At 41.8% G+C, this 71,421-nt stretch overlaps 5 protein-coding genes across 5 annotated transcripts; 2 read left to right on the forward strand and 3 right to left on the reverse strand.

The window, feature by feature from the left end:
* The first annotated feature begins 714 nt into the window (after window positions 1-714).
* Window positions 715-8,989, forward strand: rhobtb2b (Rho related BTB domain containing 2b). The gene is made up of 10 exons (XM_062554624.1): window positions 715-1,046; window positions 1,631-1,832; window positions 1,976-2,079; window positions 2,535-2,720; window positions 2,953-3,929; window positions 4,487-4,605; window positions 5,162-5,312; window positions 5,646-5,734; window positions 6,902-7,007; window positions 7,259-8,989. Exons 1-10 carry the CDS (start codon window positions 979-981, stop codon window positions 7,474-7,476), a joined length of 2,220 nt encoding a protein of 739 aa, XP_062410608.1. The 5' UTR covers window positions 715-978; the 3' UTR covers window positions 7,477-8,989.
* Window positions 8,990-9,251: 262 nt separating this feature from the next.
* LOC134100645 (cGMP-dependent protein kinase 1-like) lies at window positions 9,252-34,412 on the reverse strand. Its single transcript, XM_062553996.1, has 20 exons — window positions 34,207-34,412; window positions 20,993-21,192; window positions 20,735-20,849; window positions 20,353-20,519; window positions 19,133-19,246; window positions 17,062-17,167; window positions 16,891-16,954; window positions 15,823-15,900; window positions 15,302-15,396; window positions 14,842-14,907; window positions 14,650-14,724; window positions 14,185-14,281; window positions 13,929-14,068; window positions 13,604-13,693; window positions 13,336-13,477; window positions 11,190-11,353; window positions 10,658-10,780; window positions 10,492-10,554; window positions 10,313-10,379; window positions 9,252-10,014 (listed from the first exon to the last, which is right to left on the reverse strand). Exons 2-20 carry the CDS (start codon window positions 21,186-21,188, stop codon window positions 9,916-9,918), a joined length of 2,061 nt encoding a protein of 686 aa, XP_062409980.1. The 5' UTR covers window positions 21,189-21,192; window positions 34,207-34,412; the 3' UTR covers window positions 9,252-9,915.
* LOC134100646 (EKC/KEOPS complex subunit LAGE3) lies at window positions 33,696-34,668 on the forward strand. The gene is made up of 3 exons (XM_062553997.1): window positions 33,696-33,764; window positions 34,006-34,134; window positions 34,256-34,668. Exons 1-3 carry the CDS (start codon window positions 33,718-33,720, stop codon window positions 34,365-34,367), a joined length of 288 nt encoding a protein of 95 aa, XP_062409981.1. The 5' UTR covers window positions 33,696-33,717; the 3' UTR covers window positions 34,368-34,668.
* A 952-nt stretch (window positions 34,669-35,620) lies between these two features.
* zgc:100918 (Ras-related protein rab7-like) lies at window positions 35,621-40,554 on the reverse strand. Its single transcript, XM_062554014.1, has 6 exons — window positions 40,374-40,554; window positions 39,681-39,744; window positions 39,456-39,582; window positions 39,065-39,283; window positions 38,448-38,576; window positions 35,621-37,341 (listed from the first exon to the last, which is right to left on the reverse strand). The coding sequence occupies exons 2-6, from the start codon at window positions 39,731-39,733 to the stop codon at window positions 37,252-37,254; spliced, it is 618 nt and encodes a 205-aa protein (XP_062409998.1). The 5' UTR covers window positions 39,734-39,744; window positions 40,374-40,554; the 3' UTR covers window positions 35,621-37,251.
* A 250-nt stretch (window positions 40,555-40,804) lies between these two features.
* On the reverse strand, window positions 40,805-45,851 carry wdr45 (WD repeat domain 45). Its single transcript, XM_062554912.1, has 11 exons — window positions 45,702-45,851; window positions 45,263-45,398; window positions 44,922-44,996; window positions 44,705-44,809; window positions 44,422-44,527; window positions 42,820-42,914; window positions 42,627-42,706; window positions 41,828-42,036; window positions 41,500-41,601; window positions 41,203-41,348; window positions 40,805-41,105 (listed from the first exon to the last, which is right to left on the reverse strand). Exons 2-11 carry the CDS (start codon window positions 45,309-45,311, stop codon window positions 40,996-40,998), a joined length of 1,077 nt encoding a protein of 358 aa, XP_062410896.1. The 5' UTR covers window positions 45,312-45,398; window positions 45,702-45,851; the 3' UTR covers window positions 40,805-40,995.
* Window positions 45,852-71,421: the final 25,570 nt, after the last annotated feature.

Below are 71,421 nucleotides of genomic sequence, written 5' to 3' on the forward strand. Positions count from 1 at the left end.
GCTACTGGCTGGTAGCCTATAACAGATTTAGAATATTATAGCCTAATTGTGCTCAGGACCTGGATAAAAAAAATCACAGAGGACTGCAAAATAGTCTAGTAGTTAGCCTTACTAAACATGATTATGCCTCAAATGCTATTATTAGCCTAATACCTGATACAACAGCAAAACAGTTAAAGGCCTAAGGTAAGAACTTTACAATACATTTTTGGCTCGCTGCTTTTTACTAGATTGAGTGGGTGCAAACCACAGTGCTGTTTATTAGCACATAGGCTAGGCCATTGTTAATTGAGTCAAACATTCATTTTTAATCTGTACATGCATGCCTAGGTTTCCAAAAATGTAAGTTTGTTATAGGCCTATATAAGTTTGCTACTTGGCCCAAGATGAAGCTCAAGCGTTTTTGTCCTTATCGGATGTTTGTTTTTCAGATGAGATGTTAAGCAAACAAACTATGCCTTTCAGCATTCAATTACACTGTGACCTATAACATCCAATCATCGGATTTTGGGGGCAAGCAATGGTCACTTTAATTGTATTTAATTTAATCTAATTGAATTCCATAGAGAGGGAAACCTATGGCCTCTAAAGGTTTCGGCTGTGTCTTATGCGTCAGAAGAATCCCTCGATTCCGACTGCCTGGCGTTTGGTAGGCTGAGGCTGTGTGTGTGAGTGGGCAATGAGCATGGGCAAAACATTGCGGAAGCTGCGACGGAGGCGGCCGAAAAGCGCTCGACCTGGAGTTCGTGTCGAAGACTCGAGTGCAAGCTGGCCTTTTCCGTGCTATTATCTTCATTCGCGGATGAGGAAATTTAGCCATACGATGTCGTTGCGTGACAAAATGAGCTAGTTTGTGAGAGTCACTCCAGTTACTGCAGCGGGAGAACGCTTACATAATAAGCTACTGTATCCCCCATCGCTCGTCTGCCGGGAAAATGAAGTGCAACCCCAGCTTGCTTCAGGTGCAAGCTGCATCCAATGGGAACCTCTTCGTCTTTTCAGTCTACAACGCTGGCCACCCCGATGCATCCCTTCACTTCGTTACGGTAGGACCTGATTTATAGATATGTATCATTTTCTGTTTAATTCAACCAGTGTTTCAAATTATTACGGCAATTTCGCTTATAGTTACATTGTAACAAAGTGGTCACGTAGGGTGTTACATAAGTTTGTGTGTAGTCATACATTATGAGCAGCGTCCAGAGTGTTTTTGCTGTGTTCAACTGAACCTTGTACTAAAGGAAGTGTGTGTATGCGAGTGTATGTGCTACATTGGCCTGACACTATTTGTCATTATGCTACCTGCTACTGAGCTAAACATACACACACACACACACACACACACACACACACACACACACACACACACACACACACACACACACACACACACACACACACGCACGCACGCACGAACACACACAGAAAGAGAGAGCACGCACGCACGAACGCACACAGAAAGAGAGAGAGAGAGAGAGAGAGAGAGAGAATTCACAGCACTGAGATAATAATACCATAAATTCATAAGGGATCACTGGTGTAGCCTATCTGCCACAGACACTGTAGATACATGTCAACACTAAGACAGACTGTCAGGTGTTTTGTAAACATGAAGCTATTTCCTCTCCAGCTCCCAGTTTACCACTTCTGACATGGACTATGAGAGACCAAACGTTGAGACCATCAAATGTGTAGTGGTCGGAGACAATGCGGTGGGGAAAACCCGGCTGATATGTGCCCGGGCCTGCAATGCCACTCTGACACAGTACCAGCTGCTGGCCACGCATGTGCCTACTGTGTGGGCTATTGACCAGTACCGAGTGTGTCAGGAGGTGAGACTGCCACAGCCACCATGTAATACACTGTCATGGAGATTATTGATTTTATTGATTGATATGATTGTTTGACTTATGACTTTTTGCATGAACATCATCTCTCTCTCTCTCTCTCTTTTTCTGTCTCTCTCATTCTGCAGGTTTTGGAACGTTCTAGAGATGTGGTGGATGATGTCAGTGTGTCTCTGCGTCTGTGGGACACCTTTGGAGACCACCACAAAGACCGTCGCTTTGCGTATGGAAGGTACAGAGGAAATGACTGGCTGGTTGCCCTGAAACAAACCTCTGAAGTACCTTAAAAACGTAACACTGAGAGATGCACACTGCACCTAGACAAATCTAATAGATCTTGATTGATTTAATCTATAGATCTGTGTACAGAAGGGTCCAAAGTAAATCACACTACACCATCATATTTTGAAGTTGGAAATGAGGTCGTCCAAAATTCCGAACTGTTCCTTTAATACTGAAATGTGTTAACAGAATAAATCAGAAATAAAAAATCTTTTCATGTTTGTTGTTTCATTCTTAGGTATCAACGATATTGACTCTGTTAATATCGTTGATACAGTTGAATCAGTTGAATGACACTGTCAGTTTCACTCAAGAATAAAAGAACACTAATGGAGTTTTTAAACACTTGTGGCTCACAATTGCTATGAACTAAAGTGATTTGCTCTTTACTTCCCGTCACTCCAGGTCAGATGTGGTGGTCCTTTGCTTCTCCACTGCAAACCCAAACTCTCTTTTTCACGTCAAAACAATGTGGTACCCAGAGATCAAGCACTTCTGCCCGCGCGCTCCTGTTATTTTGGTAGGATGCCAGCTGGACTTGCGATACGCAGATCTGGAGGCAGTCAACAGGGCTCGTCGCCCTCTTGCCAGGTGAGATTTTTTATTCCTTTTTGTTATTTTATTGATAACAAAATCATAATATTTAACAACATATTGCTCATATTTATGTGTGACTCTCATCACTGAATGAATCAGTGTTCTTCAAATATGTCAATGTCAATATCAATATCAATCAAAATTTAATGTCCACCATGGTAAGGTCCACCATGTCATTGTTTATCACATACTGATATCAATGTATCACCATTTATGTCTGTTATAGACCAATCAAATCAAATGAGATCCTTGCCCCAGAAAAAGGTCGTGAGGTGGCTAAAGAGTTGGGGGTGCCGTACTACGAGACCAGCGTGGTGGCCCAGTTCGGTGTGAAGGACGTGTTCGACAACGCCATCCGCGCGGCCCTTATCTCACGGCGCCACCTGCAGTTCTGGAAGTCGCACCTGCGCAACGTGCAAAGGCCCCTCCTGCAAGCGCCCTTCCTTCCCCCCAAACCGCCACCGCCCCTCATCACCGTCCCCGCGCCCCCCTCCACCCCGGACGAGCACCCGGGCCGCCTGCTGGAGGACCCGCTGTGCGCCGACGTGGTGCTGGTCCTGCAGGAGCACCAGCGCATCTTCGCCCACAAGGTCTACCTGGCCACGGCCTCGTCCAAGTTCTACGACCTGTTCCTGGCGGACGTGCGGGCCGAGGGCGAGGCGGCCGGACAGCAGCAGCAGCAGCAGCAGCAGCAGCCGGCCGGGCGGGAGCCCCCGACGCGGGCGGCCAGCTTCGACGCGTGCGAGAGCGGAGAGGAGGCGGGGGGCCGCGTGGGCCTCCGGGCCTGCATCAGCGACGGGACCCTGATCGGGGGGGACGCGGACGGGGACCAGGACGCGGGGCACTCGGGCCGTCTGCCGTCGTCCTGGGGCAGGGCCTTCGTGGGCATCCAGAGGGAGATGGTGGACGACCCCACCACTCACATGACGCGGCCGATGACCGTGGTGTGCATGGACCCGTCGGTGCTGGCCAGCCCGTTCCGAGTGGTTCTGCGCTACCTGTACACGGGCCAGCTGGACGAGCACGAGCGGGACCTCATGCACATCGCGCACATCGCCGAGCTGCTGGAGGTGTTCGACCTGCGCATGATGGTGGCCAACATTCTCAACAACGAGGCTTTCATGAACCAAGAGATCACCAAGGCTTTCCACGTCAGACGGACCAACAGAGTGAAGGAGTGCCTCGCCAAAGGGACCTTTTCAGGTGACTAATGATTCTCATGACATGTAATGCCTTCAATTTAAGATTATCTGCTGTGAAGTTATAACTAAAAAAGTTAATCGATATTAGAATGAAATCAGAATTCCATTTCAGATACATACTGTATGTTAATGATACATACAGATACATCCACCTGAAACCACATACAGTATATAGCTTTGATTAGCACTAAAAGCTCTGGGAGTTGCTGCCCAGACTCTAATGACAGATATGATCTATAGAGAATGCAGAGACATCAAACATCCACTCAGAATGCCATTATTGAAGTATTACCCTAGGATTTAAAACTGAATTAAGGAATTTAATTCTCCTATTAATCCTTCTAATTACATTGTGGATATTTTGAATTACCTTCTAACTGGACATTGGTGATTATTAGTGTCAGTGAAAGTCAAAATGGCTTGCCATAAACACTTGATGTGTGTTCTTTGAGATTTCTGCTTAGTAAACATTGGGCTCAAAAAGCAGAAGGAGGTTGTGCAACATAAACTGGTTTGCTGCCTGACTGCAGCGGCTGTGGCATTGTTTGTTTTTTTCAGACGTGGTGTTCAAGCTGGATGATGGTACAGTGCAAGCCCACAAACCACTGCTGATATCCAGCTGTGACTGGATGGCTGCGATGTTTGGGGGTCCTTTTGTGGAGAGTTGCACGAAGGAGGTGGGTGTTGATGAAGGACTTTTAATTCACCACACACACGATTCTCATTGGAATGCAGTGCCGGCAGCATCAAACTCCCCAGCAGTGTTGATCATTGCATGATATGCTGGTGGAAATATATTGTGGACATTTCCCCTAAAGAAATGAATGATCTGTCTCTTTTAGCATTATTGGGTACTGCTGGGTTCATTCTGCATGATTTTGTTCTGCTGTTGTTGGTATGGGAGCTCATTTCATAGTAAATCACCAGTACAATGGCTCAAGCAAGCTATGTTGTTATGCAAGCCACATTGAATGCAGTGTGCAATTTGTGGTCTGTCATAAAACGTTGCATGAGTAAATTTTATGAAAGTGTCAGTGGAGCACATGTTGCACGTGAGCGGTAAATGAATGGTACACGCTCTAAGCATGGACACGAGCCATAGCTGGTATGGGAATAGATATCCGATGTCATGCCCACTCAATGCTTTTTTAACACTGCATCATCTGAGATATTCCCATGAGGGCAAAGAAGTGAAATAGTGGCTGAGGGTGGTTGTGCGTCTGGTGCCTGCAGGTGCTCTTCCCCAACACCACGCGCAGCAGCATGCAGGCGGTGCTGGAGTACCTGTACACCGGGCGCTTCTGCTCCAGGCCCGACCTGGACGCCATGGAGCTCATCGTTCTGGCCAACCGCCTCTGCCTGCCTCACCTGGTGGCCCTCACAGGTAAACCTCGCCGCAAAAGCCCATCTCACCTTGCTATCTATCATCTGTCCCCCTCATTACATTACATTACATTTGGCTGACGCTTTTTAAACAAAAGCGACCAAAGCTCATGCCCTCATTTACACTTACAACAACAGTATATTAAGATGTTAGTAAATATATGGCCCCTATTCCATAACCAGTTTGATGCTTGATATTGATTGTTGTTATGGTGATCAAAGCACTTTAATGATGACCGATGCTAATTTGAGTGCTAATGGCTATTGTGTTAAGTCAAGTGATAGCTTGAAGGACTACATTGATAAGAGACTGAGTTAGTGACTGTGCCCACAGAACTCTACACGGTGACTGTTCTGAAAGAGACCGCTTCCACAGGAACGGACATCGACGGAGACGTACTGCTCTACCTGGAGATGGCCCAGGTAAGAGGTTTATAGAATAGAATATACGTGAGGGAAATTCAGTTCTCTGCATTTAACCCAATTTAACCGAAGTAGTGAACACACAGCACACAGTGAACACACAGTGAGGTGAACCCAGAGCAGTGAGCTGCCTGCCCAACCAGTGGCGCTCGGGGAGCAGTGAGGGGTTAGGTGCCTTGCTCAAGGGCACTTCAGCCGTGGACTGGTCGGGGATCGAACTGGCAACCCTCAGGTTACAAGCCCGATGCCCTAACCAGTAGGCCACGGCTGCCCTTAAATGTTTATGTTTACCTATGCTCTGGAGGAGAGTAGGCCTATTGCCTTTTCAAAGTAAATGTGATATTAGACTATACAGTAACACTCATATCCTGTTATTTTCCAAACAGAGTGCTAACACATGACCAGGGGTTTTCATCTTAACTCTATGTGGGAAATAGCAGCTGCGTTACCCGGGGCTTATAACAGTGTAGAGCTCACTGACTGTAATAAGGAAGCTGAGGTATTTGGCTCCAGTGATTTCACCGGCATAATTTAGCAGCTTAACGAGCGCCGAGTTCAGCTCTAGGAATCTGCGCCCAATTCCGGCATCCGATGCCACAGGTTGGTCGAGCGCTTTAACCCTTGCTTGACTAAACTCTGCGGACGGGGGCGGGGGGGGGGGGAAGAGGGGGGGTTCTCTGTGGGTTTGTGCAGCGCTCTCTTGTGACAGCTCATGTGGTTTCATTTGTCACGCCTGGCCGCCTGCGCTGACTCATGGCCTGCCGACTTGGTTGTGGCCAAAGCTTAATCAGATGCAGGGGAGGAAATTCGTATGTAGAGAGCGCTGGAAAAAAAAGAGGGCTTCATTGATTTGTTCAGCTCTCGTAAACGGTGGGATGCTTCCCTCGGGATGTTTTTTTTTAAGGAATCTTTTGGAGCTTGTTTTTTAATAGATTGTCGTTTGGTTTTAATGAAAGGAGTGGCTTTTTTTTCGGTTCCTTTTCATTGGTTTTTATGGTTTGTTCTCGCAAGCTGCCATAAATCTTGCAACCAGAGTATTTGTTTTCATCACGGGATGAGGGGAAAGTAATTCCATCTGCTGGAGGGGTCAAGCGAGGCCAGGGAAGCATCTCGTCCGAAATGAGAGCAGCCTGTGATTGTTGGCTTTTTTTTTTCGGCTGTCCGCAGTTCCACTGTGCCTATCAGCTCACCGACTGGTGCCTTCACCACATCTGCACCAACTATAATAATGTCTGCCGCAAGTTCCCCCGCGACATGAGGGCCAAGTCAACAGGTAGCCTACGCGCACAAACACGCACACACACACACACACACACGCACACACGCGCACACACACACACACACACACACACACACACACACACACACACACACACACACACACACACACACACACACACACACACACACAATGGCATGCTTTAAATTATAACAACTCTGAAAACATCCAACTCCTACAATATTTAAAAAATGACAGAGCCTGGTAATATCTGTGTGTGTATGTGGGTGTTTGTGCACGTTTAGAAAACCTGGACTACTTTGAGAAGCATCGCTGGCCACCCGTTTGGTATCTGAAGGAGGACGATCACTATCAGCGGGCAAGGAAAGAGCGGGAGAAGGAGGATTATCTGTACCAGAGACGGCAGAGCAAACGCAAGTGGGTCCTCTGGAACCTGCCCTCGCCAACCAACCCTTCCTCTTCCCCCTCCGCCTCATCCTCATCCAGCTCGGCCATCATCTGAGACGTCCTGCTCGTAGTTGCTGAAACATTCGGACCAGAAACAAAGACAGGAGGAGGGTGGAAGTATAGCCTACATGCAGTCCCGCGTGTCTGAGTGATTCTGACAGACACTGCCATCCTCTCTCTCCCTATCCAGGCAACTCACGTACATCTGTGTGTCGAGGCACACCTTGGGTCTCCTGCTGCTGAGGAGTTGGGTGACTGGAGGAGCTAGGTGACTGGATAAGATATGTGAGCTGAGCTCCCTCCATCTAACCTTCCTGTTGCCCTTTTGCGAATTCAATTTGGAGTTGCGGAAGCTTTGTTGCGTCTCATCCTTGCCATCTCAGACGAGATTAGTTGCGGGATTATGTGTTACACCTTCTACAATATTGATATTCTTTTCATGAAAGTCATCACATCTCTCATATAACAGAAGCAGTATCATAATTGATTTTTCAATCCATTCTCCCATTTCATCAGAGTGGGAAAATAGAGATACAACAGGAATCGGAATTCAAGCAGGCGAAGCAATGAATTTGTAAGTGGTAAAGGAGCTAATCCACAACAACATGTCTTGAAAATGGCTTGAAGAGCAACCTTCAGACGGTTACAATACAGTTTGCAGTTATTAAACATTGTACATTTTGGAACAGCGCAAACAGAGTCTAACAGATCCAACTGAGGTGTTGTCATACTTCATAATATATTTTCACGCACATAACTTTTAAATGACAAAATGTCACAAAATGCTTTCTCAGAGTATACAGAGGGGCATTAAGTCATCTGAGAATCCCTTATCTGAAGCTGACCCATGACTGTGGTATTTGTCCAGCCTGTCTACACTGCAACACACTGTATCAGTGGGTGAAGAGTCCCCCATGTTTTTTCTCTGCAGGCAGAGGCGAAGATGGCATTTCTACCCTTCAGCTGTAGTCTTACACTGCCGTTCGGTGATACTTATCTAAACGTATACTTACAAAAATCACTACTAGACATTTCTGGTCTCTTTTTGCTGCCTATGAGAGCGCATCGACTACATTCCTTCATATTCACTCTGTACAGTTTGGTACATATATTGTAAACTTCTGTTATGGTGGTTTGTTTCTAACTTTGATGAGTGTGTGTACAGTAATAGTGAATCATTTGTCAGGTTGAAGAAAATTACACCATCGTTAAAAATCTACACATTCCTGTATACATGTATACTGTACAATCATGCCTCTCTGAGTGTACTGTAAATTATTGTATGGACTGCTGTCTCGTGTCGAACGCTGCACAAAGCGGAATATTGAGTATTGAACGTGTACTTTGTAGGCTAAGCAGAAGCAAGGCAAAATGCATGCTGCACATCTTGGGGTGTTTTCCTCTTTTTGTTCCGCCAAATCTACCAGTATGTTGTGTGCAACTGTATTTGTCTACTTTCATGTAATCATGTTGTGGCACTTATGAACATCTGTCAGATATCTGCATGGAAATATTTTCAGATCAGTGTACAGTATATGAAATATATTACATATAAAATCATTGTGTATAAAGTTGTTACCTGTTTTTAAAAAAAAAAAAAAAAAAAAAATTGGGATCCAGGCAACTTTTAGTTTACACGTAATAACATCATGATGTTAAAGCTTAATTAGAATGTCTAAATGGTGTGTGGGCGGAAACATGATACGTTTCAATCAAACATTTTCCACTGCCAGATTATCATTTTCTGAGTGTGCAACATATTTATTTCATTCATATGGTCTTCACCTTTACAGAAAAGTTGGTTAGGTGACAACTTCCCATGTGCCATTCCTGAGGTCAATTCTACCACTCTGACAGTAGCTGTGTAAGCAGTTTTTGACTATTACCATTTCATAAACAATAACCACTTCATTCGCTGTGTATCACAACCAAGCTCTGGTACTGACAGGTAGAGCACTGTATACGCACACGTTTTTGTGTTATTTGGCATAAAAGTGTGAAAGTGACATATCAAACGTCGTCTGTTCAGCAGCAGTCTGCATGCTGAGTTATAACCGCGGCCCACTTTGTCTATTCTATCTGAAGCCAAAAGAACTCTAAATTTAGAAGCTGAATAGAAAATTGTAAGCAATGCCTGAGCAATGAACCTGTCCATTGTTGAGGAAGTATGCACAACAGGATGTCAGCTAAGCTGAACAGTATGCTACACCACAGACACAGAATAACTTAAAACTAAACCAACACGTGGAGCTTTTCTACCCCACGATACACAACACAACTGCCCTTATAGTCCACAAAATCAGAGAGATCATTCTGAATTGTGGCTGTATATTCAACATTGTCCATGTCCAAATGACCTTTCTGACGCAAGTGTCTTTCCGTTACTGAAGAAGACTGCTAGAGCACGTGTTGTCCTCATGTTCTTCAGAGACGGTGAGTCTGAATGTCTGAGTACTGTGTCACTCAGCACGTGCGGCGCCCTGGCGCAGTTCATTCAGAATTCCACTTCCCATCCCGTCTCTACGTCAGGTGGGGGCTCCTCCTGGTCGTCTGGGAAGGAGTCAAAGTTACTGGTGTCCAGAGGACCATCGACCTGCGTGAGAGAGATCACAATTACAGGGTCTGTTAAACTGATCAATAAAATAAACAACACACACAAATGTACAGTCACGTGACGATTAACAATATTGGGGGCAATGGCAATATGTTAAACTGGCAGAAATCCTCTAATCTAACTAAGATCCACCAACAGTGTCCCATTCATTGTACCGTACTCAGTTATGTAACCTGATTAAACACATTTCCTGACTGAGTGGTTTTACTCCAAGCATGCCCCGGTACATGAAAGTGGCTGCAGTGAAGTGAATGGATGTTGTGTAACCATCTCTTACAGTTGGCACAAAGGGAGCGGTAAGGGTGCCCTTGCGGATGCCATCCCAGTTGAACCCCTCGAACCATCTGCAAAACCGTCAGATTTATCATTAATGAATTCAAAAATATGTGTTAATAAAGATGTGTTTTAACTGGTGACTTTAGATTCATGTATAAAGCCGGTGGCCTGGCTTCGTACTTGTGCTTTTGAATGTCCTTCACTCCGTTCTTTTGATTCCCGATCCTCTCAGAAGGATTATCTCTGCAAAGGAAAGGAAAAACGGCTTACTATCCGCTCAGTGTGTGTGCGTGTGTGTGTGTGTGTGTGTGTTTCTGAATCTGAAAATGTGAATCCTTTCCAATACCTGCAGAGTTTCTTGATTAAATTAGCTGCACTTTTGGTGATTTTCTTTGGAAACTCCACCATATCAATTCCTCTGAGGATAATGTTGTAGGTCTTCATGGGGTCAGGGCCTGAGAAAGGTGGGCTGACGACCAGAGAGGAAAAGATCAGACGTAAACCAGGGAAGATATAAAAATAGGTCACACTCACACTGTTGCATGGTAAATACACTAACAGGGAAGCTACACCAGGTGCGTAACTGAAGCATTGCATCCGCAACAAGTAAAATCCATTTCAGAAGACTGCTCTATTTTTTTCGAATGCACGCACTGCTATCACATCTGGTGTAGCTACTTCCATTGATTATACTGGAAGCTAAATGTTGTAGCAGACGCAACGCGAACGAAAGGCTTCAGTTACGCGCCTGGTGTAGCTCCCCTGTAAGACACCTTTGACTTTATTCTACACATACCACACACCCTATTCCACACCTTGAGGCTTTTAAGCCAATTCATCTCAGCTCCTCAAACAGCTTAAACGATCGACCCACTCACCTCCCACTGAGGAGCTCAAAGACGAGGATGCCCAGGGACCAGCAGTCTGCAGACGCATCGTGGCCTTTGTTCAAGATGACCTCTGGAGCCACATACTCAGGGGTCCCACAGAAGGTCCATGTCTTTTTCCCAAATCCCACCTGCTTGGCAAAGCCAAAGTCGACCTACGGTGGGATATAAAAGTGACTTTAATCAAAAGGTTGATGAGCTGTAGAATCTTACAAGTGTAAATGTATATGTATTATTTTTTATTACTGTAAAGCACCTTCTGTAAACCAACTGTATACTAGTGTCTACACTGCACTATATATCCTGTCCTGTCTATGCAACACCTGTCCATACTTTGTATATCACACTGCATTTTTGTACTTCTGGTTAAATGCAAACTGCATTTTGTTGTCTTAGTACTTGTATTCTACACAATGACAATAAAGTTGAATCTAATCTAATATAATCTAACTAGAAATGCAATTCCAAGGAATTACCAGTGCATGAAAATGCAAAAATATATAGATAGATAATGTAGATATGGTTACTAAGGTGTAGCTAGGGTAAACATGGTGGTTGCATAGTTTAAAGACAGTTGATGTGTGAAGTTAGACAGTTTAAAGCTTAAACATTCCAGTTGTAACTTAACTAATGATTTCTAAAAGGTATGTTAAAATGTTATCTAACTATGTTAACAATGATAACCAGGTTGATTGGTTTACTTAGCTAATGATTTATAACAGTTATGGTAAAAAATGTTAACAATAATAACAATGTTAACTATGTTAACAATGTTAACCAGGTTGATTAGCTAACCTAGCTAATGATTTCTATCAGTTATGCTAAAAATGCTAACTATGCTAACTATGCAAACCAGGTTGATTAGCTAACTTAGCTAATCATTTCTAACAGTTATGCTAACAATGCTAACTAGGTTGATTAGCTAACTTAGCTAATCATTTCTAGCAGCTATGCTAAAAATGCTAACTATGCTAACAATGCTAACTATGCTAACTAGGTTGATTAGCTAACTTAGCTAATCATTTCTAGCAGCTATGTTAAAAATGCTAAATATGCTAACAATGCTAACTATGCTAACCATGCTAACTAGCTAACTTGCTACTGAGGACTTCTATTTTGAAACATTCGTTGATAGGGTATCCATGGCTGCCACTATCGGGAATAAAGAAGTTACTGTAGTAAAATCATGTTGGTTGCTATGGAAACGGTCATAAACGCTTGATTTTAATGGTTGCTATGTTGGTTGCTAGGTACATGGAGGTCTCATGTAGTTGACTGGAGGCATAGTTGATGATAGCTGACAGTTGGAATGGTTGAACAGTTAAATAGTTGAGTAGTTTCAATGGTTAAATGATTTAATAGTGTATTATTGCAGTGAGAACTTTTATTTTGAAACAGTTGTGGAAAGAGGAAACAGTTAACAGGATATGTAGTCTTCACAGAGAGATTGTATGCCTGAGCCTGAGAGAGAGAGAGAGCTGCTGCAGGTGGGGCTGGCCACCTGGCATAAGATTCTAATTGCTTAACGATCCGACTGTGATGTCATAGAGGCCAATGTTAAGTCTATGGGGAAATTTTTAATAGTTTTTAATTTTTAGTTTAAAAAGTATAAAAGTTACAAAGTTGAAAAATACTTATAGCATGCCCCTATTGAAGACCTACGTTGCAACGTTTGAATGAAGTTTCTAGGTTAAACGGTTCAAGCTGAATAGAAAAAATGAATTTGATCAGCGGAATAATAATAATAAGAAGAAGTTTTGGAAGAACAGTACAGTGCATTTTCATGCACTGTAAATATGTGGCCCATGTAATGATGAGTAGTTACAGTATAGGAATAAAATCGGACCAGGGAAGCCACTCCACAGCACACTTATGCAGCAGGGTGTCTAAAACAGACGCTGAATCTAAGCCCACAAGGTAGGTTATGTTCCACTGCTACTTAAAATCTGATTGAGTGTGGGATAATGCTTTGATCTTGCCAAGGAGACCTATGAGCTCAATGGTGTGGCTTTGTCTGTGTCCATTCACCAATGTAATGCACGATCTGTCTGAGGCCTTTCATCTATGTCCAAGCACTAGTGTTGTGAAGAACAGTATATGAAAGCACAATCTACTATAAAGGAGTCTGTCTGAATACCAGCTTGGCGTATCCACGATGATCCAGGATGATGTTTTCTGGCTTCAAGTCCCTGTATATGATCCCTCGACAATGAAGGAAAGCGAGCGCTTCAACCACACAGGCTGTGTAGAACCGCGTGGTGCCGTCATCAAATGACCCCCTAAACAACAATAACGATAACATAACAACATAACAACAGCAACGAAACCAGTAGTACAAGCTGCAATTGGAGAATATGCCAAATGCCTTAGAGTGGATTGGTGAGCAAAGCAAAACAGGTTTATACCGGTCTCTCAGAAGTGTCCACAGCTCTCCTCCCTGACAGGCTTCAAGCAACATGTACAGATATTTGGCATCTCGGAAGGTACGGTAAAGTCTGCAATGATGAACACAAATACACACCTTTTATTTACCTGTGGGTTGTCAAATATTAAACGTTATGATGAAAAACGAGTATGAATCTCATAACACTTTTGATTGAGCTTGGGCAACTTCTCTTTTGTAAATAGGCACAAACTACTGATCTTCTGAACTGCACCTGAGAGATATGCAATGCTACTATTCCTGCAAGCATTATTCGTTTTCTGACGGAGAGACTCCCTCTGACTCGCCTGACAATGAAGGGACTGTGGGCCTCCAGCATGATGCGTCTCTCCGACAGAATGTGGCCTTGCTGGCTGGTGTCAAGGATGTGTCGCTTCTTCAGCATCTTCATGGCAAATGAGCGACTGGGGTCATTCTTCAGCTGAACCTACACACGCAAAACACACACGCAATTCATTTCAATAACCATCAGAATTTCTGCGGCAGTACAAGTATTCGTAGGACTACTGAGGGTCACGCCACGCGTATCAAACGGGACTGTACCAACTCCACGCGACTGAAGCCACCCACTCCGAGTGTACAGATGATGTTGAAATCGCCGAGGGACAGTGTGGAGAAAAATGCAGCCTCAGCCTCCACCCTGTAAAAACAGAGATTTACAGTAAATGCTTACTGCAGATTTATATTGTTATTGACAAACACTGACCTCAGTGTCGCCAGAACCAGGCTGACCACACATCACCAGATGGCGGCTATTTGAGGACTAAAGTACTGGCCAGCCACATTTACCGATTAAATGGAAATTAGGCTATTTTCTATTTTGAAACTCTGATGTAGTTTGATGTAGTAAATATGTCAAAGAATGTCAAATTTAGACATGGCATGGAAAACCATGCTGAAGAAAGGCCTAAAGGCAAACACATGAACACAGTGAAATATTTCTGTGCAAATGCTGTTGGTTCATCCAGTTGAACATCATGATCTGTTTAGACCAGATGGAGCACTTACTTTTCCTTGACCTCTTCACTCTCATACACTTTATTGCTGACATTTTCCAGTCCCCCAATCAGTTGTTTGAATGACCTGTTTCAAAGACACAAACATAAAAACCATTGATGGAACATACCGTAGAGACAACTGTAAATGGAACGTGTTGGAAGCTTTTTGCGGCTTGCATGTAAATGTTCTGGATTTCCTCACTCTCTGTCGACGACGAGACAAGTGACATCTCTCACAGCTGTCACACTTGCAGTGCGTACATCTTCCCTAGAAAGAACACAGAAAATAGAAAGTTCACAGCTCCATCAAATCTCACCATCTCACCATGCCGGCTAAGAACACAATCATCTGATATTAGAAATGTAGTGTCCCTCCATTCATATTTACCACTAGCAAATAATAACAAATTAAGTTCAGGCATGCTTTGTTTAAAATATTTTAATAATAATGTCATTAGCCAGTCTGGAATGTTCTGTCGATAAATCAAAAGTCAAAACACTGTCTGCCTTCATTTACTCTAGGGCTATTTCCTTGCAAAGATGTCGGATGAATCACAGATTTCTTTTTGAAGACTTCTGGCTTCAGCTTTTGTGCTCAGTCATGAAGCCACAGCAAACAAAACATGTTTGTTTTCATCTAAACATTGCAATTATGTAGCTACCCCTTCAAGGCCTGTTCTCCAAACCAGTCGCCCCTGGAGAGTGCGGTCAGGAACACTGGCTCCTCGTTGGGACTTTTCTGTTGGGTGACCTTCACCTGTGAATGACAGTATTGTGAAAAAGTGACATGACGAATGCAAACGTATTAGCAAGCAGTTATACGATTCCTCTGTGCAGGGATTACCATGAATTCCTTTTGTTTGCACCAAATTCTCGACCATCTGAAGAGCTCTGTGGACTCCATGTGGGCTGGAAACAGCCATTTACAACATTTGGACATTTGCCTTTTGCAAACATTAGCCATCGGAATAACAAGCTCTAGCAAGATCCTCGAAGAAGGATACATTTTTTTGGTCCAGTATGTGGTGCAGCGTGTCTTTTAAAGGGCTTTTGAGAATATCTTCAATTTTCAATATACACAGCAAGGATGGGAGCTGTGTTTTAGGGTAGTTTATTGATTTTTGTGTGACCACATCAAAGTAAAAGAAATGACCCCCAGACAGTCCAGTGTCTCCCTTCTCACCTGGCCTTCACTGATGATAAAGAATGTGTCGCCTGTGGCCCCCTGTCGGATGATGTAATCTCCGTCGCCGTAGTGTGTCTGAGGGAGAGGGTGAAAGAGACACGCTCAGAAGCTGACTCACACAAAGGAACAAGATCAAGCAGAGCCACACAAACACAGAGCCGGGTGGAAGACGCTGGCTGTTTTTATTCAGATAAACGTCCTGTGGCACTGAAATTTAGCATTTCGCTGAGAAGGTTAATTTCTAACAACAATGTTATTACTGGATCATAATGGGATCAGTACAGCTTGTGAGGAATTACTTAGACTGGGTAATAATCATACAGATAGCTGTGGAGATGCCACAAAATGTACCCATTTGCAATTCCAACTCTTTGAGGCACATTCAAAACCATCATGATCAGCGAAAACCATCCATATTCTTGCACTGAGCAAACAAATATCCTATGTTCTGTCTATGTTCTGCAATTTGCAGTAAATGTAACAATAAGGGCTGATTGGCACAGACTGACACTGACACTGACACCAAATGACCAAATCAGATGAGAGGGTGACGTAATAGAATAGAATAGAATAGAATAGAATATATACTTTTTTGATCCCGTGAGGGAAATTCAGTTCTCTGCATTTAACCCAATTTAACCGAATTAGTGAATTAGAACAACACACAGCACACAGTGAACACACAGTGAGGTGAATCACACAACCCAGAGCAGTGAGCTGCCTGCCCAACCAGCGGCGCTCGGGGAGCAGTGAGGGGTTAGGTGCCTTGCTCAAGGGCACTTCAGCCGTGGACTGGTTGAGGATCGAACCGGCAACCCTCAGGTTACAAGCCCGAAGCCCTAACCAGTAGACCAAGGCTGAGAGAGCATGCTATAAGAGCATGCAGTTGGGTTTTATATCAAGCTCTTTTTTTGCACTTCAGCATCACTCAAAACCAAGGAAATGCAGCCGCAATGTTTATAAATAGACATCACACAATTAAAAATATTCCAGTCTATGCTAAAATGTAAATGAATATGTATATGAACTAAGGGGCTACTACCACACACAGGTAAAATACCCTACCTCCTCCAGAACATCGGCTACTTTGCTCAAAACATCCTCCGTCAAGCTCTTGAAGGAAGGCACACTGCACATATGAGGTGAACAGCAGTTAAGCTTCAAATGTGTGAAATAGTTCCACTATAACTGCAGACAAGGTGAGAACAGAGTGGGTCCAGTGCACACCGCATCTACCTGCGCAAGAACTCCATGTACTGCGAGTGCTTGATCAACCCTGTCCTCATCATAATAGTCTGGAAGCCCTGCCGGTCAATGGCCCACAGCTTGATATCGGTGAGTGCTTGAGAGGGTCAAAATGGCAAGAGATTGAAGGAAAGCAAAACAGTGGGAGTGAAAAGGAAAGAGAAAGAGAGAAAGAATTAGCATACGAACACACAATTTGCTGCAAATGTTACTCACAGTGAAATACAAAGTGCAGCAGGATAACATTGGTATACCGTCCTCGAGAAGCAGAGCATGCGTACGGTCAAGCTACAGTGCCATGTGGCAGCCTAGAGACATGCAAATCAAACAGCCATATCGATTTTATTGAGACGTTACATCACACTGCATAATAACACTCTTAGGACAGAATTATTTTCACTCAGACCAAGTGTTTATGAGAGAAATTCTCAAACCCCATTTTTGTAATTTGTCTTCTAATTATCTTATAATGAACATTTCTCTCTCTCTCTCTCTCTCTCTCTCTCTCTCTCTCACACACACACACACACACACACACACACACACACACACACACACACACACACACACACACACACACACACGCTTTTCAGCAAATAGCACTGTTGGGCAGAATCATAGTGCAGGAACATGATGTTTAAGTGAAATAGACAGAGTGCTCTCATCAAATGAACTGCTGATGTTATTCTGTGCTCTGCAATCACTCTCAGAGCTGCACAAGGAAAGAAGAATCAGTGGTCATGCATATATGTATTACAGAACATTTGTACTGGAAAGACACATGGAACAAGATGCAATAAAAATCAATTGCATTCAAAGGAAGACAAAGCCAACACAAAGGCATCAGTGAGCATAACAGATAAATGGAACTGTTTAGAAAATGAATGAGTATGGGGAGGCCAAGAGAGGAAAGTACAGGGGTAATGGCGAGAACAGAGCTAGCTATTTATTTTCAGTTTCACTAGAAGGGTTATTCAATCTCTGGAGTTTGCTATTCTCCCTCTAACCAGCAGCTGACCCTGAGCTTCAAGTAGCCTGCGCTCAGCCAGAATCATTCCTGCACAAAGCCATAAAATAGAGTGTGAGAGAGAGAGAGACAGAAAGAGACAGAGAGAAATGGAGAGAAAGAGAGGGAGAGGGAGACAGAGAGAGAGATATTTCTTGGAAAAAACATTGAGCAGTTTAATTGCGATCAAGGAGAGAATGACTGTCAGAAACATCTAGAAATAAACGGAAATGGTAACATCTTTCAGACTACTGATAAAAGCTGTGTGATTCGTATGTTTAGAAATTGTTCACACATTTCTAATGCTTTCAAATCATTATATTAACAACACTTTCACAAAGACAGTCTTTACATTTAATTTGACCATGAAGCATTTATCCAGCCTGGTCTACAGTAGAATATCAATTAGTTTCCTCCAGGAAATCAAATAGATACATTTTACCTGGAAGACAGCTCATTTCTACCTAATCAATCTTGTTAAGTAGTCGTGCCATGAAGGGCAAAGGATAGTACACCATGAACAAAGCAAAGATTGCACAGGACACCGAAGTCTCCAAGGTCTCAAGTAATCACCCATCGATAATTTCACTGGGCAAATCCAGTGCAAGATTGGATTTTATTGATGAGCTCAATCTTCAAAGTGGTGTTGAGGCTGGGGAGAGCATTTACCATCACCCTGGTGAAAATGTCCCTCCATTGTGGATAACACCACATGATTGGCCAGACAGTAAGTGTGATGGTGTCTGTGCCACTGCTAAATGGGCTGATTGAGAGTGTGGAGGAAGGGACTGGAGATGGAGGTTTGGACATCTGTGAATGTGTGTAAAGAGAGGGTCTGTGCCGGCAGGGACATGCGAGCGCGAAAGAGGACACGCAGCAGGACGACCGAGAAAGTCGGAGAGCGAAAGAGGAAAACACACGGCTGTCCTCTCCAATGCCGCCATGTTGTTGTGTGCGTGCACCATGCAATACAGCGGATCGATATCGCATTATCTGTGCACGCCTACCTGCAGATCAGCCTGGACAAGTACACCTTGATCTTTGCCGTGTTCCTACCTGTAACTGTGGCGGTGCGTGTGCAATTGTACAGGATGGCCAGCTCTCCGAACAGCTTTCCTGGCTCGATGGTGCACAGCTTCTGCCCACCTTTGGTCACCTCCACCTCCCCCTCTGCCAACGGCAACAGCACAAACACTTCACATTATGCTAAACAATACACAACAACTAAAAAACACAACGGTTCCATGGCAATAACAAAGCGTTTGAGTGAAGCATCATGCCTGTGGCAATGAAATGTGTGAGCAACAGAATGAACAGAAGGTGGGTGGTGATTGTGTAATACTTAATTGCAAGTCAGTTTCTCACCAACCAAAAACAGGGTGAAAAAAACACAGAATATTACTGAACAGCGTCTGTCTGTCACCTCTCTGTCACAAATGATGGAACAAAGCACATATCTCCGGAGAAGAACGCTCCTGTATCTAGCATGCATATACCCATTCACAGGTTATTGGTGAGGAAAGGGTAGGTTCAGTGTGTCAGATTCCTTATGCGCACAAGTGCACCCCATTAGTTCTGTGTGTTCGAGTGGAAGTGTGTGACTGTCAACCGGGCACAAAACAGGGATTAAGGGGGTTTAGTCATTGCGCTCAGATGAGACGACAGGAACAGATGACACCAGCTGCTCGTGACCTCAGCTAAGGTGCAAACGGCAGAGGCTGCAAGGTAGCAAAGTGAAACACACGGAGCCTTATGCTAAACAGCATCCTCCAATATGGAGACAAGTCTGCCATGGCAGCCAGTCATATGCTAATCATGTGACGAGTGCCTGAAGAGATCACACATCTACACAGAGGACCCATGATCATGAATAGCATTGAGAAGATCAGTGCAAATTCATAAAATGGCGTATCCCTTGTCCAAGCTCTGTCAAACTATCCAAATATCTCTGTGTTTGTCTTCAGCAAACAAGCTCAAATATTGTTCCAGTAAATTTGCTGATATTGGCAGTGGTTAAAAGAGGATGAAAAAGAAATGGCTCCTGCAATTTATGCGGTAATTCATCTTGGGTCATGCAGTCCCAGCTGTACTTCTGTAAAGTTTCCCTTAATTTAAAAATGATAACATTGTCCTACATTCCAAATACATGTGGAATGAGGGCACTTGAGAAGCCTATTACGACGCCAAGAAACAGCTTGGTAGCAGCCAATATCCATCAGTGTTTTTCACTATAGGCATCATTTTTAATATGCACCCCGAATATGCAACCCACTCACCTTCAAGCACATAAACAAGGGAGCCGTCGTCTCCCTCCTGAATGACACAGCACCCTTGGGCGACGGTCGTCGGATGCATGCAGTCCATGATGGTGAGGATCTGGCTCTGCTCCAGGTGCTTCATGAAATCGTTATCCAGGAGAGCTCTCTGAATCAACTCCGAGGACCTGAAAGAAGAACAAAGAGCCACGTCTGATCCTCTTCCTTCTGCCTCGTCTGTTCCACTAGAACATTCCTCACCTCAGCATCAGGAAAGCCGAGAGGGGGGATTACTACTATGTAACGTGACTGGCATTGGATCGCCCTCTTCTTCAAAAGGTCTATTGGTTAACGCACACATATTGTGGTGTGATAATATCGCCATGTGTAAACATTCTCTTACTCTTTGCTCTTGCTGTAGTTGGTGAGGGTGACATGGGTGAGCTGAGAGGGATCCAGGGCCGTGGGCTCTGCAGAGATGGCCTGCCGCTTGATGCGCTGAGGCTCGTCTGGGGGGGCTGGGGGCACACCTCCACCTGTGGAGGCATGAGATCGACTTCATACAGAATATTCTGACATTTCCGTGCATGCAAATAGTCACCGCCTGTGAGGATACCGTTACGATGAGCTGGAACTTTCTTGACATTCCGAGCGCTCTCACCCGAGGTGTCTGGTGGCCCCGAGGAGGACGACTGGCTGGCGGCGGAGCGGTGACGGTCCAGCTCTCCCTGGAGTTGCCTGATGAGGTCATCTTTAGTGTCCAGCTCCAGCTCCAACTCATCGATGAGGGCGTCGCGCTGTCTCAGCTCCTCGATCTTCGTCTGCAGGGCAAACTGGAGGTCTCTCAGGGTCCCCATGCTACTGTCACACAGACAGAGAGAGAGGGAGAGAGAGAGAGAGAGAGTGCAGGTTACACAGACATTTACATTGTACTGCATAATTGATCATTAGCACAGATATTAAGTGACCAATTCATGTGAATATGCAACCAGTACATCACTGCAAGGAAAAAGACTGAATTGCAAATAAGTTAAACAACTCCAATGCAGATACCTAGCTCAATACTCATTTGACTGACTAAAATAATCTGTCTCTCATCAGGCCAACCGCTACATTAGCAGATAAAAGGGTCGTATAGGAATAAGATCTCAGATGAGGATAAGCAGTCGTACCCTTACCTGAGTTGTTGCACGTTCGTCGAGTATCCTTCGGGTATCACTTCACCCACTCTTGGCGTTTTACGAGGCAACAATATCAAAGAGCGAGACGACGAGGAAAACGTGGAACTGAACGATGCAAAACCGCAATATATTTTAGATTATAAACTATCTGTAGCAAACTTCTCCTGCAGAAGTGACTAGACTCTCCTTCGCCGTCCGCTCCGTGTGCTTGGGCACGCATGTCGCTCGCAGTATCACCAGCAGATGCGTGCAGCTTTCCACCAGGTACTGCACAGCGCCACCGGGGACAGGGCTTTCATTCGACTCCACCTGACACTGCCCACAAGCTCTCGCTTTCCCGCTCCAGTTTTCACGGAGCTCAAATACGGCAACGCCTCCGAGAATAAAAAGACTTATATCCAATATAATTGGCCATCAGGTCTGACGTTCGTTCACCATTAGTGGCTAGTTTTGTAGCATACATCTTGGCCTTGGGCTATATACTCCATTCATGTCGAATAATATAGGATAGTTATCTTAAACAATTAAGATGAGAAAGCTACTTAATGCAATATTTTTCTATATTTTATCATGCCTATGTAATTGTTTACTGTTGTTAATTGTTGTTTTTTAAGACCTAAACCACAAGCATGTACTATGGGTTTCTCATACATAAAGTAAAACATGGATGAATCATAGCCAGATATTTGGGTTCACATGCGGTTGCAATCTCCAAGCAACCAGGTTGTGGTTTACCAAAAGCTGATGAATGTTATGTTATTTAGTTCCACCTTAATAAGCTCTACCTTAAAGTCCCTGCAAACTAAATATACAAATGTATTTCAAGTTTGTCACATCATAAAAATTGTGTCATTGCACTCAGAAGTGTTACATTTAGGCTTCAAAATCATGAAAATGTGAGAGGCAGGCTATAATCTGCTCCCACTGTTTAGAGCCCCTTTCACATTCAGAAACGATACATTAGCGTTTAAGAAATAGCGGGTTCAGGGGATTTCGCAATGTGAAAGGTAGACGTGTTCTGGTCCCGGGGTTGTCTGAAGCCGGTTTCAGAGGCGAGTTATGGGAGGCGTTGCCTAGCAGCACGTCACACGCAATTTGGGAGTGAACAAGCATGCCTTGGACCTCGGAGATAAACTGATAAACACAACTGTCATGCTAGTTCTACGTGGTTTAGCTTCCAAATGATGGCGGGCCACTTGTTATGTTATTTGAATGCCAAATGAGGTCCTTTTGTCTGTCGAAGTCATATTTCAGTGTGCTGAGTCCTGAACAACTTCTGCTCTGACAGTTAGCTCGTTGGCTAGTTAGCTATCATTAGGCAAACTTTCTGGCTGCTGGCAGCAGACGGTTTTGGTAACCTAGCAACAATAAACACTTGACCGAAGTGCTGAGAAAAGGAGGTTCAGGGCACTCTCAGCATAAAAAACGTGATTGTTGGACACACATACAGTGCCTATAGAAAGTCATCATACCCTTTTGAAATAGTTACTTTTTTTTGTCTTACAGCCTGAAATCAAAACCTATTTTAAAAACAATCTTTTTCAGTTTTATTCACAAATTTAGCTGTACAACATCAAAATAATGAAAAAAAAGTCAACAGTTCTGAAAATTAATAAAAAATTAAAAACTAGAATAACAGGGTTGGAAAAGTCATCATACCCCTGACTTAATACTTTGTAAAGCTTCCTTTTGCTTTCATTACAGCCATCAATCTGTTTGGATATGTCTCTATTATAGCTTTGCACACCTAGATAGGGGAATATTTGCCCAATTTTTTGTGCGGAAATGTTAAAATTTAGTCAAATTCTGTAGGGAATGGCGATGGACTGCTCTCTTCAAGTCAATCCACAGATTTTCTATAGGATTTAAGTCAGGGCTCTGATTTTGCCACTCAAGGATATTCACCATCCTATCCTTAAGCCACTGCTTTGTTCTTTTGGCAGTATGTTTAGGATTATTGTCGTGTTGGAAGGCGAATGACCTCCCCATCCTCAGCTGTCTAGGAGAGGGACGCAGGTTTTCCTCAAGAATCTGGGTGTACTTGGCAGCATCCATTTTCCCTTCTATCCTGACCAATTGCCCAGTCCCCGCTGAAGAGAAACATCCCCAAAACATAATGTTGCCCCCGCCATGCGTCACAGTAGGTATGGTGTGTTTTGGGTGTGTTTGGGTGTGTATACTGTGTTTGGTTAGCGCCTGGAGCTCAGTCCAAAAACTTCAATCTTAGTCTCCAAAAAGTTCGATCTTAGTCTCATCTGACCATAAAAGCTTTTTCCACATGGTAGCAGAATATTCCAGATGTGTTTTTGCACTGAACTCCAAGCGCAATGTTTGGCGAAAACCAACACAGTACACCACCCAAAACACACCATACCTAGTGTGAAGCATGGTGGGGGCAACATTATGTTGTGGGGATGTTTCTCTTCAGCGGGGACTGGGCAATTGGTCAGGATAAAAGGGAAAATGGATGCTGCCAAGTACACCCACATTCTTAAGGAAAACCTGCGTCCCTCTCCTAGACAGCTGAAGATGGGCAGGTCATTCGCCTTCCAACACGACAATGATCCAAAACATACTGCCAAAAGAACAAAGCAGTGGCTTAAGGATAGGATGGTGAATATCCTTGAGTGGCAAAGTCAGAGCCCTGACTTAAATCCTATAGAAAATCTGTGGTTTGACTTGAAGAGAGCAGTCCATCGCCATTCCCTACAGAATTTGACTACATTTTAGCATTTCTGCACGGAAAATTGGGCAAATATTCCCCTATCTAGGTGTGCAAAGCTATAATAGAGACATTTCCAAACAGATTGATGGCTGTAATGAAAGCAAAAGGAAGCTTTACAAAGTATTAAGTCAGGGGTATGATGACTTTTCCAACCCTGTTATTCTAGTTTTTATTTTTTTATTAATTTTCAGAACTGTTGACTTTTTTTTCATTATTTTGATGTTGTACAGCTAAATTTGTAAATAAAACTGGAAAAGATTTTTTTAAAAATGGGTTTTGATTTCAGGCTGTAAGACAAAAAGAGTAACTATTTCAAAAGGGTATGATGACTTTCTATAGGCACTGTATATTAGTAGGGTAGGAAGGGGGGGTTCACCTGCACCCGAAAGGTATATTTTTTTAACCTAGTTTTTTGTAATCCTTAAGGTGTCTAGTAAAGGAATTTTGATGTTCCCCATGCAAATTATTGTCCCATATGTGATTTTTTTGTACCATCTTTTGTGTCTTTGCTTGATTTTCGGGTTTAAAAAATGAAAACTTTAAATGTACATAGAATCTGAACAATACATCCTACAGACACAATCCACCCCATTTTCTCTTCGTCTTTGCATGAGGAATTGATCGATATGAGGATTGTCATGATTAGATGATGTATGGTGCCTAAAAACTCAAATAAGCACCAAGAAATTGAAAGAAAATGGTGACATTGGCTCACTGAAACTCCTCCCCTATGGACCCTGTTGATATATGTTTTCTAACTTTTGTATTTTTACAATCTTTAAGATGTCTAATAACCAAATGTTGTTGATCCCTACTTGAAATATTGTCACATGTTGGTCCAAATGAACTTCTCCCATAATAAGGCATTACTATTCAAACCATTGTATTGGTATTATATGTATTGAAACAAAACAGAAAAAACACTCATATAATCAAATATGTGTATATGTAGGGTATAACAAATCCCCATTAGAATAAACTGAAATATAAAAAAGTGATTCTTATCAAAGGTCAAAAAGGTCAAGGGCAATGATGTCCATTCATCATGCAGCATGTCTTAATAATCAATCTCTTGCTCCTCATGTTCTCCACCATCTCCTTGACTGTTTCCTCTAGTATGTCAGTGAGTGAAGTGAGGAGGATAGGTCCACAAAACCACACTGGTTCCAGGGTACCTTCTTCTGTCTTTTCACAGCCTTGGCCAGGATCATGGGGCTTGGAACACCAGAATAGCGCTATGGCTGATCTCTTGTATGGCTAGACGGTGGTTGACACAGTTGATGTGTGGGACCAGGTTGTCTCTGCAGGGTGGGAGTTGGGACAGATCCACCTTGGATCTGGTGGTAAGCTAGCCTGGACACCAGACTCTCTTCTTCGCAGAGAGTCTGGCCTAGCGCCATTTGCAAACGTTCATTTTCTGGTTTGTGGACACTTGCCTGAAGTTTGAATTCATTGGAGTTCATTCGCTAACGTTTGGAAATGACGTATGATAGATAGATAGATAGATAGATCAATAAAGTACTGTATCTATTTATCTATGATAACCACGGGGGACACAACGATAACGATAGGCTTGAAACTTAAATGTAATATCTCTTGAGAACGCCCTCTGATTGGGCGGAGATGCATTTGCCGGGGTAAACCAAGCTGTATCAATACCTATGTTCAGCATTAATTGTCATTACATGCTACAGAATATCTGACTGAAAATACTCACTTGAAGGTTGCATGGTACTTTGGATTACTCTGCAGCTTTTTTAACGGCCCAACCTTTCCTTTGCCTCTAAAGGTACTTGTAACGTCTTCCCCTGTGAAGACGTAGAGGCCAAGTATTGTTGTGTAGTAGTCTGCCCCCTTACATTCTGCTAGTTCGCTGACATTTAGGATCCACCTGTATTTTCCTGTCCCAATATCGACGTAGATGGTCAGCGGGATGGATTTGGCGTGGTGTAGGAGGATGAAGAAAATGTCTGTGTCTGGAGTTCTCACCACAGCCACCTTGTGCCCCAGTTAAGTGGCATACAGCAGGTACAGAACAACCCAGGTGTCAGTCTCTTCCTGGCTAGACTTCAGCTGAGGTATCTCACATGTGGTCACCTGAAGCAAGTTATTGAGTAAGGTGTGCTAGTAGCCTATATAATGAGACACAATTTTATCAGTTTCTCATGTGTAACTGGGCTTGGCTAAATATTTTCCAAAAGTTTCCAAGAAAGACTCACATTGCCATCCGATGACTCCAACTGATATGCTTTGCCTTCAACGACTACCACTGCTGTTCCACATTTCTCCAGGCGTGATGCAGATGCATTGCTGCCCTATACTCAAGTGGCAGTTTACAGAGTTGTCTTGTTCATTTGCCAAGAAGAGTTTAAAGTCACTTGGCCTCCTTGTTGCTGGACCACCTATGATGTACCGCTGGGACACGCCACGACGGAATCTCTCCTGAGCTTTAACGGAACCATTATGGTAGGAGTCTGTTGAGAAGACAAAATCCTTCCTAGCCTCCATATGGTCAAGGGACTGAAGAGAAATTTCCTCGAATAATGGTGAGACGAGCAGTTCTGCGGTACTCACTCTTCCCAGTTCCTCCTAGCCTAGGCACAGCTGATGGGTTCTTCAATAAGACCAACAAGGCTGAAATGCCTCACTACTTGATGAAAGACACTCCTGAAGATGTGCCTTATCCAAATGTTGCTTTCTACATCCAGTATGGCAATGCACTCTTTCATGCCTTGAGGAACCTCTAACCAACATTCGAGGAAATTTGTCTCCAGTCCCTTGACCATATGGTGGCTAAGAAGCATTTTGTCTTCTCAACGGACTCCTACCATAATGATTCCGTCATGGCGTGTCCCAGCGGTACATCATACATCATAGGTGGTCCAGCAACAAGGAAGCCAAGTGACTTTAAACCCTTCCTGACAAATGAACAAGAGTAAGACACAACTCTGTAAACTGCCACTTGAGGTATGGGGCAGCAATGCATCTGCATCACGCCTGGAGAAATGTGGAACAGCAGTGGCAAAGCATATCAGTTGGAGTCATCGGATGGCAATGTGAGTCTTTCTCAAAAACTTTTGGAAAATATTTAGCCAAGCCCAGTTATACATGAGAAACTGATAAAATTGTGTCTTATTATATAGCCTACTAGCACACCTTACTCAATAACTTGCTTCAGGTGACCACATGTGAGATACCTCAGCTGAAGTCTAGCCAGGAAGAGACTGACACCTGGGTTGTTCTGTACCTGCTGTATGCCACTTAACTGGGGCACAAGGTGGCTGTGGTGAGAACTCCAGACACAGACATTTTCTTCATCCTCCTACACCACGCCAAATCCATCCCGCTGACCATCTACGTCGATATTGGGACAGGAAAGTACAGGTGGATCCTAAATGTCAGCGAACTAGCAGAATGTAAGGGGGCAGACTACTACACAACAATACTTGGCCTCTACGTCTTCACAGGGGAAGACGTTACAAGTACCTTTAGAGGCAAAGGAAAGGTTGGGCCGCTGAAAAAGCTGCAGAGTAATCCAAAGTATCATGCAGCCTTCAAGTGAGTATTTTCAGTCAGATATTCTGTAACATGTAATGACAATTAATGCTGAACATAGGTATTGATACATTGTGACATTGTAATACTATAATTACTTATGTCCTCAGAAAACTTGGTGACCAGTGGTCTTTGGAGTCAGATGTGGTGGAGGACATCAAGGCATTTACATGTCTAATGTATGGCCAGGCCCGTGAAGAATCTATTAACAATGTGTGCAGCATCATGCTGAAAAGAATGATTGGGGAGGATGAGACGCTTCCCATTAGCCTGGCCCCCGCCTGACTACGTACTTCCGCTCATTTACATCTCTCTCCATATTCCGTCTGGCACAGCTTCATCAAGCTTGGTTTACTCCGGCAAATGCATCTCCGCCCAATCAACGAACAGAGGGCGTTCTCATGAGATATTACATTTAAGTGTCAAGCCTATCGTTATCGTTGTGTCCCCCGTGGTTATCATAGATAGATAGATACTTTATTGATCTATCTATCTATCTATCTATCTATCATACGTCATTACCAAACATTAGCGAATGAACTCCAATTAATTCAAACTTCAGGCAAGTGTCCACAAACCAGAAAATGAATGTTTGCAAATGGCGCTAGGCCAGACTCTCTGCGAAGAAGAGAGTCTGGTGTCCAGGCTAGCTTACCACCAGATCCAAGGTGGATCTGTCCCAACTCCCACCCTGCAGAGACAACCTGGTCCCACACATCAACTGTGTCAACCACCGTCTAGCCATACAAGAGATCAGCCATACCGCTATTCTGGTGTTCCAAGCCCCATGATCCTGGCCAAGGCTGTGAAAAGACAGAAGAAGGTACCCTGGAACCAGTGTGGTTTTGTGGACCTATCCTCCCCACTTCACTCACTGACTTACTGGAGGAAACAGTCAAGGAGATGGTGGAGAACATGAGGAGCAAGATTGATTATTAAGACATGCTGCATGATGAATAGACATCATTGCCCTTGACCTTTTTGACCTTTGATTAGAATCACTTTTTTATATTTCAGTTTATTCTAATGGGGATTTGTTATACCCTACATATACACATATTTGACTATATGAGTGGTTTTCTGTTTTGTTTCAATAATTAGAATACCAATACAATGGCTTGAATAGTAACTCCTTATTGTGGGAGAAGTTCATTTGGACCAACATGTGACAATATTTTAAGTAGGGATCATCAACATTTGGTTATTAGACATCTTAAAGATTGTAAAAATACAAAAGTTAGAAAACATATATCAACGGAGTCCATAGGGGAGGAGTTCCAGTGAGCCAATGTCACAATTTGTGTGCATTTTTTGGTGTTTATTTGAGTTTTTATGCACCATACATAATCTAATCATGACAATCTTCATACCTATCAATTCCTCATGCAAAGACGAAGAGAAGATGGGGTGGATTGTGTCTGTAGGATGTATTGTTCAGATTCTATGTACATTTAAAGTTTTCATTTTTTATACCCGAAAATCAAGCAAAGACACAAAAGATGGTACAAAAAATCACATATGGGACAATAATTTGCATGGGGAACATCAAAATTCCTTTACTAGACACCTTAAGGATAACAAAAAACTAGGTTAAAAAAATATACCTTTCGGGTGCAGGTGAACCCCCCCTTCCTACCAGACTATATATATCTATGGACATAGCAGCTAAGTCTCTTGTGTGTTTCCTGTATTTTAACCTCCTGCCTGGCCAAATACGTCATCAGTCACACACCCCTAATAGCGGGGTTGACCTCTGTTCCTTTCATATTCAACACGGCTCGGCTCTGATACTACCCCCCGAGACGGGTTGGATTGCCGAGGCGGGTTGACTCCCCACCCCGTGTCGTCAATGTGAAAGGAACAGCCTTAACGTTAAATTCGGCTGATTTAGCGTTAAATTCGGTGAATGTGAAAGGGGCTTAGGTCTGCTGCTGACTGACATGCCTCAACTATCTGAACATATATAGTCTTGAATTTTCCCTTGGGGATCAATAAAGTATCTATCCATCTATCTATCTATCTATCTATATCTAGTCTCAACAATTCTCTAAACCAGCTGATTTGATTCAGCTGACAGCTGATTTTTATCTTCTTTTTAACCGAATACATCTTGGATTTTGGTTTCCAGGATCTTTCAAATTGTGGCATCCAGGCAAGCTACATTATGGATGTTAAACCATGGCAAAGACTCTGGCTACTTCTCAAGCAGACACTCTGGACCTAACTCACTCACCGAGATTATGGAAATCAGCCAATGTTAAAATCACCGCTAAGGGCCTAAGGAATATATATGGACTTTTACTTAGGGGTGTGTCCACCTGTCCACACAGCTCTTAGGGGGAGGGGTTATGCTAGTGGGGGACTCATTTGATCTCCTTTTTAGGACAGCGCAAAAACGTGAGCATACAAAATGCTGATATACTGTTTAATGCTCTAACTCCACAATTAAGTGATTATTGCCTACCAATATGGTCTCTCACCACAAAGGAAGTTACAGAACCCATCGCACGGTCATTATCGAGCTCTGAAGATCCACTGAATAATCGTCCTAAATGGACGCACCATTGCACTGCACTTTCTCAATCACATGCTCTGTCTTTTCAAAATTCTATTTACAGTCACGCTATCTCGTTTTATTTTCAACTTCAACAGAGCACCTCACGAACACTCATCTCTCTTTTACCAACACACATATGCCTCAAGTGCATGTCACTAGGTCCGTTTCCACAGCACATCAAGAGTGTGCAGGGGGGTGGGTCAGGGATGCCAGACACCACTGTTGAGCCTTCTTGACGTGTCTTGGGCCTATTTCAATGCTCACACTGATGAAGGAAGGTACCTACTTGATTGGCTACAGTGGGAAATTCCTTTCTAATATCACAAGGAATTTGACATCACCTCTAAGCATATCTGAAACAAATCTCTGATTTGACAGGGTCTTTAATTGTGAATATTACTTACTCACTTTGGGTAAATATCATAACCATAACTTGAAACATGACTATATGGCACACTTTTTTAAACCTCTCTCACACACAAATCAAAATATCACACCAATTCAACAAAATTGCAAACAATATTTGACTTAGTTACCGGAGCATATTTGCACAGAGCATAAAGCAGTCAGACTAATACTGATATGGCAAAAAAGCAGAGCAAAAAAGTGTTAAAGGCATCAATTATAACTAGAAATGCAATTCCAAGGAATTACCAGTGCATGAAATGCAAAAATAGATAGATAATGTAGATATGGTTACTAAGGTGTAGCTAGGGTAAACATGGTGGTTGCATAGTTTACAGAGAGTTGATAGTGTGAAGGTAGACAGTTTAAAGCTGAAACATTCCCAGTTCTAACTTAACTAATGATTACTATTCATGTTAAAATGTTAACTATGGCAACAATGATAACCAGGTTGATTGGTTAACTTAGCTACTGATTTCATGCAGTAATGGTAAAAATGTTAACTATGCTAACTATGCTCACAGTGCTAACCAGGTTGATTAGTTAACTTAGCTAATGATTTCTAGCAGTTATGCTAACTATGCTAGCAATGCTAACTATGGTAACAATGCTAACTTAAACTAACAATGCTAACCAGGTTGATTAGCTAACTTAACTGATGATTTCTAGCAATAATGTTAAAAATGCTAACTATGCTAACAATGCTACAATTGCTAACAATGCTAACCAGGTTGATTAGCTAACTTAGTTGATGTTTTTTGCAGTTATGCTAAAAATGCTAACTATGTTAACTATGCTAACCATGCTAACTAGCTAACTTGCTAGTGAGGACTTTTATTTTGAAACATTTGTTGCTAGGGTATCCATGGTGGCCACTATCAGGAAACAAGAAGTTACTGCAGTATAATCATGTTGGTTGCTATGGAAACGGTCATAAACGCTTAATTTTAATGGTTGATATGTTGGTTGCTAGGCACATGGAGTTTCCGTGTAGTTGACTGGAGGCATAGTTGATAACTGACAGTTGGAATGGTTGAACAGTTAAATAGTTGAGTAGTTACAATGGTTAAAGGATTTAATAGTGTATTATTGCAGTGAGGACCTTTATTTTGAAACAGTTGTGGATAGAGGAAGTAGTGAAACAGGATCTGTAGTCTTAATGAGATTGTATGCTTAAAGCCTGAGACAGAAGGTGCCTCTCATATAGTGTTTACGCGGCCTCTCTCGCTCCTCGATCCTCACTGATCTTTCTTTATGTAGATCATTGAGGAGCGAGGAGCGAGGGAGGGCATATAAACGCTGCTTGAGAGGCACCCACAGTAAATACTTTAAAAGTTGTATGTAGATAGTCTAATTAATGTTGATAGACAGAATGTTTAATGGATGTTGATAGGCAGATTGTTTAATAGATATTGATTGACAGTTTAATGGGTGGATGAGTGAATGGTCTGAAGAAGATGAATGGATAGAAGGTTGGATGGAATGTGCCTTATATTCTTGTTAAGAGAGACACTGATACAGCTCTCTGAGAGTAGTTGATACAGGTGTAATCAATTTAACTGGCTAGTCTTAAGAGAGCCAGAGTGTAGAGATACCTGAGCCTGAGACGGAGTAGATTTTTAAAAAGTTGAATGTAGATCGTCTAATTAATGTTGATAGACAGAGAGTTTAATGGATGTTGATAAACAGTTTAATGGGTGGATGAGTGAATGGTCTGAAGAAGATGAATGGATAGAAAGTTGGATGGAATGTGCCTTATATTCTTGTAGAATGGAGAGACACAGCTCTCTACTGAGAGAGTAGTGGATACAGATACAGGTGTAATCAATTTAACTGGCTAGTCTTAAGAGAGCCAGGCCTGAGACAGAGTAGATTGTTTCAAAGTTGAATGTAGATTGTCTAATTGATGTTGATAGGCAGACTGTTTAGAATGGGTGGATGAGTGAATGGTTTGAAGAAGATGAGTGGATAGAAAGTTGGATGGAATTAGGAAGACTTATGTTGATACCGTTGATACAGGGGAACAGAAAATGTAGTCTCAAGAGAGCCAGTTTAAAGCCTGAGAGAGAGAGAGAGAGAGAGAGAGAGCTGCTGCACCTGGACTGGCCACCTGGCGTAACATGAAACAGTTAACAGGATATGTAGTCTTCACAGAGAGATTGTATTCTTAAAGCCTGAGAGAGAGAGAGAGCTGCTGCAGGTGGGGCTGGCCACCTGGCATAAGATTCTAATTGCTTAACGATCCGACTGTGATGTCATAGAGGCCAATGTTAAGTCTATGGGGAAATTTTTAATAGTTTTTAATTTTTAGTTTAAAAAGTATAAAAGTTACAAAGTTGAAAAATACTTAGCAGCCTTCCCCTATTTAAGACCTACGTTGCGACGTTTGAATGAAGTTTCTAAGTTAAACGGTTCAAGCTGAATAGAAAAAATGAATTTGATCAGCGGAATAATAAGAAGAAGAAGAAGAAGCCTTGGAAGAACAGTACAGTGCATTTTCATGCACTGTAATAAAAGGCAGGACATGTCTTGATTAATCCCCCTTCTATAAATCTGCAGAGAACGTATTGGTGGGAATTTGAGTCACATAATGGATATCAGGTGAGGTCACAGCAATATGACTGAATATGCTCTTTCAAGTTGGTGTGCTCACAGGAGTGGTCACTGGTCTGTGTGCTCATCATGCAGGAGGGATACAAGGTAGGCGCTCAGGCCTTAGTTGATGCCTATTGCTTTTATGTCGTTAATTTCAAGTTTTGTGAAAGTTCACTGCACATTTAAGATTTTTAAGGTAATGTATCAGACCAGTAAAGTAAACACAACGCACAGAAATGTGAATCCGTATCCAGGAGGCACTGAGTTGATGGGGCCTACTGTCTATGGACCTTTTGTATCCAGTAGGTGGCGATATGAGCTTAAAGCGCACCGTCCTCCAAAATCATACAAAGCAGCAGAAGAAAAAGATGGCGGAAGATGTGTCTGCAAACCATGCACAGCAAAAGCTGGGATTGTATCTTTTTTAGATAAAGCAAAGTTACCAAGGATATGTGCTTTCTTTTCTTGCGCTTTTCGTTATAACTCCTAACTATAACAATGATAATTGTTATGTTTAGCTTTTACATAATCTCTCAAAGGGTACCATGCTTGTACACTAACGTGAGTTACTGTTATTAGGCACTGGGTGTCTCGGTTGACCATTTTCAGGTACTGAAACCGTATTAAAAGTTATCAAGTGCCTTGACTTCTTGCAGTAACTTGGATGTTCCCTTCCCCTCTGCACGCGAGGCTTCCATTGCTCTGAACACTCTGTCACCGGATCGTGAGCCAAGAAAAGGAGGAATTTCTAAGGAACTTGTGGCAGTGGGCAACGTGTTATCAGTGTTGGTCAAGCTCTTCAAATTCGTTTTATCTTATCTTATTTACATCCGATGTTACTGCATTGTGCTACTCACGTTTGTTAGCCATGGTCTACATTTCCATGCCCATGTTTATCTTTTACAGTCGATGGACCGCAGATGAGGCTCGCATTCTCCGCGTCTCAGTTGGATCTTTCCTGGATCACCTGACCTTGGTATTGGAAACTATGGATGCGTTTGGACCCCCGGTACCTTAATAAGCCTGGGTCTTAAGATGAGAAAAAGCTGAACGAATGGAGACACACGTGAATAGCAGAGGAAGGTGATGTGCAGCTTGTCAGATGTCGGTTTCCTTCAAGGCAGTGCATCTCCCATTGTGTCCAGTAGGCTATTGTTAAATGGGTAATGATCTGTTTGGCTGTAGGCCTATCTGGTGATCCAAATGGATCTGGACACAGAGACTTTGTGTTTATTTTATATGAGGATGTGTTGGATCATTTCATGAGGCGAAACAGGTTGCATATAAATAATAAATCCTGTTTATTGTCATAACAGTCAGATATTCTTGCTTTTTTTTACTGTGTTTTTGGCAGATAGTCTAGACACAGCCCAGTGCTAAAACCAGAATTCTTGAGCAGAACCCACCTCAAAACAGGGCCCAATCTTTCTGAAGCTGGCATAGGAGGAGGCAAGGGGCGGACAGGAGGGAGCGAAGAAGCTAAATTCTTATGTGTCAAGGGAAAATATACTAATACCACCTAATTTGAATTAAGGCAGTAGGCTATACAATATCTAAGAGTGGCTCAGTGTGCTTAGCGGTTAACAGTTTTTGTATCCCTGCAGTAAGTATCACCTTCCAGGAGGTGGAGTGCCATGGCCCTATCCCATGCTGGCTCGCGACCACATGCCGTCGTCTATTACAAAGTGCTTGCACAGGTCTGTAAAGTCTGGGAAGATATTTTGTGTCATGAATTACTGTTCACCAAACCTGGAAAGGTATAGACATGTTGGTGAAAGTCTGGATGTGTTGCTCACATAGACTGTAAAAAATAGGTTGCTCACAAACAAATAAATGAATAGTAAAAATAACACCGAGGTCAAAGGTCAAAATTCCAGCTAGTATACATACTATATTGAGAAAAATCATCTGTTTGTAAAAGGTCTGATATTTGTATTTGGGAAAGAGCTGGCACCCTTTATAATAAATTCTCTGGTCCTATACACAGTATAATTTGTGCAGTGCACACCTTCCTTAGGAAACTATCCATATCACTGATACAATTACAAAATTGATTTAATTTCCTGTATGTGTGAGGAATGTGTAGTTTGTTGATATGATGCAGTTACGATACTCTTGGTGTGTTCATAGCTGGCTGAAGGGGTGAACAGGTTGGTAAATTATTACCAACAGCATATGAGAATGGCCACAAATAAGTCCTGAACAAAATTACTGTGAGTGTAGGGAAAAAGAAAAACAAAACAGGAAAAGGGAAAATGAGGCCACCATTAGTCAATGTCCTTAAGGAAACATTTATTTTTGTGACTTGATTGAGAAATGACAGTTGATTAAACATGATGGATCATATTTGCATGTAGGTGAAGACCCCAAAGAACACGTATACATACACATAAATTTGTTCATTTATCTGTAATAGACATCAATGCGAGTCAAGGGTATCTTAATTGTATCGTTATCTGTATATATTGGACTGGTTGACAGGATATAAGAAAGGGCAAAATCAAAACAGAAATGTTACAGGCTGGGGTCCCAAGGATTTCAATCAAATAGTTTTTGTCTGATGTCTTACTTCACACAGACATTTAAAATCCAGCCAAAGTGGACATATCAAATAACATGTTGACACCCTGGTGAGAATGTAACGGGACAGGTGGTAACATACTGAGGCAATTTTAAGATCAACTTTTGAAGCATTTGGTCTTTAGGTGAGTGCTCCTGAGAACATTGTATAATTACATTTACCATGTAAAAATACAAAAGAAGTGTTTTGTTAAAAATAAATGGACAGAATATACCCTTAAAGTATATTCAACATTTCAATGTTCTTCCGTACGATAACATGGCTTTGAGGGATTCAGAGGCGTTTGACAGATAGATACATTCATTTAAGGGGGCCTGTCATATATTGTAACTGTGTGTAAGTGAGTTTATTTCTTAACAAATCCCAGGATATATGGTTCCACAGTCTCAAGTCTGATTGATTGGCTTTTGGACTGGGCAGACAGGGCATACCAGCATCTGACTTTATATACATCACCTCACCTGATGCCACATAGGATATCCCGGTCTAGTAAACAAGTCCTAATTAGGCCACTGTTCAGGTAAAAGGCTCCCAAAATAATCCAACAACCCACCACCCACCATCTCTGCCATGTACAGTTAGGTAGTCAACCAGCTCAAAGAAGAAGAGCTACTGTACGTGGAGGATTTATTTAGAGTTACTTTTGCACAGGCATTTCCCCACCTAAATGATGGTTACATGTACATAACATTGCAACTGTGCACATGCCTTTTGTATGCAAGCAATATGCTTCTCTGCAATTGATCAGTGTTGTTGGGGAACTGCTTTTTCAGGCTGGGCAGTGTTGATGGAAGAGGGTTTGGGTTTGAATGGGTGACAGAAAACAATATTTGGCAAACAAGGAATAATAACACAATAAGGCAGAGTAACAACACCTGCCTAATAATACCACAGAAGATGGAAGGCACACCAAAGACATACAGAGGCAAGCAGACAAGCCAATGGCTGCTGAACACTGCCCGTCTGCACCATAAGCGGTGATTTTATAAATCATGAGAATGGTAAAAATAAAACATAACAAAACAATACTGACACTAATATAATGATTATCACATATGATGGTATATTTAATAGAAACATGTTTTTTTCTAAAGTAGTTATAATAAAAGTGATGCTGTGCAACTGGTTTCTGTCCTATGAGATCTTTACATAGGTAGGGGAGTTAAGAAAATATGCAATCTTTTTTTTTGTTTTGTTTTAAATTTTGAATGCTTTGCATATGGGAGTACTGGTGAGGGGGAACCCACCCATGCACTGGCCTCTCTCTCCCCCCCGCACCTGGTGTTCTTGCTATCATAATGGTCCACTCGTCAGTCCCTTCTCAGCAGCTGCAGCCCTCACTGGAGGAGGCTGGTCTGTCATCTCGCAGTTTGATCTGATCGGGGAAATCGTACGTCTCTACCTGTGATTCCTGTGAAGGGGAAAAACATAGGATTGGACTCATGGAAGTGTTCATGGAAGAGATATATCCACACTGGCCACGTTTACATGATGTTTTTAATTCTGAATTAGTTTATTCAGAATTAAATAGATCGGAATTAAAATATTCTCCTTCGAGTTTACATGGAAATAATAATTCCGAATTGGCGTTTACATGGAACATACGTTAATTACGCTTTATTGTATTCTGCTGAATGTCTGGGGGTCGGGAAGGGTTCCGATTGGACAGGCGGCGCATGAACGTAGCCTAATAAGGTCTACCGGAAGAAAACAAACTTTAGCTGGCTAGCAACTTTTTTGTCATCTCGGGTTAACGTTACAGCATGGACAATAACATAATGAAAACGGGTTTCACAGTAACTCTGATAATAGGCCTACTATTTAGCCAGCAGCTCGAGAATATTGTCAAGCTTCACGTTTGCTAGCTGAGGAGGAGAAGACTGTCGGAGAAGGGGGGAAGAAGACGGAGCCGAATTAACCATGAAACGAGCATGCGCTTCTTCTTCCTCCTTGTACGAGCATGCGCCAAACAAACGGAATAAACTTTTAATCGGAATAAAGGTTTACATGATCAAGGAGGGGAGTTAATTCCGCTTTAACATCGGAATAAACCAACCACTTAAATCGGAATTAAGTTTAATTCAGAATAATCATTTTCAAGCGGAATAAGCGTTTACATGGTCTCTTTTAAAGCGGAATTAACTTTTATTCCGATTTAACTTGGTTTTATTCGGAATTAAAGCTCTCATGTAAACGCAGCAACTGTTATATAAGCTCCCAGAGTATTCGGCTACAAGTTTCAACCAGAGGTCTTTGTTAGGTCATTGTTTATCGTCAATGTTCATTTTCGCCTCAGATGTGAGTGTACTGCCACTGACGTACCACGTACAGACAACTGCCAGTTGCCAGAACCACCAGTTCCATGTACAGACAACTGTGCACACACACAAGCCAATCTTTAACACTGTGTCTACTGCAGCATGAAGAGGAACCAAACCTGTTCAACCAGATACCTTTTTTTTTAAATGACAGGGGACAGTGCAGCCAACTAACATAACTCAAGGGAGACAACTGTACCTGTTTGAGGGCGTTTCGGGCGATAGTCTGGAAAGCTTGGTCGACATTGATAGCCTCTTTGGCACTGGTCTCAAAGTATGGGATACTGTTCTTGCTCTGACACCATGCCTGAGCTCTTTTTGTTGTCACCTGCAGGAGTACATAGATACGAAACAGACGTCAAACTGTGCAGTCCCATCACTGATGATACGTGTCTTAAAGGGACACTTCACCGATAAGCATTAAGCTATGTATCTTTAGAAAACTAGTCATGTTTTTGAATGGTTGTGCATCATTCCCTCAGTTTGCCTTGAGATAGGAGAAATACGGATTTCAATGTTAAAATCATCATTTTACATCATTGAAAGCAGGAAGTCCTATTCATGGGTTTCAGTGAAATCCGTATTTCTCCCATCTCAAGCAAACTGAGGGAATGATGCAAGACCATTCAAAAACATGACTGGTTTTCTAAAGATACAAAGCTTAATGCTAATCGGTGAAGAGTCCCTTTAATAAACGTCCAGGTGTCTGAACTGAGACGGAACTACTTAAGAGTTTAGACATAAGATAAATTGTGCACACATTTTTCATTTTGTTCACTTCATATGATTTTGTTTAACCAAAGGGGGGAGACAGACCTGCCGATTCTCTAGGTCAATCTTGTTGCCAAGTACCACAAAGGGGAAGTTCTCTGGATCTCGCGGGCTGGCTTGGATAAGGAACTCGTCCCGCCAGCTGTCAAGGGTTTTGAATGTGTTGGGTGCAGTAACATCATAGACCAGTACACAGCAATCAGCCCCACGATAAAATGCCACACCCAGTGACTGAAATCGTTCTTGTCCAGCTGTGTCCCAGATCTGGCTCATCAAGTCAGGAGATATGAAACATAAATCAAATGATTACATCTAGAAATACACACACACACAAAAATCCTCTTTGCTGTAGTGTATATTTTCCATATTTTTGACCACTGAAACCACTGAAAAGGTGCAACAGCGATAAAGATGCTTAGAAAATATAAAAACAAACCTGCATAGTGACAAGCCTGTCATCCACCATCACTTCCTTAGTCAGGAAATCTGCACCAATAGTTGCTTTGTACTGGTTGCTAAACTTCTTATTGACATACTGGTTCATCAGTGAAGTTTTCCCAACCCTGTAAACCGAACATATTTTCATCGGAAATGTCGTGAGGACTGCACCCTTTCAGGCAATTGAATAAACAACAGATCACATTCACACCAGTCCACTCACCCAGAGTCTCCGAGGATTATCACTTTCAAGAGCACCTTCTTTCGCGAGGCCATGACGGACCCAACTAAGATAAGAAAAATGTAAACACTATAGCAATGCTTTCTTTGCACTTCCTCGAAAGGTAACATTAGTCAAACTTACATATTACACACAAAAAGTTATCCTTTCCAAACTGTAGCTTCTTGCAGCTAATGATAGCCAACTTAAGCCTAGTCCGTAAAAAACTCTCAAGTGCTGTAACGTTTGTTAAAAGCCGACGTGACACTTCCTCAAAAAAAAAATCGAGAGATTATTACACATAATGAATGTAAGAAATGCAAATGAACTGTTATCAGGAATATTAACAGGGATGTTTCCAGGGATGTATCCAGGGCAAACAAAATATTTAGCCATGTTTACCTGGCTACCTGTCCAAGGCGATGTCCTGACTAGCTAACAACCCGACTGCTAGCCAAAAAAATACCACCAAACCAAATGCACTAATAGTATTACTGTGGCCGCGCGGTTAGGTAGACATACCACATAGCAATTATAATCATTTTATCGTGTCATCATGTACGTCCTCTGAATTCACCAGCGATGAGGTGGGCAGTATACCCTGCATTATCTAACGTTATGGCTGGCCAGTTGCTGCATTAGCTGCTAGCTGACAAGATATTTCTAGCAAACTTATATTGAGTTTTGACATATTACCTTTTCTTCAAAGATTGCACTTCTCCAATGACAACTCCGTTGTAAGACTACAGTCGACAAACTCTGTCACTTGACTGTCTGTCAAAGTTACAGCGTCGATATGAAGAAAATGCTGTTTAAAACGATGCTGAAATAAAATTGCCAGCCAGGAACATCCGCTTTTGTTGTGCTTGTCTCAATATGGCTGTGAAGTCACGGGGCTTTGACGTTGCGTGTTAAAAGCCCTCCCATTAGACGGGAAGTTCCACATGATAAATAGCACAACAATGTATGGCAAACTATATGTTTTCCCTCTCCTTATACAGCAATAATCATATTATTATATTCGTTTTATTAATATGATTTACAGTTTAAAAATAAATGTATTCTACAATATTTTAGCCTACAGATAACATCCGAAACAAGGCACATGTCAATGTGTGCAAGGAAAATGGATTTAAGCACTTTTATTTGTTATCCAGTTTGTGGCTATATACATATGATTACAACATATTTCAACACAAAACACATACAAAACCTTTCCTTTATCCAGACATCGGTTCAGTTTGCAGCTTTGAAATATAAGGTTTGCTTGCACTGATAAAACTGTTCTTGAAGCCGTCATTGTCATTTACAATAAACTTCAGAAATCATCATCATCACAGATGTCCAGGTAAACATCAAAAGCTTCCCGATTACAGTTTCCGTCGGGGGTGAAGACATACTTGTGGAATGTCCCATCGACACATATAGCTACATCAGAAAAGACATAAGAAGAGTGATTAAACTTCAAAAACAACACAAACATGTATTTTGGGAACAAAGAGAACAGTAGGCAGAGTACACTCACCAATGACAGAGTTCACATTCTTGGACGTGTTCTTCCCAAAAGCACAGATGCAGGCGCATTCTGCTGGCACAGTGAAGCTGGCTAGAGACCACTGGCTGTCAACATACTGACCAATCACAGGGCCAACCTTACCCACACGGGCCAGCCTAAGGGGTAGGACAGGCCGATTACTCATGTGCAAGTGAAAAGCTTTGACAGGATGTTCAGTCTTCAGTTACATTGCTAGAAAACGTGATCATGCTGCAACTTCTACTAATAGGTAAAACTGTAGGGATGTAATGACAAAGAGTGCCTTACGCAGACCGGCGGTTGAGTTTTGTATCTTTAAGGGCAAAAATGTGCACAGTTCCCTTGTCACTGGACGCACAGAGGAATGAGGAATCATGACTGAAGTTGATGCTGTCAAAACAAACATGTTGTATTGATTAGCTGAATAGTTCGACTTGACCTTTAAATGCCCCATGGCTTGCCCCTCACAATCATTCTGAACCTTACCATTTTTATGCTAACTATTTATGTTTAAAATATACATTCAATCATACTCTACCCACATGATATAGGGTGATACAGGAGTAAAATATGGAGTACATCAGAAGAACGAAGGCATTTCAAAAACAAACTGTACCAGTAGAGAGTGGCAGGGTCGGTCCCTCTTCGGAGCTCCACGAGCTTGTCTCGGGTGGTGGTGTCAAAGAGGCGGATCAGTGTCCCCTTACGGGAGGCGGAAGCAGCCACGCTGCCAGTCTGATTGAGAGCCAAGCAGGCAATCTCACTCTGGTGGGCATTGATGGTGAAAGGTGCTGAGGATGTTCCTGGTTTTGTATTGGAGAGGTCCTGTGTATGAAAGTTTTGTTTTATGTATCAGCTACATTGACTAATTCCATTTTCTACATAACAGAATCAGAATTCAGAACCAACAGCACGTATCACAAGCCATACCATATCCACAACAGCTAGTTATAATCTGCAACAGAACTTAATTATTTTAAATGTCATTATAGACACACTGAATCATCCGACCTAAGCTAATACATCACATACAATTATCAAGGTATAGGGTAGACAAAGATATTATGACATGGAACAATGCTAGCTCATAATAATCAACCATGTTCAACCATGCTAAAAATGTCACACATACACTTACTCACAAGGATAAAATTATAGGAAAGCAGAGGAAATATACTAATTATGCATACCCCAGTTTTTAAATAAAAACTACAATTTCCTGAACTGGCCACAATATCTGGACTGATTTCCCTGTCACAGTGCTTATATTTATATTCATATGATTATAGTATGACATAGGGGAAACTGTGCTATGTAATACTATAGACATAATTGTAAAAAGAAACATACACATTCCCGACTCCATACCTTTGCCTTTGTTACCATGTGTTATAAAGTAATAAATGTAAATATACCACTAGCTGTAAACTTCCACATTTGTGTCCAGGGAAAACCAGCAACTGCTTCTCAAGGCTGGGGCAAAGGTCGCACAAACCTGAAAGACAATTTGAAACAGGAGTTTGTCACAGAATATAGGGTTTAATTTCTATTATTTCTATTTTCATTATTATTTAATGACAAATAATATTGTGGGTGGCTTCTATGTACCTTTTGGGTTGTCTCTGGTGTCAAATTCAAACAACTTTACAGGGTTGTCAGGGAAACTGTACACATAGATTTTGTTTTTCAAAACAATGATGATCCTGTAACAAGCGGAAAAAACAAATAATGGTTACACACAGTTACACACTTCTTAGACAAGAACAGCTGACTTGAGCAAGTATGGTCTGTATACATTTGTTAATTGTTTTTTTTAAAAACTTTTTTCTTGATTCTATGCGTTTCTGTAGAATTTGTCAACAGATCAGTTGTCATCTAGCCTGGCCACACCCTCCTAGAACCTCCTTTCACAGAGATCCTAGTCTGGAACAGGATAATAACATTTTCATCTGACCCCAGAGATGATGGGCCAATCAGTGATGAGAGGAACGACGCAATAGTTTCACAATGTAAACAGGCTGTGGTAAACAGTAGTAGCAATGCCTGCAAACCTCAAAAATTGCAGTCGGAAGAATGTGTACATTTATGTACAGCAAAGGTAGCTCTACATACATTGTTTCCTGACTGCCAATGCTGTTTATTGTTTATTGTTTGTAAAGTTCAGGCGAAGTAGGAGGTAACGTTAGGAATCCCTGATTAATGTGATTGGTTAGGCTGGGCATATGATTTGAAAGTTAACACAAAGTCTACGCCCATCATGATGCTAGTGTTGGAAACGTTTCCCAATCGGGAGAAGTGAACGAGTCTGTTTTTTTTCCAGGCTAGTTGTCACCACTGCAGAAGTCCTCTGTGGAGCGATGGCAGAGAGGGTTTTTAAGTGAACATGGATTTTTTGAAAACTAAAAGATTACCAGATTTTAAAGATTACCAGACATTAAAGTTGGCCAGTTGTGATGAATGATTTAAGGATTTAGGTGAAGTATCACTGGCCTACTGCCAAGTCTGCGAGTTTGCTCTTTCTCTCTGCACTCGGCAGAAAGCAGTGCAATAAGCAGATTGGACACAACATCGACATAACCACACTTGCCCCTCTGCAACTTTCACGCCTTTTGTTCAGAGATACCCTATCATCATCTTTCGTCCATATACTGGTCCAGTCTATAGGAAAGGCACATGATTTGACTACAGTAAAATTCGAGGACTTTGCAGTAGGCCAGGACCGCAGTGCATAGAAGTTTGTGTCTGTCATGTGCTGCAAGGGTTGGCAGAGTTATGTGTTGCAGAGATCAGACAGTTACACTAGTACAATGCTACAAGGCTTCAGCAGCAGACTGATTACATCCAGTTGTACAGCATGTCAATGCTTCCTTATGTGAAGTCACTAAAACAGCAGGTCCTCTATTTACCAGATTTTTAAAACTTATATATTAAAATAATGGATTTGTTTTTTGCGTTTTCCATTTTATATTATATCTCTAAAACAACAACTCTTTCTCTATTTTTTTCCTTCTCATTTCAACTAACACAAAATCTGGCGGAATAATATGATATCCCATTTTCATTTCTCAAAAACAACAACAACAACAACAACAACAACAAAATTATGACCAAATGAACAACGATCATGTCTGAACAAATGTATTATTATAACAAATAACTGTTCTCTGTCATTTCTGTGAAAAGAAAATAAATAAATAAAATATGACTTACTTGTCATGTCTCATGCGGACAGCTAACACAGGCTTTGTGAAAGTGAATTCCAAAACCAACTTATCCTTTGCATCTCTTGACTCCCGTGCATCATCCCAGACCAACACTAATATATAAAGTATAAAGAGCATGGCATAATGGAATTACATGGCATCCACTAAAACATATAGCTATGGACACATCTGTAACTTGACAGCATACTAGCACAATCATGAGTTCACTTTTCCAGAAGCATGCTATGGATACTTGTGCAACAAAAGAAAAGATGCTGAAGATGTTAAACCTGAGATCTCTGAGAATTTAGGGTTGACGCCTCCTCCAACAACAGCCAGCAGGTTGGAACGATGAAGCATGGAGCAAAGAGCCACACTTCCTACCTGTTCATGATCTGAAGAGAGAGAGAGAAAAAAAAACATTAGAACTGCATGTTAAACAAACCCGGGTATAAAAAATTTAGAAAAAAAGGAGGCTGTCAAAACCAGCATAATGACATTTTTTACCAAGGTGTCCTTTTTCCATAAGGGGCTCCACATTGTAAATCCGAACACCAGTCTCCATTGCGCAACAGAAACAACCTAAACACATTATAAGATCAGAAGCATAGATACATACAACCAGAGTTAACATTTAGACTATCACAGCACCAATGCATTTTTTCAACATTGATATTTTGAAACATTTCCTCCCAACACACACACACACACACACACACACACACACACACACACACACACACACACACACACACACACACAGTGCAACACTAACTACAGCACGACACACACACACACACACACAGTGCAACACTAACTACAGCACGACAACCATTACCACAACTCACTCTGATCTTGATTGAATTGAAGACTGTTCACTCCTCTTTGTTGAGCCATCTTTATTTCTTGATGGAAGCTGCTATCAGCAAAAGGATCTTCTGGGACTGTAAGCCTCAACTTTAACTATTGTTGTACATCTATCTACTGTGGGAAATAATGAACAAAACGTTAAAAGTTAGAGTAGAACTACCTCACTAACATTTGCCCAAAGATGGCAATTCTACCAAATAAGATAATGTTGACACTGGATGTTAGATTTGTTAGATGTTAGCTTAGTTAGCTTAGCGAATTTTCCTCACGGGATCAAAAATGTATATATTCTATTCTATTCTAGTTTGCTTGCTTTCTTGCTTTCTACCGCTAGATTCCAGCTGAGAACAGTAGGCTCTGCGAGTTGTTTTGACTCACGTTCTAACATTCTGTATAAAACATAGCTGTGGTTCTCACCGATAGTAGGGTGGCAGAAATGTCTGCATAATGTTTCACAACAATCCGTTGATAAAACGGCAATATACGTGGAAATTCTTAAATTGTTTATCTTCTGTTCTGCAGTTGTTTTTGTTTTCCTAAATATGACGTCGATTGGTGATTGCACATGTCCGGTACGTCACTGATTTACTTCCTCTGTGGTAGCGCAAGGAGGGATAAAAGAAAAACCTACATTAGCGCCACATGTTGTAGTGGACAGTTCTGGAAATATGCAAACTAGCAAGTACAGTTATGTGAAGAGGAGAGCAAGAGGAGAGTTTTCACCACATCCCACTAGCACGAGGGGCTACTTTTAAAGGTAGGCTGTATTATTTTTTTTGTGCTGTAGGAAGGGGATAGCACAGTGGCCAGTCAACGACCAAGTAGGCTATACATCAGTTCTCTTGTGGACTACTTTCATTTTTACTGACTGTGTTTGACCATTTTCTGAGCAAGCAATTAACTATCAAATGTTTTCTAGAACAATATTCCTGATTTATAAGTCATTTCAAATATGAAAGGCTAAATTAATTCCTTGTGCTGTATGGTAGGCTTAGGCTAGAGGATTTCAGTGGCCAATCAACAACGAAGCCTATTACACAACATTATGCAGGATATGACAGTGACATTTTATGAAGTTATGCTATCATGCCCATTTGATTTAGTGAGAGGCCTGCCTGGAAGTCATGACATAACATTTGACCGGCTTCAGATGTCCCCACATGTTCTCTTGTGGCATGCACATTTTCTTTCCCGGGCAAAATGGCAAAAAAAGAAAAACGACGCTAGTCTGAGTCTGAGGTCACAAGTATATTGATCATGCCCCAAATCTACTTCAGTGAAAAACTCTGACTGTATCATCTCTCTGACTGAAGTATTCTCTGTCACATGAGTCCCACTTCCTCAGTGGCACTGACTCGCACCTTATTCCTTAAACAGAAGGGTGAGTATCTCCCCCCTGATGTATGGGTGGCTTCTTGGGAAAGATAGAAAAGATGCACATATCATGCAGAGATGTGGATAAAGACAGTTAATGATTGACTGACAACATGTCATTCATTCTGTCACAATTGCAATGATTATTGATGTAGTGTTTTGTATGACAAGCTGGTTTTATCCAGTTGAAAGTGCTGCATAGAGATGACCAGCTTTTTAAAGCACAATCTGGTGCCATCAAACTCAATTAGTACTGCACAACTAAGCAATACACTCAAGATTGTGGGGTTGGCCAAACCCCAACCTTGAGAATATGAATAAGTTATCCTTAACCAGCGAAGGAGTAGAGAGAGTGCCTGCGTCATTTTGTAACAACACAAGTAGGGTATCATTTAATAAATACAACAATGTCTGAGCTTTGTTATAATGAGTTACACTGTCGTTTTTGATGACATAAGGTGTCCATGTTTGTATGGTTTTGCCAGGATCTTAGTCTGGCTGTTAAATGCTGATTGTATCTGTCTGCCTTACAGCAAATCATCTGGTTGCCACAGTCATTTGAGGCTCATGAAGTTGACATTAGTCAGACTTGGCACAAGTGCCCATTCCTGAGTACCTCTCAGGCACAGTGTTCAGCTGCTTTAAAACTAATTACTCCAGGATATTTAACACTAACTTGTTTTTTTAGAGATTAAAAGGCTGGTGTGCTTAAGAAACTGATAGCAGATCACTTTTATGACCTCTGAAATATAGTGACACATGTGAAATTATACTCTGTGGCATGAAAATAATGTGTTGTACATATATCATTAAGAGTTTATCATGGTCTATATCAAATTGTGAGGATATCCATTGATCATTCATTTCTCTTTTCACATGTTAATAAAGCCATAATGTATTAATTTCAACAATGGTAGATAATGTTCTTAGAGATTGTTTGGCCTCTCAAGCTTTTGTTTTTTTGTTTTCCAACCTGCAGGTGGCACTGTGGGGTTAAGTACTGTTAAGGCAATCAGTTCCAAAGAGAAAGTAATAATATTCAATTAATTTAGCCATAATTACTGCTCAAGAAGAACTGCATTTGAATTTATACTTTAATTAAGGGAATGTACCTTAAACTGTCAAAGGCCATTTCACGAAAACAGAAACAGAAACATGAAATATGGAGTCTGGAGAACGAAAAAGACATGTCAGGTTGTGATTGATACTTGGTGGAACATATATCTGAGAAAGACAAACATCTGTCTTGTTCAATATAAATGAAAAAGACAAAATCAGTTTTCCCTGCAACAAATGATCCAATTTATCTCCATTAGGCCTCCTCTTCCTCTTGAAGTGGCTTCCTCCCTGACAGAACTCGCTTCCGCCTGAGTGCAGAGAAGAGCCTTCTGCCCTGATAATGTCAGGCTGCTGTTTCCTTACGCTCCGTAATATGGGCACTCAAATTCCTGGAAAAACTGCTGCCTGTGATAAGCTGAGTTTACCCGAGCATACAGTCTTCATCAACTTAACGTACCCTCCCCATTATCCCCCGCTATAGCAGTCAGTTCACATTGGCAAGTTGACTGAGAGAACGTGCAATGAGCCTCTGACTATACATTCCGAGATCAGAGAAGGCAAGCACTGCTTTTTAAAGTTCATCAAACACAATGCATTTGTCATCTTTTTGTTCTGACTGATTGACTCACAAAGAGTTCATTGTCTGTTCTAATAACGCGTCTGTCCAAACCAAGAGACATACAGACGTCTTATGGCGCTATTGTTTGTGAATCTCCTAATACTGCCAGTGCAGTGAGTCATAGTACAAGTTAAGTACATTCAATTCCATCAACTTCTCAGTCAGGTGTAACATGTTCAGAATAACATTTGAGGCGCCCTATATACAGCGCAAAGACATTTTGCAAGTGAAATGACTCTCTCGGTCCCACTCCACACATTTTAATCAATTAAGTTCAACTTTTTAAATATTAACTATGTTATCTTCCTAATGACTGCCACTGGGATAGGGAGTGCAATGCAAATCAGTTTGATTTCATACCCAACAGGGCTGCCTTACTTGCCCTTGTGTGTGCTGATTGATCGCATTTCCTTTCTAAGGGTACTGTCTAGAATCCCTTTTCTGTCCCTCTCACTTTCTCTCTCCTTTTTGTTTCCACTGCTTGTCGCTGATCTCATCTCTGCTTGTTTCATTAAAGGCTTATCAAAGTCAAAGTCGTCAAGACAACTACAAAATCTCTTTCACAAAGGACGTAGATTACTTCTGTATCTGTGTGAAAACATAGATGTTACAATACAAGTCTTACATGTGTACAGCTTGAAATGCTGGCCATGGTCTTTGCCTAGAAGCCGCATGACGCTTTATCGCTCTGAATCTCAATAGTCTATTCTATTGTATTGCATTATTCTGCCTCATGCTTGCTGAGTGTTGGTTCATGCTGATATTGCTGCTTTTTCAAGTCTCCGCCATCTCATGAAAATGAAAACATCATGAGAGGCTTCAGAGCACTGTTATTGCTGTCCTTTGGGTGAAATAATGGTACTGATTTATTGGTTAATGTTATACAGCTAAAAGAAAAAAAGAATGTAACATTTCTACTTTGTCTTTTTGTTGTGTGTATTCACCAAATAATTTCCCCATCTCTCCAGCTTCAATATGAAAGCCCTTAAAAAGCCTTGCAGTATATATACCAGTGTCCTTGTGAAGTCATAGGACTATTTTTAAGATGGATACAAATTAATATTCCATTAGCATTCAACTCAGCATCTGCAAGAAAAAAATTGACTTTTTGTAATTTTAATTACAAATTTCATTCGGAGTACTCTTACTGGCTATCCATAGCATGTTTTCAAAGCTCAAGAGAGGCAAACAGTCATGAAAGTGTTTTGAGAAGTTTAGAACACGTTTGTTGAAAACTAAAGTCATTGTCTTTTTCTCACTCGGATAGCTGTTACCCCGTGCCTGTGTGGTTCACTGTATGCTACAGTGCTCAACCTCTGTGCTGGTCAGTGGAGGCCACAGGCTTCCATCAGCCATCAGTGGGAGATGTAATTGCAGCTGTGGGATACAGACGTCGCTTCCTGTGTCCACTTCCAATTGTTTTCTCAGGAGGTCTGACAAGACCACATGCACCCACTGCTGCTAGGACTTGACCCGGTGTCTCTTTGCAGAAGGACCTCTAATCATCTAAGCATTGGTGTCCTGGTATGAGCCTGATTTTAGAATGAAGTTATGCAGATGCAGATGCTGTCTTGTTAAGGTAAATAACGTATCAATACAGGGTGGTCACAATTCTCTGGATGTTATTTATCGCCCAACACTCTGTTATGGGATATTCTAATTAACTGTATGGAGGGGTGTTTTTGAAGGTGCAATGGTCTAATTAAAGCAAGTGTATGTGTTTTGGTTTGACCTATTAAAGGACAGTTAAAATTTATGGTGCATGACAAACGTAAGTTGCACTTGCTTTTTAATGAGTTCATATTAATTTGCGTCAGCCACAGAAAAGGGCACAGTTTCACAAAAGTTGACCATTAATGGCACTTAATTGGAACCATTTTTAATGCAATGGAGGTCATTCTAATTTGCTGTGGTATGCAGAATGCCTAAAGTCATCAAAGTGAAACAGACCAGTAGTTGAACATTATATAAGAAAACATCAGTTTAGATTTCAAGTGGTGACTTTTCAAACTTTCTGTCTGCAGGTTTTCTGCAGGACTAACGGACCATTAATAAAGCTGCCAAGTGATGCAGCAATTGTTACAATGAGTGCAGAATATAACAAAGTGTTGGAGGAAAAAGCTGTTTTTGTGTGGGCTGTAGTCTGACAGGTAAGTCCCTGAGGAGGACCTAACTTTATGAATGCAGCCTGTCGAGGCTCTGAATATTCTATCTGCGCCTAAGACACCTACTGCATGCTGTTTTTGGTGTCTCCCTGTTTGCCATTATGATAAGATGCTCTTGGAGCAGCTGCTCAATAGCCATTCGTGCAGAACCACACACTTTGCATGGATGACTCTGTCATAAATATGTTTGGCCTCTTTGTGCCTGTGCTGTTTACTTTGCGGAGTCATGATCAATATTTAGCAGATGAAACACGGGACAATCCAGCTGGCAGACACTGCTTCTCATGCATGGCATATGAGGTTCACCTGAGTGAGTTTTATTGTTCCCATGCAGCCCTGAAGGACTAACCTTGCCAGACACGACAGACTTTGTCACAGCAATTGTGATCTGTCCTGATGGTGCTGTCTCCATTTGTTACAGTTTGTGACACCAAACTGGAGGCTTCCCTGGGGGAGTTTTCCGGATTTTCAACTAGACTTGTTCAAGTCCAAGGACAACATGTAAAGGCACAGCATACACCTACGCATGTCCTTTCTTATAAAAACATGAAAACATGTACCATTGTAAACATCAAGTCAACCCTCATACCCTCATGGTTAATAGAGGGTAAAATCATTTATATGTTCTTTTTATGTTCCCTTTTTAAGCATCCAGGAAATCCACTATGTCATATCCACTTTCGTAAACATGCCTCAGCACAGGGTCTCCTATTGACCAGAGCTGTTTTAGATCCCACTGGGCCGGGCATATATACGCTGTGTTTGACTAAAAGCATGGTTACTGGCAGTCTCAAAGCGGATTGTTTCCCTCAAAGATCTCTTTCATGTCAAATTTGCACAAATCATCTCATAAATCAGCCGTGAGTGAGTTTAGCCAAGCAGACGTCTGAGCAATGGCAGCGGAGGGAGATGGCGTGGTGAAGCCCTGACCCTCCACAACAAGCATTAACACCTCCCTTCCCCTGGCAGCTTATTTCAGTCTAATCTTGTTCATCACCTCCAAGTGAGATTGATGTCTGGGGAACCACAAATCGATAGAAGTTGTTCTCGGGAGGGAGAAGATTAATGTGGGAATCAAAGCCTCTGGAAAGGCAGTTAAAGTAGAGCACTTCCCCCCTAGGAAATCGTTCAGATCTTAATTAGCTGTTAATGTGACAGGAGCGGGCACACGGCATGCTTGGATATAGGGAGGCGTGGAGGTGGTGTTTGTGAATGGTCATACAGTAACTGAGTTACATGTGCGTTTGACACCATCGACTGGAGAGAGCGTGACATTGTGTGACAAGACTCACTTGGAGAGGAAGCATGGAGCAAACAAAAACAGAAAGATAACCTTCAAGGGCAAGAGCTAAAAAAAACATGCAAACTTAAACAAAACTGGATAAATAATGCAAACATTTGACTAACATAACAGACTGAGAGATTAGAGAGTGTGGACTCATCCAGCCCACATAACAGGTCTGCATATAGTGCTCATTCACAGCCTCAAAGCCAGAGTTTCTGCATCAGTCTACAATGAGTTTCAATACTACAATCAAGGGGACAACATAGGTTAAAGCACTCAGCCATATTTTGACTTTTAGGAATGGTTCTAACACGACATGAATCAAGTTGTTACATAAGGGTGTTTTGTGCCAACCTTTTCCGTGCTCATACATTATTGTTCAGTACTCACATTTAATTCATCCCAACATCCGCATACACCATTTGCTAGTTGCATAACAACAACAAATTAGTTATTAAAAGTGTCTAATTAAAGACAACAGAGTGCCTTTCACAAGAGCCTGTCATTACAGTTTTGGTGGGTTATGTGGGGGTTATTCTTTTCAGTGACAGCCTGGGAGAAATTAATCAGAGACACTTTTTTTCTACAGAAAGGCAGAATGAATCTGTTTTGAAATGATGGGGGGTTTTCAAAGTCTTATTGGATTCCACCAGGAGAAAGCTAATATACAGGCCGATGCATCGGAGCCAAACACTAATAAGAACGTGGACTATCAGGAACAGCTATGCTTATTATACTTTTGAAAATGTATCCAATAACTCCAAACTCAAGCAGTCAGCATAATCCTGGGACAGGCACATATTCACGGCTTCTAGAGGAAAGGAGAACCTGAGAAAGAGAGTACGGACTCAAACTAACTAGTGATATCATCTGTTAAGTGCACAGGTGCATAGGTATTATGTTGATGGATAAAATTTGCATTTCATGTTTAAAATGTCCTTTCTTTACTTTCTTTAATATGTATATACAGGCACTTTAACTGACTTGTGGGCAGAGGGGCTCATGAAGATGAATGTGTTGGTAGAGTCAGTTCCTCTGGTAGGTCAAATTGTAGATTTGGGAACAGTATGGGTGCCTTCTTGTCCCTTACAAGTGGAAAGAATGGTCTTTATGAATAAGAATTTAATGTAAGACAAGCTGGCAAAGATTTAAGCATGAAACACAACAAATCCCAATACATTTTGTATTCAAAATACACCTAGAAATAATCTGTTATTTTTCAGTGGAATGAAATCACTTTTATGGTTGCTTACCAGGCCTCCACAAAGGACACTTCAGCTATCAAATGGGCTGACCAGGTTTCATCAAATGTGTTTTATGGGCTAAAAAACAAACAAACAAACAAATATCCTGGAATTCTAAGCATTGAAAAACATTCATTCAAAACGGTCTATTCACCATTATATACAGTGGCATTTCAAAAGCTTTGCAGGTATCCCCACAGTGAGATAGAAACCGAACAGAAGTAGTCAGGATCCCAGGGACTGGAAAGGGCATGACTTTGGTTCTTCATGTGACAAGATGGCTAAAACCCACAGAGATTCGGGAGTTCAGCTGTCCCTGCTCTGAAACCTCCAAGAGTAGCCCTGGGGCTCTAGGCTGGGGTGAGCCACCCACAAAAGCAGGCAAATAAGATGATCTCTCAGGCTATGTCCACATGAGGAACGGAGTGGTAAACCATAGTCTTATGACTTGCTATTAAAATACACTTCAGATGAAAGAGCTCTGATTGTATATGAACTCTTTATGCAGTGGTGATATCACTGCCTGACAATCAGTCACTTTGATTCCCGAATCCATCTCTGCGGTGTAAACACCAGTCTACTGTCCTTAAGATTAGTTGCAGTGGCAAGCTGTCTGAGTGCATTATGCAGATCCACAGTATATTTACCATTTGTGGATGTAGATTGTGAATTTGCTATTTGCCATATAGTAAAGATTTAACTCAATACACCTTATGAACATTGAATGAATTCAATACCGCAGTCTTACAGTGAAATGGTGACCAACAATAGGTTTGAGGTGGAGAATCATGTGCTCATGTAACAGGTATTGTTTTGCTAATAACACATCTAGATGCACCCATAACTTAAGTTGTGAAGCTTCTCTGAGAAGAACAGAGATCTCACCCTACAAAGACTTTAGACGGTCCTCAGAAGGGCTATAATCTATCTCTCCATAAAAAACAGAGATGTGCACTTTTAGACGAACGTATACAGCTATAGGGGCAGAGTGAGACACTAAATAATACCAAGAGATTTCAAGCTCCAGCGGCCCCTCCAGACGGAGGGCAGGGGGTGGTTGATGGGAGTGTGACCCTATTTGACCTGATTCCTGTTTTAGGGGGGAAATCCAACAAAACATGTTAGCAGCAGCTCATCTAAAATCTATAGTCTGTGGCCACCTGATGTACATATCAAACCTGCATGTTAGGTCATCATTGTTGTTTCCATAGCAGGGCTGTGTGGGGAGAGGCTGCGGTCACACGAAAAAAAATGCACAAACTGTTTTACAGTGGCCTTTTTAAACAGTAATCAGCAAGCCTCAAAATGTTTCTGACTGATCGGGAATTCTCGCAATTTGCACAATTACCACCGCTACTGGATGAAAAAGCAATTAAGATAAAGTTGCAAATGTAGATTAAGACACAAACTGATTTAGTCTTCCCTCACATTTTAGAACATTGACCACACTTTTAATTGGTTGACCACACCTTTAATGAACTTTTTCTCTATTAAGCTGTTATCTGTTAACGCATTGTTATTCTATAACAATCAGTGCATGTGACATGAAGCCGTTGACCTTTTGAATGCCCTAAGTTAAATGAAAATGTATCATGGCTGTGGTGTAATTCTATCTTATCATTATGTTGCACAGACCCTCTAGACTGTCTTTTTTTAATTACCATGCACTTTGACATAGGTTAAAAGCATGATGTGCCACTAATTCCTGAACTGCTATTCATTATGTGAAGAAGAATATGCTTGCAGGGCACAACCCCTCTGTTAACCTAATCAGACAGTCCTCTAGAGTAGAGGTGATGGCAGAGGTTAGTCCCTGCAGAGACCCCTGACTCTGAGCCTTGTGCAGAAAATGAGCCCGGGTGACGTGTGCGGAGTAACTAAAGTGGAAGGGAGTCCTCTCCGAGGGTGTGGGTGAAGGGTTACTTAGCAGCCGTCCAATTGTTTTCGGATCTCGGGGAGCTGGCGCTGAGCGAACAGGACAGCGAGCGAGCGGGCGAGATAGGGAGAGAGGGAGATGCGGCGATCAACAGCATGCACATCACATAGCCCGTGCCTTTTACAGTGCAGGCCACCGTGAGGTGACTCATGTATCATTCATGGCGCTGTGAACAACACATAGTTCAGTGCAAGGAAGACAAGCGCAGGCGTCACTCAGAATAAGCCGAGGTGATGTTACGAATTCACAAACGCCTCCCACGTGGTGAGGTGGACAATACTGATAGGCCTAAAGGAGAGAAATTGAATGTGATCTCTGATTATATATCCCAAGACTTAGTTATACCAGACAGGAGGACAACATAAGAGAATGCAGTGAAGGTGAACATTGAGCTTTGCTTCACATTGACTTAACATACCACCGCATAGCCAAGCCTAGTAGCCTACAGAATGTCAAAAATATATATTAATACTGTATAAACATTTATTTATACAGTTCAATTTATTCTATACTGTATGTTTGTGTTATTATGTTAACTTATATTTATTAACTTGCTGTGCTATATATTTGTTTATCTATTCCATTTATTTTTTTAACAGCTAAAATCTATCATCAGCAATCATCCAAGTGTGAACCATAAACATACACTGCACTATGTGGTGTTATTATTTTATTCTAAGCAAAGACAGGAGCCCTGCCAAAATTCACGGCAGAAAGTTGGGCAGAGATCCTCCCATATAACTTTTTAGATGGAGGTCCGACTTTTTTCAAGGTGCATGACCTCCACTTCAGATTGTGGAACAACTCCACTACTTTGCAGTTCAGATTTCACACTCTGTGCTTTCGCTGCCATATTCAATTACAGTTGTTACAATAAGGCTCGTCTTGAGCGTGAATATGATTTTTGAAGAGAGAAATATTACCTGAGATAATTTTGGCATAAAAATATTGGTTACATACAGCAAAAACGTCCTTTGAACAGCTGAATTGTTATTCTGCCAATCTTGCACACTGACATCTACTGGCCCCTCGAATGAAAGGGACTCCAAATGAACAGGTCAAGAGTGGCAAAGTGTCCCTCTGACGGGGAGAGCATCAAACACACTCTCAAAAGAGGACGAAATGAATGTTCCCCGTCTTCCTTGAGTTACTCTCTGTTCTCAATCTGCACTCCATCTCTCAATATTGCTTTTAATATCGCCATCCTTTCTCCCTCCTCTCACCTCCTCCCACAATTCACGCTCCCATTATCGCCAATAGGCCCATTTTTTATTCTCCAAATTACGCCTTCTCCAGGATGCAATCTGCCTTTGATTGATTCCCTCCATTTCTTTTGCATTAACAGGACGTTTTCCCTTGGGATCATTATAAAGATAACCAGATAATCTCTTCAATTGCAGATAACGGCAAAGACATTCAACTTATCATGCACATATAAGGCTTCATAGAAGATGAAGAGATTTTTACAATAGACATTTACGCATCCACATCCATCCTGTTTTTGCCTATTGTTTTGTTGACTTGTGTAGTAGAGGATCCAGCGGAGGACTGGGGCAACCTACAGTATATGAATTTTTCATACAAGCCATTATTTTTGAAGGATTCATGGAAAAAGCAGCTTCAAGAGTTTCTGATTCTCATAAATGGCTAGAGACAAAACTATGCCTGACCTTTGTGCTTCTGTAGGAGAACATGCGCTATAGTGAAGGGAACAAGAGCAATTCCCTCAGCAATCTAAAGGGTCACTGACCTTCAATTACCTTTTCAGCCAATCAGGCCAATCTGGACCACAGCTGTAGCCATCTCAGCCTTTATAGAAACAACAGAGTTAATACATTATACTCACTTTTCTGATGTAGCCTACAGTAGCAGAATACTCATTCACGTCACTACAAATGGCATCTATTGATTTTAACAGCTCAAAAGGGTATGTAACCTCCTAGATAACCGCATGTATAACATATTTATAACCTACCTCATTAAAAGAATCCCTTGTGCCAACAATGTAAAAACAGAAAAGTGCTCCGCAAAACAGTGAGAAATAAACAGTGTGGATAAGGTAACTGAATATGTGATTCATAGCCAACTCTTAGGTGCAGGTGCTTTGTCAGCACTTTCTCCTATTCCCTATATCCCCAATCCACGCTTCAGTTTTCAACAAAACCACCAGTTTCTTCTTCCAAAGCAAGAGCAAAATACTGATTTAATTTAATGATAAACAGAGCCACCTCCTTACGTCCCTCAACTTTCTATTTATACATTTCGGTCCGCTTTGTGGCTAGTACCTGGGGTATTACATGTCTTGTTACATAATATGCCCAACAGGGTGCATCATTAACAGCCAAAGAACATGATAATACACACATGGGAAAACAGCACCGGAAAATCTAAATCCTGTCTTGTACTGTGCATATGCATACTCACTATGAACACACTGTTGCAGTACGAAGCCAATAAGTTGACCAAGAACAGAAGTAATGTTTTTCCAGAACCTGGCCAATAGTTATTCGGACTTTGTAAGGCAGATTTCTGTGTGGGCGCCCAGAAAATTACACTTCCTGACATTTCTAGACTGGCAAACACATTGTTGATGATACTGTATGTAGGCCTATGTCATTATTCACCCTGTAAGCTCATCAGTTCTGCCGTTTCTTCAGTTAAACAGAATCCCCTGCTGCTCACTACAGAGGCCAATGTGTATGAACACAGCAAGAGTTACGCACTTGTTATGATACCCACACACACTGCAGCAATAACATGCATAATCACTGAAAGAAACCCCCATGGTGGGTGAATTAAGACTGTTTGAAAGTGAAATGTTTGACTGCTACGCCCTTTGACCTGCAGTGGCACATCTCCTCCTCCTACTGAGGTTGGCCTGTAGTGAGCCTGGCCACACACAGGCTTTCAATGTGTACTTTTCACAGTCTATGGTATATCCACCATCCTAGATCTTAATGGCATGAAGACAAAACAAGTATCAGCAGATGACCGGCCAGTGAATATTAATGTGTGTTGAACAAAGGAGTTTGTTTTTTTCCCTAAGGGACTTACAAAAATATAGTGGTAGATGAAAAGAATAATAGTTGCATTTTATATTTTGAGTCATAAAACGCTTCCACATGAAAGCACTGGCAATATGCAGCAGCTATCTCACTCTTTCACTCATTTCTCTCTCTCTCTCTCTCTCTCTCTCTCTCTCTCTGTGAGTGTGTGTTTCTGAACCACTTAAAAATCTTACAAGTACTTTAATTTGATCACCTGAATCCTCAATATTTCATGATGCAACTCTGTCAGCAGCTCGGAGACTACCAAGGCAGCCAAATGAACAGCACATCAGGGAAGAAGTGGGACTTTTTGCTTTTCCAGCACTTTTCCTCTAAAGGCTGCAACGGCTCCATAATAAATGAGTTGGATGTTGTTTCATCATACTTTTAGTCACTCTTCACACCAAAACTCGGCAAAACTCAGCATTTATTCATCTAACTTGTGCCTATGTTGTGGATGTGTTGAGCAAAGGATATATTCAAATGCAAGGTTTTGGTTTGAAAAAAAGTATAAAATAGTAATTGACATCATGCCACATATGACACATTGACACATTCTATTGACAGTAGAGAGAATAGAAAGAGACAATGTAAATGGATCTGCTGTCTCAAGTACAGTTGTGAATACAACAGACTATAAACAATGTATTGTATTTGCAAATCTCATCAGTGTGGGTACCTTTGGGAATGTCCATATCACTGAGAAGCTTTAGTCTCTATGTTCTTAGACTCTCTCCCTCTCTCTCTGCAGACTCAAATTGACTTGTCCCATGGAGGGCAAGACATCATTTGCATGCAGGGATGATTGATGCTCAAACACTTAGCATGGGAAATGCAGCGTGCCCTCGATTTTTAATCTAAGCAGGCACACTGAAAGGGCGTACCAGGCCAATTACCAGAGGTAAGTGAAAACAACCCTGAGACACCCGGGTTCGGTTGGAAAGAACAGCGCAGGGCATGGCATACAAAACCCCCTCTTGTATCTGAGCAGCTAACGCTAACAAGGGGACTCTTGGCTGACAGGTTAAGGGCTACTGGATCTGTGGCTTCTTCAGCTACAGTTTATCACATTTGACTTAAATCCTATTGTATTCATTTATGATAACACAGCATGTGTAAGAAGCATTTCATTTTTGTCATGATCTAAATTTACGTTTCTACTCAATCTAATTGTCTTGCCAGTAAATCTATTACAGATCTTAAAGCAACGGAAAACTATCATGAAAGGTTCCAGTTGGAAAAGTGAAAGAAAAAATGCAAATTAGATTCATTTCAGTTGTCTGAAGGATATCATTTGAGGAAAATAAGATCTCAACAACCGTTGAAGAGTAGAACATTTTATGCTGAAGGAGAAAGTGACTGCTCTTGGTCTTCTGTCCTCGTTAAGAGCCCACTCTCCGCAGGGAGCACACCTGGGCAAGCAGGTCAACGCTGGAGTCAGCGCTCCGGTGCGCCCCGATCCTGATTCTCCCCCTGGGCACCACAGCGTACGGCATGAGTGTGCATGGAGAATTCCCAGTTAAAAGGAACACATGCATTATGGAGAGGGGTCAACCGTCACAGGTCAGCTCTACAGACAGCGAGAGCCGACAGGGCAAGTGAAATTGAAAAGAGAGATGCGGCTCCTCTTCCCAAAACAGGAAGCGGAGTCTGCCATTACAAGGTTGATAGAGGCAACAAGCTGCTAACATTGTCAGTTGACGTCAATGGCAACGGCCTTGCTTTTGCATTTCATACAGTCTTACAATGTAGTGCTAAGACACTGCTAACTTTAATCGATTTAGAAAACATTATTCTCAGAGAACACTGATATGAAGCTCTTAATTGCTGATGAAAGATAAAAAATACTATAGCTCAGATAAAGTGATGTGGCTTAGACAAGTGGAGTCGGTGAGACATTTGTGTGTCTGTCTACAATGCTTATCTCCTTAGAATGCTGATGGACTGCAACCATGCAACCACTGACAGACTCTCTCTGAGGACATTCACACCAAGCCAGTGGAATGCTAAAAAGGACTTATTTACCATTGTGTGTTCCTGTCCCCGGTGTGGTGGAGTCAGGGTTTATCATTTGCCCAAAACGCTTCAACATATCTGGGTTCCTGCAATCCCAACCAGAAACTATGTGAAAGAAACATAAGTGTTATGAAGCAAACATGAAAATACACAGCTAGAAACTGTAAAAATAAATCTATCACTCATTTATTGTTGCTAGAATTATCTAGGAACAACTATCTGCCAGCACACAGAATACTGATCACATACACATAGAAGTAGGCCAGTTTGTTAGTGGAAGAGCAAAGAGTTTGGGATTTAATGTGTCTTTCACTCTCTGTTATAGACACATACAGATGAGCTACTATGGCCTCTCTCCCATGAGAAACCTCCCTGCACTGTTTAGACTGCATCTGTGCTCCCTGAGCTCCTTCACTGGAATTTCAGCATCCAGAGCCTTGCAGTGGTAGCCTTGACAAGAGAAGAGTGCACATGTATCTAACTGGTTGAGTAAGTGCACAAATATGTAGCCTGCCAATGTTCTGTGGCCTGCTAATGACCTTGTGCATAAAGACCACATGAATATTATTCTCTTCAAAGATAAAAGGTCAAAGTGCAGTTTGGGGTCTAGGTCAACAGAGCATAACTCACTCTGAGTCATGTTCTAATGAACAATTTCACATTATGACATTAGAGAGGGTTGAAGCGGAGCGAGAAGCGCACTTTTGATAACTTATCGATTATTGTGTGTGTGTGTGTGTGTGGGAGGGGGGGGGGGGGGGGTCCCTCTTTATGCAGAACAGTAAGCCCTTGCTGCACTGATGTCAATGGCAGTCTTGTGAAATTTCACCAGTAAATTGGTCATTATGTCTCTCTGGATTTGCTGAGCGTTTTTTGGAGAAAATTTTAATAATCCGTAAGTGTGCGTGATAATTTCAAGCCTAATAGTGTAATTGTGTAGTGTTTGGATTTGGAAAATAATAACTTTATATCACACATGCTGCGGCCAGCTACTGACTGGTTGCTAGTGAGCTAGCTAGCCTGCTAAGGTAACATTATAAACAGAGAAAATGTCATATCTTTGAAATTATGTAGCTGAATAACATTTCTGCATAGGCTACTTGAGTATACTTGCAACAGTAGGCTATATTAAGTTTAAACAAAGTCCCTCAATTGCTATTTAGCGCATAGGTAGCTTACTTACAGTATAACCTATTGTTGTAAAATGGTGTGGCTCCTTTAAGAGAACCCCATGTACAAGGATGGATAAAGCAAGCGAGTGAAGTTTAGAACTGAGATGTGTATGGAGGCAGTGGCGCCTGCAGGCGTACGGCCGTACGCACTGTGCGTACCTTGAGACTACTCATCAAGGAAAGAAAATTACCCTTGTGCGTGTGTATTCACATCAAATTGGCCTACCATAACTTCCCAACTATGCAGAGTATCCCATTAGCTGCATGCCATGCCATCAGGCTATTTACAATTTTCTATATGAAGTTTGTCAACACGTTATCAAAATTAACTTAAAGCAGAGCTACTGTATATCCACGCGCACATATTTCATTTGAGCAGGAGAGATTACGCACGCAGGCGCGCAAGTAGGCTACTTGTTGTTTTCTTTTACTCTGCTATCTATTATGGTTATCAGAACACAATGTGACGCTAAATCACTAACTCAAATACTCATCGTGGATATCGCAAGTTCTTTTAAACAACGAAAAGAGAAAGAATGGAAGATGGAGGCAGGAAAGCTAGAGGAGATTCCAGATGGGCAATAACAAGCTAGGTAGACAAATTGTGTGCTTGTCGGAACGTTAGACTAGCATTACAACACTGTTTAACATCAGACGTTAATGCTTGAACAAAACTAAACGTAACTTAGCAGTAACTTAGCTGTGTAACGTTGTCCAAATGAGTATTGTGTAAGGGATAATCAACGACGCGCCGTGCGTTTATAGGAAAATAATGCACGTTCGAAGTGGTAATAAGGACCCGACGCCGCAGGCGGAGGGGACTATACACTTCGATAAGTGCATTACTTCGATAAGTGCACCACTGCTACTATCACTTTCAACACTTTCAAATGTCTAATTGTGTTATTGCATGTGGATGTTATAGCCTACTTTTTTGCTGACCAATGCACAAATCTAAAACCGAGAAACGGACAAATATTGTACAATATCAGCAAAATATTTTCGGGGGGGGGGGGGGTTGTTGATTGGTGTGCGTACCATAGCATTAATTCCTGCAGGCACCCCTGTATGGAGGAAGTAGCCTAGGCCTAGACGAGCTGTCGAGACTGGAGCGAATCATTCAAAATAATGCAAAAAATAAATCCGCAGACGAAACAGAAATTCTTGTTCGTTTGCCCACCACTCTCAGAACGAGGAAATAGACAGATTAAGTTACAGATAACTTCGGTCCTGGAGTGAAGCTCCCCTATGTTTTTTGACTAGGCCAGAAGAAAAACTAGTAGGCTAGCCTAAAGGTTAACACTATCAAACAAACCCAGAAACTATTACTACTAACCACGATATGAGACATAGCCTACCTTTGACGATAAGTCATATATTTGTCATCCAACAACTGGGGTTAGTGCAGAAGTAGCTAAAAGTGCTCTCTGTGAATGCTCATATGAATGTTGTAACACTAATTTCTGAACAAGCTTGTAATCTGATTGTTCATGCACTGTTCTTAATCAGTAGGCTAATTAAGGGGAGCTGTCCATGTAAACAGTGCTGAAATATCCTCACATTTTGGTGATATATGATGTCAGCTGCCTTTTGAACTTCACAGGACCTAAATGTTAAGTGACTGACATCTGCTTATCTAACTGAAGAATAAACCATCCCATGGGATGGGAATTGATTGTTGCATGATGAGTGAACATAACGGTTTTGAGCATCCTTGAAGACAGAATTTGAAGACAAGAGGCTGAGTAATATACAGCTCTGGAAAAAATGAAGAGACTACTGCACATTTCTCTGATGTCATTCTATGGTTAGTGAGGGACATTCGAATGTGTTAGTGAGGGTCATATGCAAATTTGCAGTGGTTTCTTAGTTTTGAATATGGCCATCAACTCACCTATCTCTGCTGGGACCAAACAAACTCCTCCAGGGTGTTCAGATGAACTGTATCCACCACAGCATTAAAATACACCTACATAGAATCAGACAGCTGAAACTTCTGCATCATTCTCTGGAAGGTTGCTATCATTGCACAGTCCAAACCATGGAGGTATTATAAGAACTCCCGCCCCCATTCATTTCAATGGGAATGCTAGGCTAGTGAAAAGTGCCAAAATTGAACGATTTTTTCAGGCTTCAACATGGCGTTTCAAGAGGCTTGTTTCCGGTGCCGTTTTACTTAGCCAATTAAGTGCCAGGTTACTGACTGACGTAAGGTACAGAACGAGAGCTCGAGCCCACACTAAGCTCGTGCATGAGCTGAGAGTGGAACAGCCACCAATCAGCATGAGGAAAACGCAGGGAAAACGGCACCGGACATGATGTATTTCTGGAAAATGGCGACGAGGAAGTGCCCTGCTAATCGGCGAAGCTAATCAGTCAAATCCTGACCCCCTGGTCCAAACAGCATGCTAGCCCTAAAAAAAGGGCGAAACAGCCTTTTAAAGGTGGTAAACAATGTTTTCTCTCAATCCGTCTCCTTGATCCATACCTGTTAATACTCACCAAGTCTGGTAGAGTAGCACATTGGCTGGCTCAAACTGGTTAGGGAGTCAACTTTGCATGTCTAAGGGAACCACCATCTCACTCATAAGAACCTGTGAGAACCCTATCTTCCCTATTTTGGTCACTTTCCCCACTTCCCCTAATCTACCATTTGATATAAACCTACCAACAATTTAAGAGAAGTACCAGGAGTTGGGTCTTGAGTGAAGTAGGTTCTGATTTTCCGTATGTTGTATGTCACTGAGGCTACACGATTGGAGAAGGTTAGTTGGTTGTCGAGAACAACTCGTAAATTTCTTGCAGTCCTGGTAGGTGCAACAGACAACAAGTCAATGTTGATGTTGATGTCATGATGTATGGTAAGTTTGGCTGGGAGGACCAGCATATTCTGTTTGTGAGAGGTTTAGCTGGAGGTGGTGTGCCTTTATCCATGTTGATATGTCTGAGAGGCAATCTGAGAGTTATGTCAAGACCAAGGGGTCATCAGGTGGAAAGGACAGATAGAGCTGTGTGTCGTCTACATAGCAGAGGTATGAGAAGCCATGCGAACGGATGATCTGTCCTAAGGAGGTAATGTAGATAGCAAAGAGAAGGGGGCCCAGCACTGAGCCCTGGGGGACCCCTGTGGAGAGGTAGCCACCAATCTCATGCCTCTGCATGACCTTTGAAAGGGAATGTGGAATATGATATATTAACTAGTACCATAACTGGCGTCAAACTGTCAAGACAGGGCTGACCAAACAAACAAGGTGTGAATACTTGATGAAAATATACTGTAATATATGCTCGGTTTCTTCTGGATGTTTCGGGAGGTTTTTAGTGGTTAAGTGGTCATTGGTCTGGAAAAGTATTAACAACACTACAGGTTCAGGAGATTCACTGTAACATGTTACTGGCGGCCCATGATTACATTTGCATGGTGCATTTACATTCAGTGGCTTAATGGAGGGAGGTGTTGCTGTTGTGTTTTTGAATACATACATGTCAGTGCTGTCAACCTGTTAACCCTGCTTATTTTAGCCTTGCATAGGACCTGTCCCTCTACAGTGAAACAGATGTTGCTAAAGCAGATTACCAAAGGACAGATTCATTTGAGATTGCGCTGCTTGCTTCAAGCAGAATGTGTAACTTTAAAGTGGTATTATTTAAGACAACTGATGCGAATATACGTAGTTGACCTCGGTTGAACTAGTTGACCTTACCTTGAGTCGGTCAGTCATCTAGATCTGTTTTCTGCTCACCTTGTGAAATTGGAGGTCCAGTTACTTGTATTGTAGTCCATTTTTTTACTCTTAGCAGAAGGATAGTCTAATGTCTATTATGGAATGGAATCAAAGGTCAAAGTGGCTTTTTTTTCGCATTTGTTTTCCTCTAATACACATGGGAAATGTTGGACTTCAAATAACTGTATGGAACTACTCCAAATGGACAGGGCTGTGTGGGGGCTGATTAAAGCTAAGATAGTGTAAATACATTATTTTCACCAGTAGCCGAGTTAGGGCTGGGAAGGCCCTCATCTCCCACCAGTCATGGGTCACTCCACCACCAAGGTCCACCTCACAAGGGACAACGATTGCTTCCCTGAAACCCATCTCATGCACCCACAGAAGAACAAACAAGCCCATTAGCGGAGGCAAAGTTCCCTTCTCCCAGCCCGGTAATGATGGGCAGAATTTGGCAGGCACGTCCAGTGCCTCCGTCCGCTTGATTGCTTCAGCGGTGGCACCGTTCCCATGCAAAACAACCTCATTACTCCTCAGCATTGATTCTGTTTTGTTTGTGATTTGTGATAATAAATAATAAAAAAAGATCAACTTTTCTTTGGTTGGGGCTCCTGGGGACACGGCCCTCATTGTGTGAATTTATGCCACGTTCAAGCTCGGTCTGTGCTGTGTCTGGGTAGCCAACATCGCATACATGAATATGTCTCTCATTTAGGCAGGGGAGAAGGCTAATTACAGCTGGGCTGTTGATGAGAGCTGACTTAGCCTCCCTGGTCCTCATCAGCCCATCCACAAAATACATAAATCAATGTAATTGAACGATCATGTACAACAGAAGACCTATTTATTGTGTTATTTATTTAAATGTTAAGAGAAGGAGGGAATTAACTCATGTAGATGAGTTAATAGATTGTAGATTTACAGCTGTGCTTTGTTAAATTGACTCTTCACTGAAGTTTCACTCCTTTTTTGCCTTGGAGTTCAACTTACGGAGAGATCCAGGTGCGCAGTGGCCGTCCATAACCTTGATACTCCAGCTCTGCCTCGATTTGCATTCATATGTAATCATAGCTGTCCATACGTCTCTCTCTCTCCCCCACCTCCTGCGCCATGCAGTGACTGACGGACGGGCAGCCTGCTAAATAAAAGAAGAGTCCTTTTCAGAGCCTCTCCCCTGCTCCCATCCCAAACACCTCAAATGTATTGATTGTGCCTTTTTCATCCAGCTCCCTCTTTTTTTTTCGGAGGATCCGTCAACCTCTCAAAGTCAGAAGGTGTCCCTCTGCACTCCTTCGACAGACTTTTGTGCTGTGGGAAGAATACTAGGTGAAGAATGTGGTTGATGAGCTTTTGAAATGGATGATGGGCCAGGTGCTGCTTTTCCTGCTTCAAAGCACTTTTAAAAAAATAAAAAAAAATGAAACGCAATGCTCAGTCCCAATACTGCTTACATATTATATTTTCCACTCTTTTGTGGGTTAAGCATTAATTTTTAATTCAGTAAGTAATTTGATATCAGTCACTTTATTAAAGAGAAAAGTTTTTTTCCATATCATGTCAAAACCGGGCTTGACCTGTGGGGAGAGGTATCGATCGAGGCTTGAGGGAACGTGAAAAAAGAAAGGACCACGAGAATCAGAGGGAGGAGAAAGTAGAAAGTATGGCTTACATGGCAGCCATACCTGATGGGACAAGCAAAGAAAAATGCAGCGTGGCGAAAAACAACAACAACCGTGTGAAGTGAATTCCGTGTGGAAACATTGTGACGTTGTGGAGGAGAGAGAGAGAGAGAGAGAGAGAGGGGAGAAGATTGGAAATAAAAGACTCCTCTGGGTTTCCTGCCCGAAAAACAAACAGAGCTACTGCCCGATAACATCTCTCTCTCCCAACAACCACGACTGCAGATGGCCAGACGCACACAAACCGACGGGGATGGTCAGTGAGTGAGTCAGTGCTGACATGATTCCAGGCTGCCCATTTATGTCCCTCGTCTCTCATTTGTTTGTTTGTTGACCTGGTTAGAGAGGTCAGAGATGAAGCAACACCACACGCACAGGCACATTCTCACGCTCGCACGTATGGAAGTCTACACCCCAAATAGTCTCCTCTTCCTCACTTTAGCACACACTATCATCACGCATGTACAAACAAAAACACACAACGCGCACAGGAAAAATATCCACAGTCACTTAACACAACCCTTCCAGGATGACCCCAATCTGGAAGACATGTGTGAGGCCTCAGTCACAGGCCCCCCCTGTCTCCCCTATCCCTGTGTCCAGTGGCCATGTGTCCAGCGATGGTCTGGACTCCCCTCCTCAGCGTTTACACAAACTGGGGGGCTGTTTACATTGCACCGAGCCAGAGCAGGAAAAAGACATGGGTCAGTATTCGGACAGTCTCAATATAGCTTCACACGCTGTGCACTGCCCACTCAACACACATGGACACAGGCACCAAAGGTCCAGTGGCCATTTCCTCCCCTGGCCGCCGGTTGAAAAGAACCTCAAGTCTGGGTCCGGAAGTTGGAGAGTCTGGAGAGTGGCACATGAAAGCTGTCCCCACGCTCTTGCATAGTGTCAACAACAGGTAGAAGAATGTTCCATGAAAAGAGTTGTAAAGAATTATAATGATGTAATGATAAATGCATCCTGTTTGGCATGTGGATTTTGTCCCTGCATGTCAAAGACCATCTGCACAATATAAGGGATGTGTGCACAATTATTAACGTTATCAGTGATATTTGCTATGCTATTAGTCAGTGACCCTTCAGCAACATCAAAAGCATTAATGTCAAAGGATGAAAATAAGAGAATGTACGTTATGGCTTAATGGTACTGAAACATATTTGTACACCTGTATCTGCACACGCACACACGCACACGCGCACACACACACACACACACACATACACACACACACACACACACACACACACCAGTATGAGCACTTACATGGCTCATTAGTAGGCGTAACAAAGATCGAGAGTCTATCTAATCTGACAGTATGTATACTGTGTCCTAATTGTTGGGATTCATTTTTGGAGACCTCCTTAATATTTTATATCAGTTACTGAAATCACACATCTTCAAACCTGCAGTGCTTGACTCTCTCTAGCCTAGTCTGTCAGATCATAAGATCATAGATTGTACATATTACTTGCCCATCTCTCTCAGATTGTAAAATGTGATTTGATGTCGTGCAACATTATCCAGTGATCTGGAACATTGTCAGGTTTCACACAGGAAGAAGCTCAAATTGAGTTTGAGACACCGTGACATCATTACCCATGACCACAATAACCTTACATGGTATCAAATGGACAAGTCCCTTCTGATGGGGGAATGAGAAGGAACACAATTAGGCAAGTGTAATGTGATTTGGGGAAATATGGTGTATAATGTTTATGCTTCTCCAGGCAATCCATGCCTCTTCTCTTGCATTAGTATGGTCAGCTATTCTATCAGGTATGAATACAGGTATAACGTCCATATCCAAAACAAACATAATGATCTCTGCTATAAAAAAAAAGGTGTCATTTATTTTCTGTCGACTTGAAAATGGTTGGAAATGGAGATGCTTGAAATGACTACAGAGAACATGCTATATTGTGTTGTCAACCAAATACACAGCAAATCACATCAAAGCATTCATGAAAGTTCTGCTTACTCAAATCATTTTGTCAGACTGTGTTACATGAAAGCTCAGCCTGGACTCTATTATTTAGACCTGACTATAAATGTTTCATGCACCATTCTTCAATGTTAGATTATACGTAAAAAAGTGACATTTCATCATTAATTATCCAAAAAGTAGAACGCATCAGAATAACAGCACGGCCAAAGAGAAAGTGAAGCCAAATACTAAATTCATGACAAATTGAGGAAAGCGGCTGAACAGAGAGATAAACGCATTATGAAATGTTTTAAAAAATAGTTTGTTTCACCGCTTCAATAGAGCCTTATTTGTAGAAGCTGACAGTTCATCAGTACTGGAGAAGGCTTTTACTAAGTACATTAAATGGCCTGTCCCCCCCAAGGTTAAAGAAACTCATTTTAAAATTATTAATAAAATATATCCAGTTGGCGACTTTCTTAAAAAAAGATTTAAATTTGAGGTTGAACTATGTAATTTTTGTAGCTTATCAGATGATACACTAGAACACATGTTTTTCTCTTGCCCTGCTTCCAGTATTTTTTGGATTAATGTTTACAAGTGGATATCTGTGAAGATTCATGACCTTCCGCCTTTTATGTCCACTGATGTACTTTTCTGTAATGTAAACACTTCCTTTTTTGATTTAATTAACATCATTATTATTATGGGTAAATATCATATACATTGTTGTAAATGGAGAAATACAAAACCCTCCTTTGTATGTTTCTTTAATGAGTTTAAAATGTTTCTATCGTCACTCCAAAAAGTAAGAAATAAGGTAGCCATGAAAGTGTCTTCAGACATGTTGAAATTATTGCTTTTGTGAATTGTTATGGTCTATTTTATGTTATTTCTTTTATTATTATTTTTATTAGGCTATTATTTGTATAGTTTCACTAATTAGGCTACTTCTGTATTATTTTCTTCCCCCTAGCGTCTTATATCTTGATTGTCCTTATGATTTTGAGTTGTATGTTTAAATTTCATTAATAAAAAAAAAAAAAAAAAAAAAAAAAAAAAAAAACGCATTATGAGGCCTGATGAAGGGAGGAGGAGGACAGTGAACACAAAGGACAGAAAATACGAGCTGTGTTGAAGGAGAAGGGTGGCGGTTGCCAGAGTGCTAAATGATGAATTTTTAGAGCCGAGTCGTAACAGGAGAGCGAGCCTATGCGTTTGAGTTTGAACGACTCGAATCCCCCCGTCAGAACAGGTTGTTCCGAATACAGACACCTCTCAGGCTCTCTCGCCGTCTTAAACCAACATAATTAATCAGTTCTTTGCTCATCCCTCCTCTCCTTTTCTCTCTCTCTCTCTCTCTCTCTCTCTCTCTCTCTCTCTCCTTCTGACACATTCACAAAATGGCCACTGATGGGTATCTATTTGCACGTCTCTGTGAAACAAGGTATCACTGCTCAGGCTGTCCGGTCTAATTTAGGTAATCTGCCACTCCTGGCTCTAATTGCTCTCATTAGGGGAGGAGAGCATGCCTGGCCAACCAGCAGCACATACGGAGCAGGCCTTTGACACTGGGTCGCTGGCGTCATCAGTGCTACTAGTGTTGTTGCTTCTCAGTTTCATTAATAGAGTGAACAAGGTAGTCAACTCACCTATAGGAAACCTGGTGTTCTCTATTTTGTCCATGTTTTCCTCATAACAATTTTGCTACAGTTGCTGGAGCAGTTTCGGTAGTATGGGAGTTGTGGGGATTTGTTCCCAGAGGAATGTTGATATGCAAACTTGTTAGTTTGATAGAAGAATTCAATTGGACAATTGTTTAGCTTTTGACATTTTATGATAAAATTGGCCCCTAAAAACAAATATTGTACATCTGTGCATCAAGAGGCAGAGAATACACAACAAGTTATTACCAGACCAGACCACGCTCTGAATATAAACACATTCACATCAGCGGAATGAAGAACATTTTATGTGAAATTGAAAAAACAAAACAAAAAAACAAACCATGCTGACAAGCGTTAATGAAGAGAACAGAGTTTATCAGTTCTCATATAGACCTCATCTCCACACAATACTTGACAAAGTATACAGCTGGAAGAGCTGAGTGAATCTGAGGGAAAATGAAAATGTACTTCACTGATTTCATCTATTTTCTGCTTCTGCTTGGTCAGCACAGGGAGGACAGAAAATATTTCAGAGGATTTTTCATGCTGGAAGAACATTACTTTGCTCGGTTAGTTTCTTGCTTATAAATACACTTATTATTGTGCTTGTTATGCAGTTTTAGGTGTAGACGTGATTGAACTGGAGTGCAACTATAGTCTATCACTCCTCTTAAGAAGTATGTCAAGCCAGAGTCTGATGTCACTAAATATGTATGAATCAGAGAGCATGCATTTGTTTAATGTTTAAACAAAGTATATATACTTTTTTGATTCTGTGAGGGAAATTCGGTCCCTGCATTTATCCCAATTGTGAATTAGTGAACACACACAGCAAGCAGTGGTTACACAGTAAGGTGAGGCGCACACTACGGTGCTCGGGGAGCAGGGAGGGGTTAGGTGCCTTGCTCAGGGATTGAAACGGCAACTCTCCGTATACAAGCTCGAAGCCCTAACCAGTAGATCACAGCTGCCGTAATGAAATCTATGCAAGTGTTGTCATGCATACAGACATGTAATTATGAAGCTAATAGTCTTGTTTGTATCATGCATTTCACAACGTGTTTACATTGGTAATATGTTAGTTAGGCTATGAACTGGTGAAATAAATAGCATGAATAGACATAGACTCGAAGGCGTACTGTAAACAAAGTCTCAGAGCACGGACTCCTTCTGAATCTAGGCCATCTGCACATTTTATTGAAGTCCATTAATG

The sequence above is a fragment of the Sardina pilchardus genome, chromosome 14 (assembly GCF_963854185.1).
Source record: "Sardina pilchardus chromosome 14, fSarPil1.1, whole genome shotgun sequence".
Lineage (NCBI taxonomy): Eukaryota > Metazoa > Chordata > Actinopteri > Clupeiformes > Clupeidae > Sardina > Sardina pilchardus.

Excerpts from the sequence above, each read along its gene's own strand:
- rhobtb2b (XM_062554624.1), top strand. The coding sequence starts at position 979 with ATGGGAACCTCTTCGTCTTTTCAGTCTACAACGCTGGCCACCCCGATG. Across the intron at positions 4,606-5,161 it reads TGGAGAGTTGCACGAAGGAG|GTGCTCTTCCCCAACACCAC; the intron begins GTGGGTGTTGAT and ends TGGTGCCTGCAG. Across the intron at positions 5,735-6,901 it reads TCTACCTGGAGATGGCCCAG|TTCCACTGTGCCTATCAGCT; the intron begins GTAAGAGGTTTA and ends GGCTGTCCGCAG.
- LOC134100645 (XM_062553996.1), bottom strand. The coding sequence starts at position 21,188 with ATGGGGACCCTGAGAGACCTCCAGTTTGCCCTGCAGACGAAGATCGAG. Across the intron at positions 15,397-15,822 it reads TTATCATCAGTGAAGGCCAG|GTGAAGGTCACCCAACAGAA; the intron begins GTGAGAAGGGAG and ends TGTCATTCACAG. Across the intron at positions 14,725-14,841 it reads TGTCTCGTCGTCGACAGAGA|GTCATTCAAACAACTGATTG; the intron begins GTGAGGAAATCC and ends TCTTTGAAACAG.
- LOC134100646 (XM_062553997.1), top strand. The coding sequence starts at position 33,718 with ATGGCGGAAGATGTGTCTGCAAACCATGCACAGCAAAAGCTGGGATT. Across the intron at positions 33,765-34,005 it reads GCACAGCAAAAGCTGGGATT|TAACTTGGATGTTCCCTTCC; the intron begins GTATCTTTTTTA and ends GACTTCTTGCAG. Across the intron at positions 34,135-34,255 it reads GTGGGCAACGTGTTATCAGT|TCGATGGACCGCAGATGAGG; the intron begins GTTGGTCAAGCT and ends TATCTTTTACAG.
- zgc:100918 (XM_062554014.1), bottom strand. The coding sequence starts at position 39,733 with ATGGCCTCGCGAAAGAAGGTGCTCTTGAAAGTGATAATCCTCGGAGAC. Across the intron at positions 39,284-39,455 it reads ACAGGCTTGTCACTATGCAG|ATCTGGGACACAGCTGGACA; the intron begins GTTTGTTTTTAT and ends TTGATGAGCCAG. Across the intron at positions 38,577-39,064 it reads TTGACCTAGAGAATCGGCAG|GTGACAACAAAAAGAGCTCA; the intron begins GTCTGTCTCCCC and ends GTACTCCTGCAG.
- wdr45 (XM_062554912.1), bottom strand. The coding sequence starts at position 45,311 with ATGGCTCAACAAAGAGGAGTGAACAGTCTTCAATTCAATCAAGATCAG. Across the intron at positions 44,997-45,262 it reads TCAATTCAATCAAGATCAGA|GTTGTTTCTGTTGCGCAATG; the intron begins GTGAGTTGTGGT and ends TAATGTGTTTAG. Across the intron at positions 44,528-44,704 it reads TAAATTCTCAGAGATCTCAG|TGTTGGTCTGGGATGATGCA; the intron begins GTTTAACATCTT and ends TTTATATATTAG.